A 72,089-nucleotide genomic window follows, 5' to 3' on the forward strand; every position below is an offset into this window, starting at 1 on the left:
TTTTAATGATAGCTTCTTTCATTTTTTTTTATTTTATATATATATGTATATACACATATATTTTTTTTTATTATTATTTCTTTTTCTTTTTTTTTTCTTTTTTCTTTTTTTTTATTTTAATTTATTTTTTTTTATTTATTTATATTTTTTTTTTATTTTTTTATTTATTTATTATGTGTTTTTTTTTCTTTTTTTTCCTAACCTAAGGATTATTAACTGGGATACATAAGTGCTCAGGGGTCTTTCAGAGCAAAATCAAACAAGACCAGACCACGGAAAGGAGGGTTAACAAATGGGGTAAACAAAGGTAACTTATATATATAATTTCACAATTTTAGTTTTATATTATTAATGTGTTTAATTAGGATCTCGTAGATACTTTTATCTTTTGTAGCAATCAGTGTTTGTAAACTAAAAGGTTTTCTTATGTGTTGTTTAGTATGAATTTGATTTATAAAATGTTCTACTTCTTTCTCTTTTAGTTTGCAATCTAATATCATATGTTCTGCGGATCCTAATTCTCCACATTCACAACAGTTTGTGTCAGACAATCCTATTTTATATTTATGTTCTGGAACTAAGGAGTGACCAAACCTAAGTCTACATATATATGATATGAGGACCTTGTTGCCTTGATAATCACTAAACCAGCCTTTAGATGGAATATCTGTTTGAATACTTTTATAATACAGTCCCTTTTTGGAGTTGGTATACCATTCTTTCCAGTTATTCATTTTGTTGTTATTAATATAAGCATATGCGTCATTTAGTGTTAGCTTATATTCACAGTTAGTTTCTAGTTCTGTAGCACTCTTTGCTAGTTTGTCTACAATTTCATTGTGTTTTAAATTGCAATGAGCTTTTATCCAGCAGAAAGATATTTCTTTGCCTTTGGCTTTGAGTTCAATAAAGTTTCTTATTATTTCTATAATGATATGATTGTTATGTCCTGTCCACTTTTCCAATTTACTTAGAGCACTTTTGCTATCTGACAGTATTACGAATCTATTGTTGTTATTGTTGATCGTGGCTATGTATTGCATTGCTTTCAATATTGCTATTAGTTCGCCTATAAATACCGTGGTATCTTCATCCAGTCCTATTCCTTCTTTGTACTGTGTTTTAGGGTCCCATATGGCAGCAGCAACTTTAGAGTTAATCTTTGAGGCATCTGTATAAATTTGGTAATACTGTGGGCATAGTGTTTCTATATCTGCATTAAACATAGAGTTCCTTAAATTCGCTGGAAAGTTCGAATAATCTTTCATGTAAATTGGCTGTATATTAGGAGTGCTATTTAGATATATTTGAAATGTGGGTGATATTTTTGATGTGTATAATTTATTTTTAAATTGGCGCAAGTTGTTATATGTTTCAGCAAGTAGTAAAGAAGGTTTTTTCTTCCAGTATTCACTCGTTAGGTCATGTATAAAAAGTTTTTGACACTTATCCCCTATTAAACTCTCTTTAGCAATACTTTTAAGTATAAACTTTTCGCATAGAGTTTTTCTTCTTAGGTATAGTGGTGGTTCATTACACTCTATACTTAAATTTGACAATGGGGTGCTTATGAGAGCTCCGATAGATAATCGAAGGCATTTATTTAATAACACGTCTACTTTTTTAAGATGAGTTTTGGCTGCCTGATTATAAAATATGCATCCATAATCTAAAATAGATCTTATGTATGATCTGTACATTATTAATGAAATATTGGCATCTGCTCCCCAAGTTATGTGACTTACTGCTCGTAATGCATTATAACCTTTTTCAGCTCTTGTCACAATGTATTCAATATGGTCTTTCCAGCTCAGTTTTCTATCTAATATCATCCCCAAATACTTAATTTTAGGTTGAACTTTGAACTGGACGTTTTGTATTTTTACTAGTTCGGGAAGTTTTTGCTTTCTGGAGAATATGCAAATTTGTGTTTTATTTAAAGATATTGTTAAATTTAAGTGATACAAGTCTTCAAGTAAACAACTGTATACTTCATTTATTATTTTGCAGCCCTTTTCTATCTCGTTTTGGTCTACGTAAATACATATGTCATCTGCAAACTGTAATATTTTACCTTGGGTACTATTTGATATGCTTTTACCTATATCCGAAGTATAAATAGCATATAATATTGGGCTTAGAATACTTCCTTGAGGTATCCCAATGTTTGATATTCTGGGACCTAATAGTTTATTCCCAATTTGGATATACAAGATTCTATTACTGTAAAGTTTATAAATTCTCCAGCATAGTATATCTGGGATTCCCATTTTCTTCATTTGGTGATACAGGCTTACCAGATTAACATTGTCATATGCATTTTCGACGTCTATAAATGTAGCTACAACTGACTTATTAGTAGAAAATGAGTTGTAAACATCTAGTACCAAGTGTGATAAGTTTTCCATTGTTGAACATGATTTTCGGAATCCAAATTGTGTTGGAGAGAGTCGAGAATTTTTCTCCAGCCAAAATTCTAATCTTTGTTTAATTATTCTCTCCAATGTTTTCAAGATACATGACGATAGCGAAATGCCTCTGTATGAATCAGGACAATTTGCGGGTTTGTATTGCTTGAGAATTGGGACTATAATATATTCTTTCCATGAGTTTGGAACTTCCATGCTTGTCCATATGCGGTTTATTATATTTAGTAGTTGTATTTTTCTTTGGATAGGCAAATTATATAGCATACTATAGTGAATACTGTCCTTTCCTGGAGCTGAGTTGTTATTGTTTTTTAAACAATTTTTAAGCTCTTCCAAATTAAATAATTCTGTTAGAAATTTACTGTCTTCAGTGATTGTACTGTTCGTTGTACATGTAATTTCTTCCTCTAGGACCCAAGGTCTGGCAATTTTGTTAAAGAATAGTTCGATCCATTCATTTTCAACTATTGGATTTTTAGGTGGATTATAGGCGTTTTTTAATTTTCTAATCTCACTCCATATTTTACCTATTGGTGTATTTTTGTTCAAACTATTACATACATTTTTCCATGAGGCTCTTTTACTATTTAAAATAATTCTTTTTTTATGTGCTTCTGCTTGCTGATATTTTAAGTAATTTTCGTGATTAGATATTCTTTTAAATTGTAAAAAGGCCTCTTTTTGTAGTCTAATAGCCTCCCTACATTCATTATTCCACCATGGTTTATTAAATTTTGCATTGGTCACTTTTCTCTTCTCTGGAATGCTAATTTTACTAGCATCATTTATAGAATCATAAAACATTTGATATTCTTGTTCTGTATTTTGTCCTATATTGTCTTTTTGTTTATTGCTTAACAAGTAAGAGAAAACTGTCCAATCCGCTTTTTTAATATCCCATTTAATTCTATTTCTAATTATATCATTATTATCAAAACAGGTATTTACATTACTATCATGTGCAAATTCGATAACTACTGGATAGTGGTCTGAACCCAGACTCATATTTTCTGTGCGCCAAGAGCATTTATAATAGATATCTCTTGAGCAAATTGTTAGATCTATAGCTGACTTATTTTTATTCATGGACCTCCGAATTAATGTTTCCGAACCGTCATTTAAGAAATTAAGTCCACATTCTTCCATAGCTTCAAAAAGATTTATCCCTTCGCGATCAGTTTCATCACATCCCCATATTTTATTATGGCAATTGAAGTCTCCCCCCACTAAAAATGGTTTGTTTAAACTATTAAAGAACCTGACCCACTCATTTTTCGATATACCTAGTTTAGGTTTTGCATATAGAGAATATAGATTTAAAATATTTTGATTTAAAATGACTTGTACTGCAACACACATTACATTATTTATTTTATAAAAATCTAATTTATTCTAAAAATGTATGTTTTTATTTAATAATATTGCGACCCCTCCAAAACCTTGCGGTCTATCTTCGCGAAATATATTATATCGAGAAAAATTTATGTTTGTGTTTGGTTTCAACCAAGTTTCACTCAATAATATAGCCAAAAATTTATTTTCAAATATATATTTTTCGAAATGTCCCTTATTGTGTATTATCGATCGTGAATTCCACTGTAAGATTTTTTTACTTGTTAGATCCATTTAAAATTTTTTCTAGACTATCTTTAAATTCTTCCATAATTTGTTTATTTTCTGTCGGCAAAAGTTTTTTACCTAATATATTTTTAAATATTGTTAATATATTTTCACTAAGATTTTTGTTTGTTGTTTGGTTATTTTGTGTTACCTGTTTGTGATACATTGGAATATTCTTAGGAATTGGTAGAGGCGGGTACGCAGAGGTGCTAGGATTGTTTAAAATATTTTCATGTTCTTCCGAATATGGGTAAACCGATTTATTTTGAGTGGCTTCGCTCCATTTTCTTTTTGTTGTTATTGTATATTTATTTCCTGCATTTGATGTTTTTAAGGCTGAGGTATAACTATTACTGTATTTTAATTTTGCTTCTTCAAATGCCATATTTTCGTTTACCATAAGATATTTGATAGCCTTTTGTTTCTCAAACTCAGGACATTTTGCTCGGTCCAGTGCTGAGTGTTTTCCAAAACAGAATAAACAAGTAGGCTCTGTTAACTCACATGCTTCAGATTCATGCTCCTGTCCACATTGTCCGCATCTTTTTTTCCCTCTACATTGACCCGTGACGTGGCCATACCTTAAACAATTTAGGCATTGTATTACTCTCGGTATATAGGTTTCGACTTGATATATCATTCTCTCAATGATAACTTCTTTTGGTATCATTTGTCCTCTAAAAGTCACCACTATCGTACCCGTCTCTATCAGCTCGTTGTTTGATTTTCTTTTCATTCTTTTTACACTTAATACCTTAAAATTACCATATTTACAAACAATAATGTCCTTTAATTCGTTTTCTGAGATACCTTTATCGACCCCTTTAATTACTCCACTTTTTTGTACCATAAAATACAATGATATACCATATCATACCATAAAATGATATTTTACTTATTACCTATTCTAAGACCAAATTAAAATGGCAACGATGATAAGGGGTCTCCTTGTCTAAGTCTAATGTTACAGTCTTTTATATGTTTTGTTGTCAATAATTTAAGACAGTTTAAAACACAACAATTAAAAATGATTCAGGTACATTTATTGAGAGCCACAAATAATCCTTCAAAGAGCTACAATTTGGCAAACCCTGCTATATATTGCAATGAAGCTTATAGTCAGAACATGAAAGAAGAGGGCTGGATAAAGTGTCAGCAATGCAATAAATGGGCACATGATGCATGTACTGGTGTGGAAGAATACGAAGATATGTTTCTATGCGAATTTTGCAAATACTAACTGATGTCTTGGCATAATGGGATATACAGGACTGGATGCCATTTTCACTTTAAGTTGTAGTTTTTTTTAAACGTGTTACTTTCTTTGCATTTTTTGTTAAGCATTATAATAAAGAATGTTATTCAAACCTATGGTTAGGGTGGTGTTCTCATTACTATGTAATTAAAGGCTATAGCGGGATAAGATGGTCAAAAATGCCCCGCACCGATCAGCCCCGGTACTTATGTTTTCGATAAAGGATATAAAATTTTGCTCTCATGCAAATTTTTAGCTTCCTAGAGGTCCTAAAACGTCTTAAATCGAGAAAAGAAGAATTTTTAGGTTTTATTTTTTTGTGAGCGCAACTTTACTTTAAAAAATCTGAAAAAATTCAAGAGGTTGTATCTTTCGAATACAAAACAACCTAATTTTTTTCAGATTTTTGTAATGAAAAATGAATCCAGGAAAAAATTTTTAAATTTTCAAAATATTTTTAGGTTTTGATAATATGATTTGGCCAACTTTTAAATAGTATTTTTTTGAGTACTTTTTGCCGTTCTTTTAAATGGCAGAGGCAGAATTTTTAATATCTCAGCGGAAAGACCGAAAAAATCGAAAAAACCGTTTTTGGCTGTCTCGAGATGCATCTCGGGACAGACAATTTTAGGATTTGTCCTGACTATAACAACTGAAAATGAACTAAAATTGTGAATTTTGTCATAAAATTTGGTATGTGGGGTTATAATAATATTTGGAACAACTTTTCCAAATAACTTTTATCGATATCTGTAACGCGAAGCAAATCGAATCGCATATCGAAAATTCACCCCGTTTGTGGATTCGCAGTAGGCCGCGTCTAAAATTTAAAGTTCAGTTGACTATTTAAAAATTGTGAACCATCACCCTATATGACTGTGCAAAATTTCAAATCTGTATATATTTTTATAGCCGAAACATTGGGGTGTCTGATTGTGCTGATTATTTTCCATGTTTTATTCCCTATATCTAAAGGCCATAATTTCGGAGTTATTGCTACATTTATTTAAAAAATCTTTTTAAACAAATTATAAAAATCATTTTTTTCGACCTGCGTAGACATTATTTTACGTTCTTTGGACCATTGGGAACAAAAAAGTTCTCTTGTAATTTTTCTCTAAAGTTAATCGTTTTCGAGTTATAAATAATTTAAAACTGAAAATAAATCGAATAATTACGATTTTCAAGGTTAAAAACACAAATCAAAAATATTATTTTTGAAACTGCCAAGTATAGAATCAAGCTAAAGCCTTATTTTATCAGTTACCAATAAGTAATTTGAGCTTGTTTCATTCTAAAATATTGTTTTTTAGTTGTTAATGCAGCTCGATCGCCCGTCGTCTCATAAGCGCTTCATTAACATTTATTAAAAAGCAATGTTTTAAAATAAAACGTGCCAAAAAATTTTATAGCGATCCCCAGGAAGAAGGGTTTGGGTACCCCGCAGTTTCAAAGTAATGTTTTTTATTTTTGTTTTTAAACCTTGAAAATCGTCATTATTCGAGTTTTTTAAGTTTTAAATTGTTTATAACTCGAAAACGATTAACTTTAGAGTAAAATTACAAAAGACCTTTTTTTGTTCCCAATGATCCAAAGAACGTAAAATAATTTCTACACGGGCCGAAAAAATTGATTTTTATAATTTCTTTTTTTTTTTTTAAATAAATGTAGCAATAACTCCGAAACTATGGCATTTAGGTATAGAGAATATAACATAAAAAATAATCAGTATATCTTAAGGACTTCGAAACGCAAAAAATATACAGGGTGTTCTATTTGAAATAAGAAAGTTCATTAGATTTCCAGAACAACGGAAAATCTGACAACAATGTAATTATCACTGTAATATCGGCTGCATTAGAAAACCCCTACCAACCAAAACCTATGAAAAACGTGCAAGTCGTTTCCGAGATACTTGAGGGTTTTTATACATAAAACTCACTCTATTTATTATAATAATTATAATAATATTATATTAATACGCATTAATTGGTTAAATATTTCAATGCAATCAATTTGAACTTTTTATGATAAAATTAGTGAATTAGTCAGTATTCTCATTGTATCTTTTGAATCTATAAAAAATACGACTATATTAGTTGCAATAAATTATCGAATTGATAAGATACAGTGTGTCGCATTTAAGATGAAGACATCCCTATCCCTATGTTTCGGCTATCAAAATATATACAGATTTGAAATTTTGCACAGTCATACAGGTTGATGGTTCGCAATTTTTAAAATAGTCAACTGAACTTTAAATTTTAAACGCGGCCTACTGCGAATCCACAAACAGGGTGAATTTTCGATATGCGATTCGATTTGCTTCGCGTTACAGATATCGATAAAGCTATTTGGAAAAGTTGTTCCAAATATTATTATAACCCTACATACCAAATTTTATGACAAAATTCACAATTTTAGTTTTTTTTCAAGATCCCAAATCCTAAAATTGGCTGTCCCGAGATGCATCTCGAGACAGCCAAAAACGGTTTTTTCGATTTTTTCGTTTTTTCCGCTCAGATATTAAAAATTCGGCCTCTGAGATTTAAAAGAAGGGCAAAAAGTACACAAAAAATACTATTTAAAAGTTAGCCAAATCATATTATCATAACCTAAAAATTTTTTGAAAATTTCAAAAATTTTTCCTGAGCTCATTTTTCAATACAAAAATCTGAAAAAAAATTAAGTTGTTTTGTATTCAAAAGATATAACTTTTTAAATTTTTTCAGATTTTTTAAAGTAAAATTGCGCTCACAAAAAATAAAACCTAAAAATTCTTCTTTTCTCGATTTAAGACGTTTTAGGACCTCTGGGAAGCTAAAAATTTGCATGAGGGCATAATTTTATATCCTTTATCGAAAACATATGTAGCGGGGCTGATCGGTGCGGGGGCATTTTTGACCATCTTATCCCGCTATAATAGCCTTTGTCATAAATATACAAGTAAAAACGTGTTAGGGGGTCCCTTCCGCCCCGGTCTCCCCTACTAGCTGTCTAGCTTATAGATGCTTTTATACAGGGTGTGCCAAAGAAAACACTCCACCTCGATATTTGGCAGTAGTTATTAGATTTTAAGGAAATGTCGAAATAGGTCGATTTTTATTTTTAAATTTAAATTTTTTGATATAAATATTGTATTTCATACTAATACTAATGACGTCATCTATCTGGGAGTGATGACGCAATCGATGAGTTTTTAAATAAAAAAATGGGTCGTGTGGTGGCTCAGAGAGAAAAAATGGTGGCTCAAAGAAATCAAAGTTCGAATAGAGAAAGCAAGAACAAAATTCAATAAAATGAGAAAGGTACTTTATGCAAGAGAACTGAAATTAGACTTGAGAGATAGGCTCGCAAGGTGTTATATTTTCTTGGCTCTGCTTTACAGGATAGAAGCATGGACACTTAACGCGTCGACTACTAAAAATTTGAAAGCATTTGAACTGTGGGTGTATAGAAGAATCCTGAAGATATCATGGACCGAACATGTAACAAACAACGAAGTCATGAGAAGAGTCAACAAATGACTGGAAATATTGGAAACCATCAAGACACGAAAGCTGCAATACATGGGGCATGTGATGCGTAATGAGAGATACAACATACTTTAATTAATTATACAGGGGAAAATCCAGGGCAAGAGAAGTGTAGGAAGAAGAAGAATCTCATGGTTGCGTAACTTAAGGGAATGGTACGGATGCGCATCAACCGAACTATTCAGAGCAGCAGCATCTAAAATCAGAAGAGCCATGATGATTGCCAACCTCCGTCGCGGAGATGGCACGTAAAGAAGAAGAAGGTGGCTCTTTTGAAAGGGTTTTCAATTTTATATTCAATAATATAAGCATTAATATCATTATTTATACAGGATGGCCAAAAAATAATTTTTGAATTAAATTAATTGACGGAAAAAAGAAGAATGTATGTAATTTATTTATCTCAAAATACATTCTATTGCTGTCAGACAATAGAAAAAAAAATGTTTATTTGGCAAATAAACATTGCTTTTCGCTAAAATTAAATTTTCAAACTGCCGAGAGGTAGGTGGGAGGCTGTTTGAGATTTAATTTAAGCGAAAGGAATGTATATTCCTGAAATAAACATTTTTTTTATTTTCTGACAGCAGGACAATGTATTTTGAATTAAATAAATTACATACATTCTTTTTGCGTCAATTAACTTAACACAAAAATTATTTTTTTGGTCACCCTGTATAAATAATGATATTAATGTTTATATTACTAAATAGAAAATTGAATATCCTTTCAAATGAGCTACCACATGACCCCTATTTCAATTAAAAAATCATCGATTACGTCATCACGCTCAGATGGATGACATCACTAGCATGAAATATATGCCAAAAACTTATATGCGACTTAAAAAATAAAAATCGACCTGTTTCGGCAGTTCCTTAAACTCTAATCACTACTGCCAAATATCGAGGTGGACTGTTTTCCTTGGTCCACCCTGTATAATATCAGCTTATAGACGTTTTTCTGTAAATATATGAGCGTGCAATAATATATAGGTACACAATATACAGGGACCAAAAATAGCTCAATTGAACCTAATTTACCTTAGTACAAATATGAACATAAAAAAAGTTCATCCCTTTGACGTTACACAAAATGAATATAGATTTTTTCCAATATATCGAAAACTACGAGTATTCGAGATTTTGTACTGAAAATGGGGATGTGGTATTCATATGGTAGGGATATCTTAAAAAAATAATAACAGTGAAATTTGTACACCCCATATACATTTTATGGGGGTTTTGTTACTTTAAGCCCCCCCAAACTTTTGTGTACGTTCCAATTAAATTATTACTGCGGTACTATTAGTTAAACACAATATTTTGTAAACTTTTTTGCCTCTTAATATTTTTTCGATAAAGCAGTTTTTATCGAGATGTGGCTTCTTTTTTAATATGTCTACATAAAAATTTTATGGAGGTTTTGTTCACTTAAACGCCGCAAATGTTTGTGTACGTTTCAATTTAATTATTATTGTGGTGCAATTAGTTAAACACAATGTTTTTAAAACTTTCTGGCCTCTTTGTATTTTTTCGATAAACGATTTTTTATCGAGATATTAACATCTTTCAAAATATACCTAAAAAATGTGAATTCACAATAAATTTTTATATTATTACCAGGTCTTATTATACCATGTCTTCTTACCATGTAAAAATTTGTGATGGATTTTAAAAATGTTCAAAATATCTCGATAAAAACTAAGTTATCGAAAAATTACAAGGAGAGAGAAAAGTTTTAAAAATATTTTGTTCAATATTTTGTTGTTTCACTAATAACCACAGTAATACTTTAGTTGAAACGTTCACAAATATTGGGGGGTTTAAGGGAACAAAACCCCCATAAAATTTTAATGGGGTGCAAAAATTTCAGTTTTATTCTTTTTAAGATGTACCTGCCATAAGATTGCCGCATGTCAATTTTCAATAAAAAATCTCTAATCTCTAATCAAATCACTTACGTGCATAGAAATCGGCCCACTTAAAAATTTGGTCATTTTTGATGTCTCATATTTCCTAAACCTGTTGGCCGATTTAAGTGATTTTTTAAACATGTTATAGCCTGATTCTTTAACAATATAACCATAATAAGATTGTTGCTAAACATGTAAATTTTCATTGTATACCGGGTGTATCAATCAAACTGTGTTTTTATCTCAAAATTCGCATCACAGTTCGCATGACAGTTGGCTTTATAAACGTATGTCCGCAAATGTTTCGTTTCCGAGATACGGGATGTTGAATTTTTTCTTACAAACTGACGATTTATTTTATTGCTTTATAACCGGTTGAGATATGCCAATGAAATTTGGTGGGTTTTAAGAAGTAGTTATTGCACATTTTTTGACATACAATTAAGAATTTAATATTCACCTTCAGCACGCATAAGTGAAATGTGAACGATATTACCCGTATGCACGCTAATGGTAAATATAAAATTCTTAATTTTATGTCGAAATATCCGCAATAACTATCTCTTAAAACCTACCAAATTTCATTTTCATATCTCAACTGGTTTTAAATCTAAATAATCTAATTTTATATCAAAATAAATAAATCGTCAGTTTGTAAGAAACAATTCAACATCCCATATCTCGGGAACGAAATATTTGCGGACTTACGTCTATAAAGCCAACTGTCATTATTTTTTCATGCAGAATTACCCCTTAAAGTTTGTCGCACTTATTTAAAAACACCGTGTATTGATGAAGAACGTGTCTAGTTGTTAAAGTACCTACCTTTTTTATTATCCAACATAGACGAATTAATCAACAAGCAGAATGTTAAGAAAATCTGAGGCTATAGTTGGGTTTTAATTTCAGTATTTTATAAATGCTAGAATATTCCACAGGGTGATGCGAACTTTGAGAAAAAAACACAGTTTGATTGGTACACCCGGTATACAATGAAAATTTACATGTTAAGCAACAATCTTATTACGGTGCTATTGCTAAAGAATCAGGCTATAACACGTTTAAAAAATCACTTAAATCGGCCAACAGATTTAGAAAATATGAGACATCAAAAATGACCAAATTTTTAAATGGGCCGATTTCTATGCACATAAATTTAGTTTTCGATATACCGGAATAACTCGATATTTATTTTGTAATTTCAAGGGACTATAACTTTTTTTTTGTGCACATTTTTGTACTAAGGTAAGTTAGGTTCAGTCGAACTATTTTTGCTCCTAGAATATGTGATTTAATTTATGACCTGAATTTTTGTTACACTCTGTATATAGGGTGAGGCAGATAACTGGCCTATTAGAAATATTTAGAGAACTAAAGGCAACAGAATCATGAAAATTGGATTGAAGGGGTTTTGAAGGGTGATCCATTTAATGAAAATGTTTTCATCAATTTGCCACTTCCGGTTATACCGGAAGTTGCTTAAAACTTCGTTTTTTTTTTAAATGGGATACCCTGTATATTTTTATATTTTTAGATTCTACTCGATGTCTTCTTTCTTAAAATATGCGATTTTGTAATGTTATACAGGGTAGTTTAAAAGCTAATTACGTTTGTTTTATTAATTTCGTAGCAAATTTCACACCCTGTAGAATTGTAGTAGTTGGATATCAAAAACTCTATTTATGTTAAAATGATTTTTAATATAGTCTACTATTATTAAAAATTATTAGTATAGATAAATGTTAAATTTTAGTATACAGGGTTGGTCGAAACTCGGAATGAGGATTTTCTGAATTTTCTTAAATGGAACACCCTGTATTTTAGTATTGCAATGAAAATACATTTTATGGTACCTTTTTATTTCTTAAGCATTCCCTATACCTAAATGTTTTAATTTGTGCTTAATTGTTAATCGCGCCAAGAATGTTAACTACGTAGGTATTTTGATAGCTCAACCATTATTGGCAATTTTAAAGATCAGTCTAGATTAATATGTATTTTTTCCAAAAAATTATTTGTGATTGAATATTTTCACGACCAACCTAATAAAATTTCACGTATTGTTTGTTGAAATTAATGTTTGGCTTAAATCACCAATAACTCACAAATTAAAGCCGTTAGGTATAGGGAATGCTTAAGAAATAAAAAAGTAGCATAAAATATCATTTTATTACAATAATAAAATATAGGGTGTTCCATTTAAGAAAACTCAGAAAATACTCTTTCCGAGTTTCGACCAACCCTGTATAGTACAAGTCAACGTTTAGCTATACTAACATTTTTTAACAATAGTAGACTATATTAAAATCATTTGAACATAAATAGAGTTTTTGATGTCAAACTACTACAATTTTACAGGGTGTGAATATTGCTAGGAAATTAAAAAAAAACGTAATTATCTTTTAAACTACCCTGTATAACATTACAAAATCTCATATTTTAAGAAAGAAGACATCCAGGAGAATCCAAAAATGTAAAAATATACAGGATGTTCCATTAAAAAAAAACGAAGTTATAAGAACTTCCGGTATAACCGGAAGTAGCAAATCGAATGAAAATATTTTTATTAAAGAGATCACTCTTCAAAACCCCTTCATTCCAATTTTCATGATTCTGTTTACTTTAGTTTTTGAGATATTTCTAATAGGACTTTTATCTGCCTCACCCTGTATATGGACCCCATAATATGTGTACATATAAAAACTTCTTATTTTTTTCTGAATTAATACTTTTTTCAGAGGTAACTTATCCGGTTATTCACCCGTGATTACTTTTAAAAGAAAAAACCGGGACAAAAACAACCGGAAAAACCAATTATTACGGACTAAAAAGACGGGTTTTAGGTTATAACTGACAGGTTTTTCCCATCCCTAGGCCAGGCAAACGACAGTTGTTTTGATTAGTATGGACGTCTATAACAAGGACCTATATGTGTCCTGCAGTCGATATTTTGGAGTTAATTAGTTATTGACAAATTGAGGTCAAAAACGGCCAATTTTCGTTATTTTAGTCTATCAGTAAAAAGTGAAGCATTTGAAAAAAATTTGAAAATAAGAAACACATTCATATAAAAACTATGTCTAGTGACTATTGGGACCGCTCAAGTTCGGAAAAGCGACACCTGGTTTCATAGCCCAGCAACTTTTTTCGCACTTTTAATTATATTGGCCAATTATATTAGTCCTGATTGCTGGACAATTGTCAAGGCCGTAGCAGAAAAAAAATTATAAGAAGAAAAATAAGATGAGGTTATGTTATTAAAAGGCAAACAATTATTGTATGTACATAGTAAATAAAATTAGTTATTAAAATGCAGTACTGCGAGCAAAATATAATTAATTAAATTTATTTTATATAATAATGGCATATCATATCAATATTGTGGAGCAACATATAATTTTTCTTCTTCAATGACAGTAGGTATGCAATATACGTCAATTTGACAATGTCAATTGACAATATGAATTATTTAAGAAAGTTGCAAGATTTCTCCGCTATTTGCGCACGATGGTTTCTCGCATCCCCTCCAAGTACTTGCACGCCGCGAATAATTCCAGTGTACTCGGCTTAACGATTCTAGAAAGGAACACACCTGCGACTTAAATATTTTGTGTTGGTAACATGTGACGTCACGTGCTAGGATGCGGATGACGTGCAACGGTATTTATATTGTACGGACTATATGTGGGTATATGAGTGTGTGGAAAAGTTACACCGATCTGAATTTTCTGTTCTGTGTTTCAAGAGCGGGTCGGGGCCGATTCAGAACCGGTATAGTTTGTGACTTTTGACCACCCATAAGCCAGCTATAGGACTGGGTAGGTACAAAACGGCATATTTTTTGGGGGTAAATATCTTCTAGATAGGGGTTCTAGGAGAGACAAGAAAACCACAATAAACCAAATTAATAACGTTGAGTTAAGATTTCAAATGGTGCCTACTTGGTTAGGATTAGAGATACACACGGCTCAGTACAGCCAAAAAACTGAAAAACTAAACTTTGAAAAATTTTTGTTTTTTGACAATTACTCAAAATTACAACCTACGAATTGCGCTAATAACTGATCATTTGTAGGACGACTCTAGACGCGTCTTAAAATGTATACATCATATCTGGTAAAATTCGAATTTTTAAGTTATATGATTCATACGTATGATCAAATATACTTCCTATTAGAAAAAAACGGGTTTTCAAGCTCAATAATTCCCGTAATACCTTCATTTATTATGCTTGACCTAAGATACATCAAAACATCAAATAGGATTGGTCAATACGTTTCAAACTAATGTTGAGTGATCAAAATCGGTTAAGCCGTTTAGAAGTTATCGAGTTCCAAAAGTTTAATCCATTTAACGATTATCGCCGAAATGGTTTATGTAGTTTTAATGGTTACGAAGCTAAATTTGATCTGCAATTAGAGTTCATTTGCCGGCCATCCCAATATTTTTTTAATCTATTTCGAATAAAAAAAAATCTTGTGTACATGCGATGGACACAAAAAATCTTATTGAAAAAAAAGTTAGGGTACTCGTGGGAGTGCCGACAGAAGTGAAAACTTCTTATAGTATATAAATTACGAGCTCAATGCTTTTACCCCATCCAAAAAAAGTGATATACCTATACATATTATATACGCGTTGCGTACGTCCTATGCTATTTATGTAGGGTCATATGTTCAACAATGAACCACACGTACACAATGAACCAATCAATATTTCGTTAGTAATACGCATTTTACAAAAACGCCGGCACCACTGCACGAATGTACTAGATAACCTAGAACTAAATCTCAGTTGTTGTTTTGCTACCACGAAACGTGCACGTGTTATAACGGATTATATGAATTTGAACGCATCGTGTGAAATGCGTGACATGCGTGAGTTATTTTAATTTATTTTCTGTGGTAGGGTATATTGATACATTAGTTAGTGTTTAGGTACGAAACTCTAAAATAAACTGTTGTAGATAATGAATTATTGGTTTTTGATTGTTACAAGGTGCGGTACGTACACAATGAACCAAACTATGCTGGGACACAATGAACCATGGTTCACTGTGTACCCTTCCAATTTTTTAGATTTATTTTTATTTTCAGGATGGGTAGAGTTAAGAAAGTAGAAAGAAAGAAAGGCGCACATACCGTTGATCAAATGAAAGCAGCATTGGACTTAGTAACCAGGGGTACGAAGTATTCGAAAAGCAGCATATCTCACTTAACAACAAGAAGCACAGAACCGTGAAGAGTGGCGTAGAATAGGAGAGACCTATGTCCAGCAGTGGACAGAAGAGATTGTATGATGATGATGATCTGTTGAATGTAGAAAGGTTGCTTATCAAATGGCTCAAAGGAATAATATCAAAATTCCTGATTCATGGAAGAATGCAGAAATGGCTGGCAGTGAATGGCTCCGAAGTTTTAGGAATAGGCATACAGATCTGTCTCTGAGAAAATCAGAGCAGTGCAGCCTGGCACGAGCGACATCATTTAACAGAGATAATGTTAAACTTTTGACAACCCTTTTTTGTCAACTTATATGCTGTAATAAATCTGAATGCCGCCTTTTCTGACGGTACCAGAATTTACAACTTGGATGAAACTGCAACAACAACGGTGCAAAAAACTCAGAAAATATTGGCACCAAAAGGGAATAAGTGTTCGGGTAAAGTCACCAGCGGTGAGAAAGGGACACTAGTAACAACGTGCTGTTTTATATGTGCCGGTGGTTATGCTTTACCTCCAGCAATAATTTTTCCGCGGAAAAATTATAAGGATTTCATGTTAAAAGTCGCCCCCACTGGCTCTTTAGGCCTTGCTACGCCGACAGGATGTTCATTAAACATAGCAGAAGCTCTCCTGATAATCCATCAATTCTAATATTCGATAATCATGAATCTCACTTATCCATCGAAGCCTTAGATTTGGCAAAAACTGCAGGGGTTAATATTGTAACTTTGCATCCCCACACATCGGCTAAATTACAGCCACTTGACGTTGGTTTATATGCGCCATTCAAGACGTAGTATAACAGTGCCATAGAGTCGTGGCTTCTAAGAAATCCTGGTAGGCCGATATCTATTTATGACTTAGCTGAATGTATTGGAATAGCACACAGTCATTTCATGACTCCTAAAAATATAGCCAATGCCTTTAAAAAATGCGGTATATATCCCTTTGATCGGGATATCTTTACAGATGACGATTTTTTGCCAAGTGAGGTAACAAACAGACCATGCCCAAATGATGAAAGTTCTAATACTACAAGAGACCTCCAAGGAGGTGAACATACCGATGAAATCACTGTGCCAAATGGAAATGACAGTTCTGCAACTAATAACATTCAATCAGAAAACCCCGATCATAAAGAAAGTCGAGCGGGACCATCATTTATTCCACCACAACAATTTATGCCTGCATTGAAAACCCAACCTCGTCAAAATAATAGAAAGAGCAGAAAAAGTAAAAAAGTATTATTGCCACAGATACACCGGAAACAAACATTATTGAAGAAGAAAGGTTGGAAGCTAAAAGAAAGAAGCAAATAAATGAAATGAGGCAAGCTAAGAAGAGAGTGCAATTTGTTAATGACGATAATACAGATTCAGAGGGGGATGAAATAGATATTTCCCTTGAGAGTGACAGTGATAGTGGAGAGGATGAACAAGATCTTCCAGTTTTAAATCCAAATTTGTTTAGTACCCAAGGTTTTAACCCTAACGTAGAAGATTATGTTCTGGTAGAATTTCATCCACCAAGGTCAATAGTATATTATGTGGGGAAAATATTACAGATATAACAAGATGGGGAATATCGCATATCATTTTTAAGACTTAAGGATAAATATAGTGAGCAGTTTGTTATGCCCAATGTTCCTGATGCAGCTTCCGTCAACAAGAAAGATGTGAAATATATTTTGCCGAGACCAAAACTGTGTGGCAGCACAAAACGACAACAATCTTATTTTGCGTTTACAGTGTCTTTTTCTTTATTAAATATCAGATAGGAATTATACCTATCTTTAATTTTATTGTTCTTTTCACCTATTATTTTGCTTTTAAATAATAAAACTTGGAAATCTTACTGTAGTTTCTGTAAACCTAATTTTTATTAAGTATGCTTAAAATAAAGTAGTTTGGTTCACTGTGTACGCAGCACTAGTTCATTGTGTAACACTTGTGGGACACAATAAACCAACGACACTTAAAGGAAAAAAACAATATTCAGCCCTATTCTGTAACTTTTAACAAATCGAATAGAAATGATAAGTCGAATCGTAATTACCCAAAATCGGAATGTTTGATATCTATCGCGTCATTTTTGTGTTTGGATTGGTATTCTGTAACTCATATCGTAATCGAAACCTCTGACTTCTATTTCACGCGGTTCTGAGGTGGTGGCAACCCCGCATTAACCAGAGAAATTATTGTTCTGTGACTGGATCTAAATTTAAAATTTGACACCGTTGCCATATCCTCAATGTTTTCATACTTTCTTCATACTATCCTCAAGTTTTGAAAAGTAAATAAAGTATTAGTGTAAATACTGGATGCAAAAAGCTCAAAAGAGGATAAATGGTTTTAAATTAAAGTTAATTAAAATTGAATTAAAAAAAGATAAACTGATAAATAAAAAAGATAAGTGAAGATAAGAAGTATAAATGGTTTTAAATCAAAGATATTGTAGCGTGATTAGTGTAATTACTTCTAATTACAATAAAACTAGCGGTTCGTAATTTATATACGACTTTATTTATATAAGTTACAGACGAATTTATCTTATACACTAAACTCTATTCACAAAAATTATGCCTTATATATCCTAGTCGTTATTCTCGATCATTCCGGGCTAAGCCAGCTCTCCGACTATCGTGTGACCTTCCAACAACCGCTCATCGGTTCCACGTATAGCGTGCTTCGATCTAGACTTTTCTCGGCTTACGCCTTGCGGCTGGTGACTCATTGTTTTGCTACATTGCTCCCCTCTTAAGATCTGAGCGTCCCGATCAGCAACTCTAGATGAAGGCCCAGGATGGCGGAATCTACACGACTCTCCAGCTTTGCATACACCCTTCAAGAAGAAATAACAGTCTACTGTCTTTGAAGGATCCGACATCTTCGGGTTCATGCAACACACAGTAATTCGTACGCCAGTTTCTCTGAAGACCACTTCAAGCATGCTTCTCACAATCTTCCAATCCAGATTTTCTACTGCATGGCCTATTTTTGGTAAAGCCAAATCTTTGATGTCATAATTACACACGATTTTCTTCAAATTACTTAGAGCACGCCATATGTTCTCATAGCTTGGCGTGTCCGTATAAGACTTCCTGGTCACCATATACAGCAAAGATCGAGGACCATCTTCCAATCGCAGTACTCTTCCAATTTTAGGCTGCTGATTTCTTAACTCGTCCAGGCGGCCGAACTTTCTATTGAATACGGACGAGATTCCTTTAGTCATCTCGAGGTCTTGGGCAACACAGTGGGCTAGAGAGACGTTTTCTGGAACACCAAACAGATCTTGCTGAACTTCTGTGGTCACGCCGAATCTAGCACTCTTTCTTTCTGCGTAATTTGACATAAATTCCTTAAAACTTGGCTGTGGTGCATCTTTCATCTCCTGTTGGAGGACTCGGGCTTCCTCTGTTTCATTTGAGCCAGCATATGGTGCGAGACGATTTATGTGAATAACTTTTGGTTTACCGTTTGGCAACTTCTTAATTCTGTATATTACGTCATTTATTTTCTTCTTAACTTCATACGGACCTTCCCATTGTCTTTGCAGTTTAGGACACAGGCCTCGACGACGTTGTGGATTATAAAGCCAGACAAGATCACCTACTTCGAAGCTTTCATTCTTACAGCGAGAATCATATTGATCTTTCATTCTGTCACTGGCTATCTGGATGTGTTGTCGGGCAAGTTCATGAATGTTGTTCATTCGTAACTTCAGGCGGTCTACGTATTCTTCGCCTGCAACATATTCCTCGGAAGGTCTGCAGCCAAACTCTAGGTCGCAGGGCAAACGAACTTCACGACCCAACATCAGGCAGGTTGGTGTTTGACCTGTAGTTTCATTCCCGGCCGAGCGGTAGGCCATCAGGAATAAATGAATGTGTTGGTCCCAATCTCGCTGATGTTCAGATACAACTTTGGACAAGTGTTTACCCATCGTTCGGTTCATCCTCTCGACCATTCCATCTGATTGAGGATGCAGGGGTGTTGTTCTGGTCTTATTGACACCAATCAATTTACAAACGTTTTGGAAAAGAGCTGACTCAAAGTTTCGCCCTTGGTCGGAGTGGATCTCCAAGGGAACACCAAATCGGCTGAAGAATTCTTTAACAAGTACCTCTGCAACGGTAGCAGCTTCTTGATTCGGTAATGCATAGGCCTCGGTCCATTTCGTAAAATAGTCCATGGCTACCAGAATGTATTTATTTCCAGCATCGGTTTCTGGAAATGGACCTGCAATGTCGATTGCTACTCTTTCCATAGGACTTCCAACATTGTACTGTCTCATGGGTGCTCTCTTTTTACCAACTGGACCATTACCGGATGCACACAGTTCACATTTCCGGCACCATCTTCTTACATCATCTTTACAGTTCACCCAATAGAACCGTTCTCGAACCTTTTGCAGAGTCTTCGTAATACCAAAGTGTCCACCTGATGTACCGTCATGCAACTGACGCAATACTTCTGACACTTTACTTTTGGGTACAATCAACTGCAGCTTAGATTCTGTACCATCATCGTTCTCAAAGGTTCTGTACAGAAGATCATCTTTTAGAACCAGGCAATTCCATTGGCTCCAGTAGGCCTTGACTTCTGGACTACATGCACTAATGTTCTGCCAACTAGGTCTTTCACCTTGCCGCATCCAATCCAATACTCTTTTTATACATGGATCATCTTCTTGGGCGTTTTGTAACTGTTGGGGCTGCCATTGCTCATTAACTACGGTGGTTCGTCTCACGGGGCAAAATCGTTCCTCTAATTTGGCACAGTGATTACAATTTGCACTGCATGGTCGTCTCGAAAGGGCATCAGCATTTGAATGAACTCTTCCGGCCCTGTGTTCTATCTCATAATCATATTCTTGCAGTCGTTCTAACCATCTTGCCATCTGGCCCTCTGGATTACGGAATTGTATGAGCCATTTTAGAGCAGCGTGATCTGTTCGAAGAAGGAACTTTCTGCCGTACAAGTATTTATGGAAATGTTCGCAAGCCTTCACTACACCCAGCAGTTCTCTTCTGGTAACGCAATAGTTTCTTTCTGGTTTCGACAGGACTTTGCTGAAATAAGCGATGACTTTTTCCTGTCCATTCTGGATTTGTGAGAGAACAGCTCCTATGGCACTGTTGCTAGCATCGGTATCCAAAACAAATTTTCCTGCCTGTCCCGGGTAGCTTAATATCGGTGCACTGATCAGAGCCCTTTGTAGTTGTTCGAAAGCTTTTTGACACTCCTCACTCCATGTATATGCTTTGCCCTCCTCCGTCAACTTTGTTAGGGGCTTGGAGATATTGGCAAAACCTTTGACAAATCGTCGGTAATATGTACATAGGCCAAGGAAACTTCTAATTTCATGTTTATCTTTTGGTACTGGCCAATCTTTAATTGCTTCAATCTTTTCAGGATCAGCTGTTACACCATTACTCGATACAATATGTCCCAAATACTTAACTTCTCGTCGAAACATGTGACATTTCTTCGGACTTAACTTCAAGTTCGCTGCCCTCAATCGTTGAAAGACTTCTATTAGATTCTTGGCATGTTCATCAAAGGACCTTCCAACCACAATTACATCATCCAAGTAAACCAGGCATGTTTTCCATGTTAGACCTCTTAAAACTGCCTCCATTAATCTTTCAAATGTGGCAGGGGCATTACATAAACCAAACGGCATAGCCGTAAACTGCCAAAGCCCTGATCCTATCGAAAATGCGGTTTTCTCCCGATCGGCTGGCTCCATGTCTACTTGCCAATATCCACTTTTTAAATCGAGTGTGGAAAACCAACGAGAACCGGAGAGATTATCCAGTGTATCGTCTATTCTGGGCAAAGGATAACTATCTTTTTTTGTTACCGCATTGAGCTGGCGGTAGTCGATACAAAAACGCGTTGAACCATCTTTCTTCTTTACCAGAACTACTGGTGATGTCCATGGACTGTTCGATGGTTCAATTACCCCTTGTTTGTCCATATCCTTGATAATCTCTTCGGCTTCATCTCTTTTCGCAAATGGAAGTCGTCTAGGCCGTTGTCTGATTGGCTGAGCGTCTCCGGTATTTATTTTATGCGTCACTATGCTTGTTTTTCCCTTATCCTTCGTGTCACTAGCAAAAACATCTTGATACTCTATCAGCATAGACGTCACTTTTTCCGTTCGTTCATGATCAAGATCTTGGCATCTTTCAATGATCATCTCAACAAGCTCCTTTGGATACTTCGCCTTCGATGATTTCTCATTGGTATTCACAGAGCAAATTGAAGCCACGGGAACACACTGCCCGATCAAAGCTCCTCTACTTAACTTGATAGCAGTTTCCCTTAAATTCATAACTCTTACAGGGATCACATCTCGAACTTTTACCAAAGTTTTCGCCGTTAGGAACTCGACATTATCCACATCTTCGACCATCCTTAAACTTCCCTCTCGGCAGTGTCCATCAAGCATGGTCATCAGAATTTTCTCACTATTACCGGGTATGGTTACGTCGCATGTAGTAAGTAAGCGGATGACATCTTCTTTGTCGTCGTGAAAGGGCAACTCTTCACCATTGATCTTGAGAACTCCATTTTGAACATCCAATATTGCCCCCACTTTCCTTAGTACGTCCATCCCCAATATGAATTCGTCGGAGATCTCGGCAATTAATACTTGATGTTCAACTGTGGTCTGGCCAATGGATACTGACATATTAGCCTCGCCATATGTATTAATTAGCTCACCAGTCGCTGTTCTAAGCTTTACTGTTGCAGGTGATAATTTATTATGGTCTCGTACTACATCTGGACGTGCGATAGTTCTCGTTGCACCTGTATCCACCAAAAATGATCTACATCTATTACTGATACGACCTTCGATGTATAAGTTGTGGATTCCACCGGAGGACTTGAGGTTGACAGTTACTATGGGGGCTCTAGTTCTCGAGGTCGGCAGTTGCCCCTTGGTGTCGACCCGCTCTAGTTTTCCGACGGCTGTACGATCTTCTTACAATTACGACGAATGTGGCCTACGTCTCCACAATTCCAACATCTAGGCTCGCGTCTCTTTGGCATCTGATTACTTAATACTCTCCGTATCATTTCCTCCAGACGTTCATCGTTGTGTTCGTCACTTTCTTCAATGGTTCTTACTCTATGGCCTCGTGAAGTTTGACTAGCCGTTTCGTGTTCCAATGCAATAGCAAGTGCTTCATCTAAAACTTTCGGCCTTGCTAGTCGTAAAGCTTTCTGTAGTTCATTATCTTTCAGCCCATTGACGAAGGTATCTACTGCAATTTCTTCTAAAACGCTGTCTGGCACCTCTGGATAAGCCAACCGCACCACACGAGCCACATCTGCTTCAAATTCTTGCAGATTCTCACTTGCTCGTTGACTTCTACTTCGCAGTTGTGCTTTGTATACTTGTTGTAGATGGGCATCTCCATAGCGTTTTTCTAGACGAGTGAACAAGGTCTGGTAACAATTTTCTTGACCCTTAGGAATTGATCTTAATATATCTGCAGCATCACCTCGCAAAGCAGCAGTCAAGGAAACAGCCTTTTCCTGTTCGGTCCAATGATTGGCGGTCGCAATAGCTTCAAATTGTCTAAGATATATGGACCAAGAGGACTTTCCATCGAATGGTGGTAATTTGAATCTCATATTATGCGACGTTTCGTCTCTCGGTAGTTCATCTTTCACTACAGGATCTAACGCTGCTGCATTAACTGATGGTTGTACTTTTGTATCGGTTATCATGCTCTCTAGTTGTTTGATCTTTTCTTCTACGGTCTCTACACTTTTCTGCATCTTATCGAATGTTCTAGAAACTTCTTCAAATTTCTCGTCATTCTGTCTACAAACGTCTTTAATTACTTGAGAAACACTTTCAAATTTCTCGTCGCTTTTTCTAGAAGTTTCATCGATCTTTTGAGAAACACTTTCAAATTTCTCGTTGTTCTGTCTACTAACTTCCTCAAGTTTCTCGTTGTTCTGTCTACTAACTTCCTCAAGTTTCTCGTTGTTCTGTCTACTAACTTCTTCAAGTTTTTCGTTGTTCTTTCTAGAAGTTTCATCGATCTTTTGAGAAATGGTTTCGAATTTCTCATTATTTATCTTAGAAGTATCATCGATCGTTTCAGAAACAGTTTTTAATTTCGATAAGATTGCTTGTTCTGCTGACTGGAAGTGGAACGTTTTTGGGTCTTCTCCGTTCTTCGTGAGGACATCCTCGAGTCGTGCTTGTAGGACTATCTTGAGCCCACTGCTGTCCAGATCCCGTTCCTCTAGCTGTTCACGGAGCTGTTTTACTGTAAGTTCTTGTAGCAACATCTTTGGTCGGCACACACGTACTTTCCAAAATGTCTTTTAAAAGTCTTTCCGAATACCGAACAATCAACGCACTTTAACTATTCCCGACGAATAAAGTCCAAAAGTCTTTTAAAGTCTTTCCGAATACCGAACAATTAACGCACTCCGGTTATTCCTGACGAATAAAGTTCAAAAGTCTTTTAAAGTCTCTCTGTAATTCACTTATTTATATCGCACTAAGTTTACCGAACACCGACACCAACTGTAGCGTGATTAGTGTAATTACTTCTAATTACAATAAAACTAGCGGTTCGTAATTTATATACGACTTTATTTATATAAGTTACAGACGAATTTATCTTATACACTAAACTCTATTCACTACTACATTGTTTGATTTGCTTGTCTTGATAATGTTAAGAAGAAATGCGTACAATGAGCTTCCCCGTTTAGGATTTTGTCCTCTTCAGGGTTTGAGGTGAATGTATTGTGTTGGCAGTAAAAGCAAACAGTCCGAAAATCACACTGGGGTGAGCGCCGTGTCCTGGTGTTCTTGGATCCTGGGTTATGCCGGACGGTGGTGTCCAGAAGGCTAAGAAGTCAACAGAGAAGAAAGTTTGATGGATTGTTGTTGGTTCCATAGACATTTACGTGTACTGTCCGTGCTTTGCTCTCGACCAATCTCCCTAGAAACCATTGTACAACGACAGGCGAACCTGCGTCCCTCGTCGGCGGTCAGGAGGTGGCTTTGAGTGCAGCGTGGACAGTGAGCGTTCGAGTGGAGAAAATAGTTGCGGCTATTTTCTTGGGACGAACAGGTATAATTGTACAATGAAGTTGGGAAACCGCAAAAAACCAACTTCTCCCTGTTCGGGGTAGGGAAGAGGAAGTGTTAGAGGTGGGTACGGTAGGCTAACGGGGTAGCCTCAAGGATGTTTTCGTACTCCACCGGGAGTTCGTCAATGCATGTTTGCATTAGAGCGGACGGTACATGAATCTTTTTGCGTTTGGGCTTTCGGTGGAGTACGTGGCCGGAAGATGAACAGGAACATTTGAGAGATTCTTGTGTGTCGGAAGGGGGGCCGTTGATTACTTTGATTGTGAAGTTCCTGTTCAGAGAGTTTATTCTCTCGGTGATTTTGGGGGTGTTCGAGATGTTATGGATTTCGTTTGAGGGATATCGCCAGTGCTCATAGTTACATCTACGCAAGACTCTACGCTCTGTCCTCAACAACCTCTCTTGTTTTTGTCTTGAGCAAAGAGAGTAGATACAAGATTTGTACTCCATGACGGGTCGGATAAAGGTCTTGTAAGTGTGAATGAGAGTCGTCTTGTGTGTCTTGCCAATTTTTCCCGAGAGAGCGTTGAGAAGTCTGGCCCTGTTCCTTACCCTATCTAAAGTTGCCTTTAGATCTGCGTCCCAGTTGAGAGTCCTGGTAAACAGTACTCCCAAATAGTTCACAGTTGAGCTAACAACAAGCCTTTCTCCCAACAGACTCAGAGGATATTGGTCGTCTTCATTGCGAATGATTCTATTTGACACAGAAGGGGCGCGAAACACAATTGTTGTTGTTTTGTTCGCGTTCAGCGTGACTCTCAACTTACAACACCATTCGCCGACGCCGTCCAACAGAGCCTGGGCTCTTCTGAAGAGGAGTCTTGGGTTGTATCGAGAGGTAGTTGAGAGCAGGGTCGTGTCGTCTGCATAGAGAAACAGCCGAGTGCCTGGGATATTTTGGTTAGTGATGTCGCTGTTGTAGATGATGTACAACAGCGGCGCTAGGACTGAACCCTGGGGAACTCCAGCTTGAGGAGTGAAGGGGGTGGACTTTTGATCGCCTATTTTAACTCTGACAGTACGGTTGTGGAGGTAAGAGTGTACAAAAAAAATTCTATTCACAAAAATTATTGTGAAACTCTATTCTCATTGTGAAACTCTATATTGTGAAACTCTATATTATCAATTGTGAAACTCTATTCACAAAAATTATGCCTTATATATCCTAGTCGTTATTCTCGATCATTCCGGGCTAAGCCAGCTCTCCGACTATCGTGTGACCTTCCAACAACCGCGCATCGGTTCCACGTATAGCGTGCTTCGATCTAGACTTTTCTCGGCTTACGCCTTGCGGCTGGTGACTCATTGTTTTGCTACAATATTTAAATTGATGTTATTAATTCATTATTATTAATCTATAATTTAAAATCGATATTACTAATAATATGCAATCTTTAAGATTCGATTAAAGCTGAAATAACTGCTAAACAACTTTTCCCAAAAATGGCATCTTTTCTATAATTTTTTCAGACTATGAGCGTTGACTGATAAATATACAAGTATACTAGTCCAGGGTAATAAGGTTTTTCCCATGACACTCGAGCATCCAGGGTACTGACTGAAGCGTTTTTTCGACAGGTAATACCTATAAGAGCAAATTGTAACTATTTCCTGCGTAGGATCTGGTGGCCATTTTTATTTATAAACAATTAAGTGTCAAAAAATGGCATTTTCCCTTTTTTTTTCAAATCAATGGAAAACAGTGAAACGTATGGTTTTTTTAGCACAAATATCTTTGAGATTATGAAAAAAGCTTTAAAATGACGTATTACAAAGTTTGATATAGGGTAAGGTGGGGTAATGGCGTACACTTAAAGATAATTAGAATTTATTTTATTATTAGACGACATTAACATTTGAAACCTAAGCAAAAATGAAGAACACATGTTAGTCTACAAATTTTGATTAAAAAAACTTTTTAAAATTACAATACAAAATTAAAAATATACATATAAAAAAAGTTGTCACTGTCCGGCATTACCCTCTATGTTGGGGTAATGACGGACACCTTTTACAAACAAAAGTCGCAAATAAATTTTTTGTCTTTTGGAGAGTTAGAACATGCCTTGTGTGCCCAATGACCACAATACACACATCTTAGCCAAAGTTCACTGTTCTTGCCAAATTCTCCACACAAAATGCAAATGTCTTCGGTAATGTTCTTGTCCCTAACATCGTCATCATCCTCTATCTCACTTTCTCCTTCTTCACATATTTTATAGTTTAAGGCAATTTTTGTTCGCTTTGATTTTTGTCTTAATGTAGACCCCTCCTGTGTCATAAATACATTTCTTTTAGCCTTATCTGATTTGATTGTTGTCTTTTTATTTTTCTTCTCTTCTTTTTTTTCTAGCTCTTCTTTTAGCGGTGTTGACGTAAATACAATAGAGTGTTGCTTGTTTGCCTTATTTTGTCTCTTTACAACATTTTCGTGAGAACAAGATGGTAGAGGAATTATCTCGGCAAAGGAAACATTTTTAATTCTGTCTCATTCACACTACTATTTTTTTCAGGGGTAGTCTCATTTGTTTTGAGTAGTTTTTCTGCTTGGGTAGGTTCTTGAAGTGCATCAGAAACAGTGGATTGAAAGGCTTCTGCAGGAGCAAAATCTTCATCTGTGAATACGTCAGGGTTGTAGGGGAAAATACCTGTCTCTTTAAATCCCTTGATAGCCTTTTCCGGGGTTGCCACTCTACTAAATGCTAAATTAAATAATTCAGCAATCTCACTAGGCGTGATTTTCTCCCCTGGATGGCTGGTCAAATATTTGGAACATTCAGAGTTGAATGCGGTCTTTAGAGGAAAGTAAAAGCTCACATCGAGTGGCTGAAGGCGATGTGATGAATGTGGAGGGATTGTCAGAACAGCAATACCGTTATCTCTACAAAAATTATATGCTTGTAACGTGCAGTGAGTGCTATGATTGTCCATGATTAAAAGAACTGGATCTTCTTTGGATGCTTTTACAAATGCTTGAAAATGTTGTAACCAAGTAAGAAATATGTCCTCTGTAATCCACCCATTTTTTGAGCATGTGTAAAGGGCACCTGGGGGACCGTTTCGTTGAAGATGGGACGCCATTCTTTGGCGTGCAAATATAAACATGGGAGGTATATAGGTTCCTGTAGCGTTGACGGCACACATCGCTGTGGTTGTTTTCCCCCTTTCCCAGCTTGTAACAAATCCAACACGCTTCTGACCTTTTTCTGCATATATTTTTGGTGGGCGTTGTACAGTAGTGACCCCAGTTTCATCGCAATTATAAATTTTATTGGGTGAAAATGCATATTTTTCCATAAGTCTGGATAAATTGTTAAAAAAAATAGTAACTTCATTGCGACTAAAAGCTGTAATTCTGTTAATGCTGGTTGCTTCTGGTTTCCTTAACGTAATATTGTGACGAGATATGAAGCCCCTTTCCCAGTCTTTACCAGCCATTTTTCTTTCTTGATTAAAGGGGACTCGGATGTTGTTTGATTGTGCAAATCCAAAAGCACATCTTCGTACTTCCTGGGGAGTTATTCCATAAAAAACTTTTGCCAGCTTCTTAATTTGAACAGCAAGTGCATTTTCGGCTTCAACTGAAAAAACTGGCTTTCGGCCCAAGGAAGGTCCAGAAGGGGCAGTGCCATTTTTAAGTCGTTCGTGTAACGTAGATTTTGGAATTGAAAATTTTATTGCAGCTTTTCTTAACGACATACCATTCTGTATAGCACGGAGTGCTCCTTGCAACTCCTTCTCTCTCCACGAAGCTTTTTCGGTGACTCTTTTATAATTCCGCGGCATCTGTAAATTAAAATAACAGTGTTTACTGGTTTGTATCCAATAATAAATATTATGATGGAATCGCAGAAACTGGATATAAATACTGTAGGTATGTTTGTTGAGTTATTTTTATTGCCAATGTTTTGATCACGAATGGGATCTTCTTCAGGTCTACAAAAAATTAATATGTAAATGTCACATACATGTCATAAACTATATTAGATTTTGTTTTAATTGTAATGGGAAACAAAAACTACAAAAATTTATAAAAAATGTTGACAAATAATTATAAATGTAGGTAATTATGAATTATTACCTATTAACTATATTTATATCCACTTTCCAATATTCCATCATAATAAAACAACAGCAGGTATTTGCATGTACCTATCTCCCAATACAATAAATAGTTCAAACCGGAGCTGGGGTAATGCCGGACACAGTGTCCGGCATTACCCCTAAACGACATATTTATGCATATGTTCGGTAGTAATTATTAGAGGAAGTAATGAATAAAACTACTTAAAGATACGTAAAATACACTGCGTAAGCTATGACTTTGCACGTAATCTCATCAATTTCTTATAATAGAAATGGTCAATACTCACCTTTAAAATCAGTTAATTCATATAATCACACACTAAATTTTGTAATTTTTGTGATAACTCTCTTTGCAAGCACGTGGCAGCGACTAAACTGAGAACTGAGATTCAGATGTCTAACGGTCAGCCTGTGATGAGCGCAAAATTCAATAATATGCCGATACGTGCACAAACAACGCAGTCCGGTATTACCCCGCTGTCCGGTATTACCCCACCTTACCCTACTCATTTGTTGTTAATATAATTGCGAAAAACGGTCGGAATTGCAAAAAAAATTAATTTCGCAATATATATTGTAAAAATTAGTGTACAGCTTTGAAATTTTTGTCATATAAGGGTTCTTTGGTGCTTAATATGTGATAAAATTTCAAAGCGATTCATTCCATTGTTTAAATTTTATTCAATATTTGTTTATCCTAGAGAGCATTTCTTTTGCAATAACATAAGTCAGAAAAACATGACGTTAGAACCATTCCACATGTGTCAAATGAAAGAGCATGAGCTATATTTTCAACTTGATTTAAAAAAAAGCGAATAAAAAATGCATTTATTAGTAATAAGTAATTATGCAAAAGTTTCGTAAATCTTTCCTTATAAACTTTTTATTTTGTTATACAAGAAATTATATATATTTATTACAATTTTTTATAAATTATGATATAAATAACATTACTTGGTAGTTGTGCACCTAAAACAGGGTAAAAAAGTTAATTTTTTTTGGAAAAAGTTATCCAAAAAGTTTATAAGGAAAGTTTTACGATACTTTTGCATAATTATTTATTACTAATAAATGCATTTTTATTCGCTTTTTGCAAACCAAGTTGAAAATATAGCTCATTCTCTTCCATTTGACACCTGTGGAATGGTTCTAACGTCATTTTTTTCTGACTTATGTTATTGCAAAAAAATGCTCTCTGAGATAAACAATTCGAATAAAATTTAAACAATTAAATGAATGGCTTTGAAATTTTTATCACATATTAAGCACTAAAGAACCCTCATTTGACAAAAATTTTAAACCTGTACACTAATTCTTACAACAGTTAATGCGAAAATATTTTTTTTTGCAATTTCGACTTTTTTCGCAATTATATTAACAATAAATGAGTATATCAAACTTTGTAATATGTCATTTTAAAGCTTTTTCCATAATCTCAAAGACATTTGTACTAAAAAAATCACAAGTTTCACTGTTTTCCATTGATTTGAAAAAAAAGGGAAAAATGCCTTTTTTTGACAGTTAATTGTTTATAAATAAAAATGGCCGCCAGATCCTACGCAGGAAATAGTTACAATTTGTTCCTATAGGTATTACTTGTCGAGAAAACGCATCAGTACCCTGGCTGCTGAAGTGTCACGAACAGGGTATATTTTTGTCTTACTACCCTGGCCTATACTGGCATTGTTTAACCCTGCTGTCGTGTTCGGGTCTATTTGACCCAAAAAATAATTCATTTCTTATTTTAAAAATTATTACGCGGCGTAACGATTTGGTGTTTCGTGACTTTATTACCTAATATGAGGTCTTTCAATTGCATATGAGATAAACAATCAACTTCCTGATTTTTTTGATAAAAATAAAATTGTTGCCTATGGTACGTTCGGGTCAATATGACCCGCGTATTTAAACCGTTAAAAATTACCTGTGTATGTGTGTTTAGTTGGCAGTATTCTATATTGGCAGTATCAGTGTATCTGTCAGCCGGATACGTCTATAAATAAAAACAGGTTTCTGTAAGCTACAACTTGTAAAATAAACTGTAGTATAGCTGGACGAGGTTGCAAACCAAATTACAAATATGACCAACATGGACGGACACCATTTCTTTGGAACCAACTGGAAAGGCATGAATAAAGTTGGTTTCCAAGCACACATGGTTTTTTATTTAGCTCGAGTTTATAAGTCCTATAGTGAATCAACTAAAAGTTAGTGGAATGAAGAAAAGGGTCATAGTACATTTCAATCAATAATGTTGCTTGATATGTTTACAAAAAGTCTGCAAGTAATACGTTTTGATAAAAAAAACTACTAGACAGGATAGGAGACATTTTGATAAACTTGCTACAATACGTAAAATTTAGGACACAGGTTGAAACTGTACCAACATTTTTTAACCCTGATGAAAATGTTACCGTCGATAAGCAACTAGTTGCCTTTAGGCAAGCCGCACACCAAAGAAACATGAAACGAAAAACATGAAACATGAAACGAAAAACATGATTCATGAAAAGAAAACACTGCTAAACAAATCTCAAAGTCCGCCTATCAATGAAACGAGTGTGATTCATGCTCATGACACATTTTTATTTTCGGAGAGTCTCATAAATAACCGGACGTATATTTATTTAGCAGTGGTTGTAAGAAACCCCAAATTATTTTAGATTACAATTCCAATAAGGGAGCAGTGGATACTCTAGATTAGCTTGCTGGCACGTATACATGTGAGAAGAGATAAATCGCTGGCCAATGATTGTTTTTTATAATCTGCTGGACATTTCTATCTACAACGTGTTCGAGTTATAAGCACCAATAAATATCCAATGGAATACCTGGCAAAACGACGAATTTTGAGGAATTGGGATAAAACTAGTGAAACCAGTCATCGTTTCCAGAAAAAATATACCAATAACTAAAGGCTCTCACGAACTGGTAAAAAGGACACGAGCAGAAACAAGTAGACATGTTGGAAATGCTAGTGAACTATGGACAATCTAGCTCCGCCTGCTAAACGAGCACACCCTAAAAACGATAAGAAGACTAATTATTATGTTGTATATATCATAAAAATATTTGTAAAATCCATTCTTTTTATTACTGTCCCAGTTGTAAACTGAATTAAATTTTTGTAGATATTTGTTACTAGGCTTTTTTTGAAAGAAAAAATTACCTTTTATTTTTGTTAATAAGGTTTAATTTACATTAACAATATAATTTTTGTTTAACTAACCATAATTTCTTGTTAATAAAGTTTTATTTATCACCATTAGCTTATTTTATTTCGATTAAGGAGCGTAAACCATAGTTGGGTCATATTGACCCGAACAGTACATTTTTGTAGTTGACTCGAACGGGACAGCAGGGTTAAGAAAGGAGTCTAGTTATAAAATGATACTGGTATAATATATTTATCCATCAACGCATCAGAAGTTTATCGTATGCTATTCTTGTACATTATACCGTTGATTGAAATTGTACAAGAAATAACTAACACAATTATGGCAACACTGCGAGGGGCAAACGTTCATTCATGTGCCAAGCCAAATATTAAATAAATAAGGTTAGGTCCGAGGTCCAATTCATACTCGTACAACATGTCTAAATTAAATATATAATTACAAATAACACCACAGACTAAAAATTACGCAGCTAAAAAAGGTACAAACACTATAAATAATTATAAAATAAGTAGTAATCAATTATTTTTATATATAAAATATAAACGTCAAAACAAAACAAAATGCGCTTGCGTCAACCACAATTCCGATAATCGAAATCTCATTTCGACAGGGTAAATGCTGTCGAAGTGATTTCTATTCACTATTACGATTGTAGAGTTCCGAAGTAGTTATGGAATACGGATTTGGACTATTTCTATTCGACTTGGCCACTTCTATTCGATTTTACTGACTTCTATCATCGAAATGAGTTACAGAATAGGCGTGAATAACTCAAAAACATTAATCTTTATTGATAACCAAATTATGTGTAATATATTACTAATATGTGTTTCTTATACTCGTACAATTTCGTGCTTCTAGGTTAAAAGGGGGCTGATCTAGACCATTTTAAATTTTGAGTGGTTCATTTTTGAACACATGACCCTATACATACACATAATATAAATATTACTTACAAAATTTATTTCGACGAGGTGATTACGGTCGCAAATGCAATACTTTTTCCTCATCCAAAAAGTGCACACGGTCCCTAGAGAAGTTTTTACTTCAAAAATTTCCTCATCCAAAAAGTGCACAACGTCCCTAAAGAAGTTTTCACTTCAAAAATTTATTTCGCCGAAGCGCTGACGGTCGCTAATTTAATACTTTTTCCCCATCCAAAAAGTGCACAACGTCCATAACGAAGTTTCCACTTCAAAAATTTATTTCGCCGAAGTGATGACATTCGCTAATTTAATGTTTTTTCTCCATCCAAAAAGTCCACAACGTCCCTAAAGAAGTTTTCACTTCAAAAATTTATTTCTCTGAAGCGATGACGGTCGCTAATTCAATACTATTCCCCATCCAAAAAGTGCACAACGTCCCTAAAGAAGTAATCACTTCAAAAATTAATTTCGGCGAAGCGATGACGGTCGCAAATTTAATACTTTTTCCCCATACAAAAAATGCACAACGTCCCTAAAGAAGTTTCCACTTTAAAAATGTATTTCGTCGAAGCCATGACGGTCGCTAATTAAATACTTTTTTCCCATTCAAAAAGTGCACAACGTCCCTAAAGAAGTTGTCACTTCAAAAATTTATTTAGCCGAAGCGATGGTAGTCGCTATTTTAATACTTTTTTCCCATCCAAAAAGTACACAACGTCCCTAAAGAAGTTTTTACTTCAAAACTTCCTGATACAAGAATAAAAAACCGATAAATTCCGTAAAAACGAGTGGCGCACACAATATTCCAGCTACAAAAGAGCTGATATTAATATTAGCAAAAATATATTTTCATTTTGATGGAAAATCAAATTCTAGATTTATTTTGAAAGACTTTTCATACTATTTGCTTACTTTGAAGTAAAACGCGCCACAAAAGAGCTTCAAAATGCAAACTGTATCAAAGTTACTCTTTTGTGGTGCGTTTTACTTCAAATTTGGCAAATATTATGAAAAAATCTTTCAAAATAAAACTAGAATTTTATTTTCCATCAAAATGAAAAAACATTTTCACGCCACGTAATAATCATAAATCAGCTCTTTTGTAGCTGGAATATTGTATGCGCTACTCATTTTTACGGCGTTTAGCGGTTTTTTAGTCTTGTATACAATTTACACCTAAACATGTCACATAATTTTTAATTTTATGACCTTTCAACTTTCAAACACCATGAAATGTTTAACTCATCAGAATTATATCTTCTAAAATGAATGGAGTTGTATACTTAATGTTTAATGGGAACTAAAATTAAACATAATGGTTTACGCAAATTCAAACAACTTGAAATTCACTAATGAAATTAGATGTGTTAGTGTTTTGGAATACACAAAAGCTTGCCAAAGGATTAAAGGGAGTTTGGTGTGCACAGTAGCGCACTAGATGCTCTTAACTTAATAGATAATATAATATTATTTTGGTATTAATTTGGTATTTCTTAGTGCGACACAAACGAAGTCTTCATTATTTCAAAGCCAAAATAAATTAGTAGTTTTTGTATGTAACATAATTAAACTACTTGACAATTATAAACTTCAAGTTTTGCTTTTTTTTTCTTATGTTACAGAATAGGTATAATACAAGACAACAGCTTTCCATTTCATTATAAGTACGCAAAAGAATATTAATTATAAAAAGTTTTAAAGTTACCCATTATAGGCCAGCGTCCTATTTATAGGACACTAAAATTTTTACATTTTTTTACCATTAAAATTTGTTGAAGTTTTAATAAGGAAAGTTTACCGTGCATATTTTATGATGTAGTAAACTGAATAATAAATTTTGTTTCATTAAATTATAAACACCCATTCAATAAAAAAGTTATAAACATTGGACGAATTTTTTGACCTCGTCTAGTTTTACATATTTAATAATAACAAGCTGAAAATGCGAGCAGTATTATTGCGAAAACTTTGTTTATTTACGTATTTAAATTTATAATATGGAAAATTCCACACCTGTAATTTTGAACCAATCAAAATACGTTATTTTGACAGATCACCATGGCAACGGAGGTATTTTATCGGAAATTTTTTGCTCGTGGGGTACCCAACAGCGAATTATAGTGGAAATTTTTTGACGTTTACAATAACAGAACATTTTTGACAGACTGGTTTTTATTTGTTTATATAATTTAGTTTTGATTCATTTTCTATCACTTGTAGTTACTCAAAACTTATGTAAAATTGAAGAATATACTATTTTCTATCTTGAAATGGTATTCCCATGCAACTACAATGAGTAGAAATTACGAATTTGAAAGCCTAAATAATTGCTGACAAAGCTATGGCGCGCTATTAATCTGTTCATGCAGCTTTGGATTTTCAAATGCAAATATGGTGTGGAATTTTCACTAGTATTACCACTAGAGGTCAAATTATTTCCGGAAATTTTTTTGAGATCATGAATATTTTGAAAATTTCCCGAGTCGCAGACGAGGGAAATTTTCTAAAAATATTCATGATCAAAAAAAAATTTCCGGATATTAATTTGACTTCGCGTGGTATTCGGTAAGAAAATTCCACACCAAATTTGCATTTGAAAATCCAAAGCTGCATGAACAGATTAATAGCGCGCCATAGCTTTGTCAGCAATTATTTAGGCTTTCAAATTCGTAATTTCTACTCATTGTAGTTGCATGGGAATACCATTTCAAGATAGAAAATAGTATAATCTTCAATTTTACATAAGTTTTGAGTAACTACAAGTGATAGAAAATGAATCAAAACTAAATTATGTAAACAAATAAAAACCAGTCTGTCAAAAATGTTCTGTTATTGTAAACGTCAAAAAATTTCCACTATAATTCGCTGTTGGGTACCCCACGAGCAAAAAATTTCCGATAAAATACCTCCGTTGCCATGGTGATCTGTCAAAATAACGTATTTTGATTGGTTCAAAATTACAGGTGTGGAATTTTCTTACCGAATACCACGCGAAGTCAAATTAATATCCGGAAATTTTTTTTTGATCATGAATATTTTTAGAAAATTTCCCTCGTCTGCGACTCGGGAAATTTTCAAAATATTCATGATCTCAAAAAAATTTCCGGAAATAATTTGACCTCTAGTGGTATTACTAGTGAAAATTTATATTACGAAAAGTTGTTCAGTATTAAAAGCTGTGTTTTAATATGCAATTATATCCTTCTAATTTAAATATTGTGAACTATAAAGGTACTTTACTCTCAAGCGCAATTTATATTTTTTGACATACCTCGAATAAAATTGATAAAATTTGATATATTATGATTGAATGATTGCATCTTGATTTTAGACCATTCAGATCTTTTTATGAAGAATAACTTTTCTTCGTAAAATTAATAATAAAAGAGTTATAAATGAAAATGATGTTGGTATCCGTAATTTGAGAAAAAATTTCAATTTTTTTCATTAGAAGGATATACAAGTAATTGCATACAGAGTGAGTTTTATGTATGGAAACACTCAATGTTCTCGAAAACGGCTTAAACGATTTTTATAGGTTTTGGTAGGTAGGGGTTTCATAATGCGTTAGATATTATAGTGCTAATTACATTGTTGTCAGATCTTCTATTTTTGTGCAAATCTAATGAACTTTCTTATTTCAAATGGAACACCCTATATATTTTTTGCGTTTTGAAGTCCTTAAGAAATACTAATTATTTTTAATGTTAAATTCCCTATACCTAAATGCCATAATTTTGGAGTTATTGCTACATTTATTTTAAATATATATTTTTTTTTTAATTTAAACAAATTATAAAGATCAATTTTCTCGGCCCAGGTGGATATTATTTTAGGTTCTTTGGATCATTGGGAACAAAAAGGTCTTAAGGTTGTAATTTTTCTCTAAAGTTAATCGTTTTCGAGTAATCAACAATTTAAAACTGAAAAAATCGAATAATGACGATTTTTAAGGTTCTAAAACACAAGTAAAAAATATAATTTTTTAAATTATAATACCTAAATTCAAGTCCGACTCTTCTTCTGATAGCTTGCCATAAGATTTTTTGTCTCTTTTTATTCTAAAACACTGATTTTTAATTTTTAATGAAGTGCATATGAGAGGACGGGCTACATTAACATTTAAAATAACAATGTTTTAAAATGAAACAATCTTAAATTACTTATCGGTATCTGATAAAATAAGGCTTGAGGTTGAATTTGGGTACTTCGCAGTTTCAAAAATAAATTTGTTTATTTGTGTTCTTGAACCTTGAAAATCGTCATTATTCGATTTTTTCAGTTTTAAATTGTTTATAACTCGGAAACGATTAATTTTAGAGAAAAATTATAAAAAAGCTTTTTTGTTCCCCATGATCCAAACATGACTGAAGAGCCTCAACATTTCGAAGCAAATGCAGAGCAAAAGTCAAAAATTACAGAAGGTAAGTGTCACTTTGTAGTTATTAGTAACTTGAGCCCAATATACACCCCTATACAAGTGGTTCACTATATTAAAGAGAAGCTAGGTATCAAGGAATATATAAGATGTTATGCCCTCCTTAAAGATGCCGACACAACAACTGGTTCTTCATTCAAAATAGGTATAAAATCTAGAACATCTATTGACCTATTATTTAATAAGGGCATTTGGCCACCTGGTGTAAACATTAAATGGTCTATCGAATCTTCATATTCCGAAGAAAATTCAAATAGCAGTTTATGCAACAACAAAGATGAAGTTCAGAGCACAAACATAAAAACAGACAAACAGGCCATCGAAATTTGCAAAACTAAGAATCCGTTCCATACCCATATTAATTTCATTAAGAAAGATACTTTAGAACCATCGACTAATCTGGATCCATTGACCCCACCAAGAGTTAGATTAACCAATAACTCTAATAGTCGATAGCTTTTAGCCAGATTAAGGGAACCGGATATCTTAAAGGCCATTAAACTTCATCTTGCTTATTTGCACGACCAACCTGCATCAGTATTTTATGATGGGTATACCAACACAAGTGTTAAATTGTTTCTGGCTTCCGAAGGACTTCCTACAAAGAGTGAAGATCTACGAAAAATTCTTCTAGATTTTAATGATGCTTATGGAATTGGTGCAGATGAGGTTGACGCTGATCTTGCTGCTTTTAGGTCTTTTCTAACTTCGGAAAGAATTATTCACCTGCAAAAATCAAGGGAATGCCACCGAAACTACTATTCCGCTGCCTCTCCAAGACGAATTTTTTAAACATCACGACGTGTTCTGAGGGACTAGAATCCTCAAATTATTTTAGTGATAACAACTTTAGCATGGTTCTGATTAATATTCGTTCTATAAGATATAAAACTGATGAATTATTTCTGTTTCTAGAGGAATTAGGGTTTCCACCGATAGTTGCGGTTACTGAGCACTGGCTTGAAGTCAACGAGCCTTTTTTTGTAGAAAAATATTCCACTATTGCTAGGTATGACCGTCCAAGTTCAGCTCATGGAGGCACCCTAATTCTTTCTACAAATAATGATTTTCCTCTGGTAACAAAATATGACTTTCTATTAAGTGAAGCATTCTTTGAGTTTTCCTTAGTTTACAGTAAGAACCTTAATCTTTATATTATTTGCATTTATAGATCACCTGACTCTTCCGTGGAACTATTTTTTCAGAACCTGCTTAATTTGTTAGATGACCTGCCACATAAAAGCAGAAAAATTTTATGCGGGGACTTCAACATTAATTATGCTGCTGCTTGTGCTACACAAATATCCCTGCTCAACATATTTGAATCATATGGTCTATCAATGCACATTGATTCTCCTACAAGGATTACAAAAACTTCATCTACCATAATTGATTATATTGTCTCAGATTTCTCACCCCTTGATGTCTGCGCTACAACTGTTAATGCGGGACTATCTGATCATGAAGCGGTTTATACGTAGTTTAACATCTTTAGCAAGTCCTCCTAGAAAACTCGACGTTTAGGCAGGATTTTTTCCGGTCGGAACTTTCGTAAATTCCAAAATTTATGCTTAACCTCTGAGTGGCACTTTCCTTCCTTGGACGTCGATCATAATTTCAGTGATTTTTTGAATAAGCTGGTCTGTATCTTCAATACAGCATTTCCTTTAATCACAATTAAGCAAAAACATCGCAAACCCTGGACTACCAAAGGTGTCCGCATATCAGCCAAAAACATGCGTTCACTATTGTATATCAAGAAATTTACTACCAACGTCTCTGTTATTGAATATATCACCAAGTACAGGGCAATCTATTTAAAACTTATAAAATCGGCTAAAAAATTATATTATCAAAATCGTCTCAGAAGCTCCAAAAGTGTTGCAAAAGAAACTTGGTCCATAATAAACGATCTTCGAAATAAAACTCACACAGCTCAAACATTTTCCCTTCCAGACCCAGAAAATCTAAATGAATACTTTGTTAATGTGAGTAAAAATATAACATCAACTATTGTGTCACAACAAGATCCCATTTCCTATCTCCCTAATTCAAGAAAGGTTTCGAATTCATTCTTTATAAGACCGATTGGTAAATCTGAACTGATCCAAACAATCAAGAGTATCAAAAGCAAATCTTCCTGTAGTACCTATGGACTATCCATAAAAATTTTCTCAAATCTCCCAGACAATGTGTTGAGAGTCCTCATCTCTCTAATAAATGATTCTTTTGAGAAAGGTAGATTTCCAGAGTGCCTAAAGACGGCCATCATTATTCCTCTTCATAAGGGTGGTGAAAAATCTATTGCCTGCAATTATAGACCTATTGCATTACTACCGGTACTCTCCAAAGTTATTGAAAGACTCACAAAAGCCCGACTTATGTCCTTTCTCGTTGATAACAAGATTTTATCACAAAATCAGTTCGGCTTTTTAAATAATAAATGTACCACCGATGCCATGTTTTCTGTACTACATGAGGTTTATCAAGCATTAAACAATAATCTCCACACTGCCACTGTTTTTTGTGATTATGCCAAAGCTTTTGATTGTGTAAATCACGACATTTGAACAAAAAAACTAGATTTCTATGGAATTCGAGGTATTTCTTTGAACTGGTTTCAATCTTACTTGGAAAATAGGAAACAACTGGTTAGAGCAAATGATACAGACTCTAGTCTCAGAAATGTTGTATGTGGTGTACCACAAGGTTCAGTATTGGGTCCTCTACTTTTCCTCATCTTTATTAATGACATCACTAGTTTAAAAATCGATGGAAAAGTTTTTCTTTTTGCTGACGATACCAGTATCACTTGGAGCAACTCAAATATCGCAACTCTTCATGCTACTTTAACTTCTGATCTACTCACAATAAAATCCTGGTCAGATTCTAATTTACTCTCTTTTAACGTAGATAAAACAGTCGCATTACCCTATAAAGGAACTCTTCAACCCTTACCTCTTCATAACAGCCAGATCAGTATCGTTGATTCTGTAAAGTTTCTTGGTATTTTTTTAGATAGCAACCTTAAATGGTCCCTTCATATCGATGTGTTAAGCAAGAAACTATCCTCAGCTTGCTTTGCAATAAGATCTGTCTCGAAGGAAATGGATTTAGCCTCTTCCAAAATAACATACTTTTCATTGTTCGAGTCCCATCTTCGATATGGTCTGCCTTTTGGGGTTTTGGTACAGCTGCCCAATCCGATGTTATTTTTAAATTGCAAAAAAGAGCAATCAGATATCTGTTTGGCCTCAGAAGAACAACACATTGCAGAAGCTACTTTAAAGATCACAGAATTCTAACATTACCTTCTTTATATATTTTAGAAACTGTTTGTTTAATTCGTAAACATCTACATGTCTTTCCAGAAAGACCTAGACATGACTATTCCACCAGAAATTCTACTTTTGACATCTATTTACCGATCCCGTCCAGTGAGTTAGTAAAGAAATCTATATTATATTCTGCAAAAAAACTATACAACCATCTCCCTCTACAACTTAAATCTGCAACATCTTTCCCCAAGTTCCGTAAAGTGACAAAAGCCTATTTATCTGAAAGACCATATTATTCAATAGCAGAGTTTCTTAACCAATAACTAAGAAATTACAGTATTCTTATGTATAAGTAGAATCTTAATCTATATTTGAGTGTCATATGCAGCAGCATAACTTATTAAATCACTTATTAAATTTATTTAGGTAGATTACGCAATTTGCAATTTTTTTTTTAAATTTTGCAATAGATTGTTACTGATTTTTATTTGACTTTATTATGTTTTATTTATATTTGAAGATTTGTATAATTTTAGTAAATTGTATTTGTTATTGTTTTTATTTATGATTCTTGTAAGCTTTGTCTATAAAGTTGTTAAATTTTTCATGACAATAAAGCATATTTCTATTCTATTCTATTCTAACAACCTAAAATAGTGTTTGCCCGGGTTAAAAAAAATGATTTTTATAATTTGTTTAAAATTTTTTAACTAAATGTAGCAATAACTACGAAATTATGGTATTTAGGTATAGGGAATATAACATGAAAAATTATCAGTATTTCTTAGGTACTTCAAAATACAAAAAATATACAGAGTATTCTATTTGAAATAAGAAAGTTCATTAGATTTCCAGAACAACGGAAAATATGACAATGTAATTAACACTATAATATCGGCCGCATTAGAAAACCCATACCTACCAAAATCTATAAAAATCGTGTAAGCCGTTTTTGAGATAATTGAGAGTTTCCATACATAAAACTCACTCTGTATATTAAAACATAGTTTTTAACTCCAAACAACTTTTTATAATAACAATTTTCAATATTGTGAAAAATAAAGATACTTTAATCTTGATCGAACTTCATATTTTTTGACATAGGTACCTACCTCGTATAAAGATAATACTTGATATCGGATGGTTGAATATTCGGTTTTAGATAATACAGAACTTTTTATGAAGAATAACATTTTTCGTAAAATTTAAAATTAAAAAGTTTCCCATAACTGTGTCCAGATTAAGTAGACACGCTGTATTCAGTGGCGTAGCGTAGTGGCGGGCCAAAATTTAACAATAAATAATAAAAATATTTTGTAAATATTTGAACCATTTATATTTTTATTGGCGAATGAAAGAGGCGATAGATTATACCAGTTCTGTCAAGAACATGACATGATAATCGCAAATACATGGTTCAAATTACACAAAAGAAGATTATATACATGGAAGGGACCAGGAGATAACTCACTTCATATAATTAGAAATCAGATAGATTATATTCTAGTAAACAATAGATTTAAGAATGGTGTCAAGAAATCAACGACATATCCGGGTGCAGATATCGGTTCAGACCATAATCCTCTAATAGCTGACATCCAAGTGAAGCTCAAAAAAGTTGAAGAAAGCCCCAAAACACCAAAATTACATATATCAGCATCCAACAAAACGCTAATAGAAAATGACCTGAATAATCAGCTAAAGAATTCAACAAATGAAAACAATACAGAAATATGGAACACGTTTAAAGATCTCACCTGGAAAGTAATGGAAAAATATACAACAACGATGCAGAGGCACAAAAAACAACAATGGATGACTGATGAAATCCTGGAATTGATGGAGCAGAGAAGAAAACTGAAAGATAACAAAACAGAATACAAAGAAAAACAGAAACTAATTAAACAAAAGATAAAGGTAGCTAAAGAAAAATGGATGGAGGATAAATGCAAGGAATTAGAAAATTTGAATGAAAAACATGATACGTTTAATATGTTTAAAAAAGTTAGAGAAGTAGCTGGTCTTTATCATAAGAAAACTCCACATACTATAACCGATTCGTCGGGAAAAATGATAATAGACGAACACAAAATTCGAACTACCTGGTATAATTATATAAATGAGCTGTATAATGATGATAGACCCGAAGAACTGGAGACTTTAGATGAAGGTGAAGGACCAGAAATACTGAAATCAGAAATACTACATGCTATAAAATTGGCAAAAAACAAGAAAGCCGTTGGTCCCGACAACATACCTACAGAAATGTTAAAGCTCATAAATGAGGAAACATTGGAATACTAGTCAAACTTTTCAATGATGTTTCTTCGACTGGTGATATTCCTGAAGATTGGTTAAAGTCCGAATTCATAACCCTACCAAAAAAACAACGTCCAAAAAACTGTAGCGATTATAGAATGATAAGCCTTATGAGCCACACTTTGAAAATCTTTCTACGTATCATTCACAGTAGAATCAGAGATAAATGTGAAGAAGACCAGGATGAAACACAATTTGGCTTCAGAAATGGACTGGGAACCCGGGACGCACTCTTTGCACTAAATGTGTTATTGCAGAAATGCCGAGATCGAAGGAAAGATGTCTTTGCTGTATTTATTGACTATGAGAAGGCCTTTTATCGAGTACAATATCACAAATTAATTAAAATATTAAAGGATAAAGGAGTTGATAGTCAAGATGTACGAATCATAGAAAAATTATACTGGCGTCAAACAGCGACAGCTTGCATAAATCGAAAATCAACAGAAATATGCAAAATACAAAGAGGTGTCAGACAGGGTTGTATACTGCCCCACTGTTATTCAATTTATATTCAGATAAAATATTTAAGGAAGCGCTGCATAATTCGGAATGGGGTGTGAAAGTTAATGGAATTCTGATAAATACAATCAGATATGCAGACGATACAGTTATTTTAAGTGATGATATAAATGGATTACAACACCTTTTAAATGCCATTGACACAGTGGGAAGAGAGTTTGGCCTAAATATAAACTGTTCAAAAACAAAATACATGGTATTTAGCCGTTTGGCCCATCAAGATTCACGGTTATATGTTGATGGTCATATAATTCAAAGAGTACCCAGTTTTAAATATCTTGTTTGCCATATTACTGAACAACTAGATAAAGAGATAAAATGTAAAATCGAGATATCCCGCACGACATTTTTAAAAACGAGGTCATTCTTCTGTAATGATACCTTGCAACTTCAACTTCGAAAGCGCATGATTAAATGCTACATTTGGTCAGTCCTCTTGTATGGTGTCGAAGCATGGACATTAAAAATATCTACCATTAACCGTTTGGAGGCCTTTGAAATGTGGCTGCACAGACGTATACTGAAAATACCATGGACGGCTATGCTGAAAAATGTGGCAGTCCTTAAGAGAGCAAATGCTACCCGCGAGCTGCTTGATAATATCAAATATAGAAAGATGGCCTATTTTGGACACGTAGTAAGGGGAGACCGGTATAATATTCTTCAACTTATTATGATGGGTAAAATCGAAGGACGCAGAGGAATTGGTAGAAAGCAGGCCTTTTGGTTGAAGAATATCCGGGAGTGGACAGGAATAAAGAAAGCAGAACACCTATTTAGAATAGCTCGAGACAGAGACAGTTTCGCCATGTTAATCGCCAACGTTAAGGGGACTTGATAGGGCACGTTAAGAAGAAGAAGATATTTTTATTGCAACTACAATTTCGGACCGATTGAAAGGAGTACGGAATTTTTCATTATGTACTTATTTTGTGACGAATTCGGGGAATTATTTTTCTTTGAATGATATTTTGTAGCGACTGGCAACAACGTCTATACTGACTTGTGGGAATTCCCCGTTTATGACTAACAATCAGCGAGAATGACTTCTATTACATACATCGGCAATGATTTTACTTCCCGTATACGTTATTCAGTGCGTAGAACAAAGGAAACACTTGATTTTTGTCGAAAAATTGTTTGAATACGAATTGCAAGAAAAAAATGTTCAACTCTGGAGTCAGATACAGCCAGATCAGCTGAATGCAATGAGACTTGCATTTTATGATAGATTAGGTTTTTGTCCACTGCAAGAGGGTGGTTTGTTCGAACATTTAATTGGTTAGAGTTTTTTTAATGCCTTTAATTTTAATTTAATAATTGAGAATACATTTTTCAGTTGGTTGTTTTCTTATAATTTTTCTTAAAATACCTTTAGATCAGGTAGTAAAAGTAATGGAATCTTTTATAGATTTCATTGAAACTAAATACAAAACTGCTTAAGGAATTTTAAAGATGATTTAAATTTAGTACCAAATTCCTTTTAACTGTTCCTTTTAACTCGAAATAAGAAAGGCAGGTAATACACAAGGTTAGTAGATATTCTGTAGGTTGTCCTGTAACTATAGACCAATCAAATGCTCGCTTTTTAAAGGCGAAAATACGTCATCTGTACGACAATTTTAAAATTGTCATAAGTTTCAATGCTAATAAAAGGTTCAAAAACTTAGGTTTTGCAATATATTTTGCGATTTTCTTGGATATAGGTATATTAAGTGGTTCTTAATATACTATAAGCAGCGAGCAAAAGTACGTGTTAACGAACAGAGTTGTCAGAGGAAATTGAAATGAGACGTCGGGTGAGAAATGGATGCGTATTGTCTCCAGTTCTCTTTAATGCCTACTCGGAAGAGATCCTAAAACAAGCTCTTGAGGGTGAAACAGCTGGAATAAAGGTGAACGGAGTTCCCATTAACAATATTAGATATGCGGATGACACTGTCGTCTTAGCCGAAAAATTGAAGATCTTCAGAGACTGGTTCCCTAATAACACAAAACATTCCAGGAATGTTCCTAGAAAGTACTCACAGGACATTGAAAACATTCCTGGAATGTCCCCAAATGCACACGAATGTCCCTGGAAAGTCCCAGGAAAGTGCTGTGTCAGAATTTTAAATATTCTTAGAATGTTCTGTTGGAACTTTCCATGAATGTCTACGAATGTTCTTTGGACATTCACAGTATATGTTTTAGACTGAATGTCTTGTTGGAACATTCCATGAATGTATACGAATGTTCTTTGGACATCACAGTATATTTTTTAGACTGAATGCCTTGTTGGGACATTCCATGAATATTGGAACATTCCATGAATGTTCTTTGGACATTCACAGTATATTTTTTTAGACTAAATGTCTTGTTGGAACATTCCATGAATGTCTACGAACGTTCTTTGAACATTCACAGTATATTTTTTAGACATTCTCTGAAATATATCGTCAGTGATGTGACAATACCTCCTATATCTTCTTTCATGAGGTTTACAGGAGACGAAAAACATTTTTAAGGTCACCTCCTGTTTTCATACGTAAGTTCTGACTTGTTTTGTAGTAAATAGATAGTTAAATTAACTGCAAAACAAGTCAAAAAATATATGAAAACAGGAGGTGACCCAAACAAGTTTTTAATCTATCTTACAAATCTCATGAAAAAACAGATAGGAGGTATTGTCACATCACTGACGATATGTGGCCATACCAAATAATACATCCTTGATAAATATAAACATTTTTATTGTAAAAAATCTTTTCATACATTTTTTTAATGTAATTTACTGATATTCCTATAAAAAAATGTGTCACATTTGCTTTGTAAACCTTTCTTTTGCCTTTCATAGCCACATATTCCATTTCCTTCCTGGTTTTTTGTAGACCACTTCTCTCAGCTGATTCTAAAAGAAAATAAAATAAATGGTAATTTTTCTATCCTTTACAATTAACAATCAGAAGAAATATTTACAGGTAATAATATGCATAAATAATAATAATAAATTAAATAATATTTAATAAAGAAAAAATGAAACCGGTCCTGGTAAAGAGACAGTGAGGTCGATTTAAATCCGCTCCGCAAAAAAACTTCAAATACTGAAGCTTTGCGAGCAGAAAAATCACCAAATTATTTGCAAAGTGTAAATAAGTGAGTTAAGAAACTTACAGTGTAAATTTAAAAAGAATATTGAAAGTAAGATCCATACATTATTAATCTAACCTAGTTTTAATAAAATTATATTTTAACTACTAACAGTAAAATAATTACAGTCATAGTCAAGTTTTTTTGCACTGATAAGAAGTCAAGGTCCTATGGGTGGACTAGCCGAAGCTGCTTTCAGCAGTGGTAATTACTAATAAATTGATTTAATTATAATTAAGGTACTTCGGTATCTATCAATCGAAAAATACAGAGTCGGCTTTCTGAACGAAAACAAGAAGATATTGAAGAATAAGAAGATATTGAAGAATAAGAAGATATCGAAGAATAAGAAGATATTGAAGATAAGAAGAAGACATTGTTGATAAATCTAATTTATTCAAGTGAACATTAATTGTTGATATAAATAAATAAATAAGATATTAAATGGTATTTAAATAGTTTTATAATTAAAGTAAAAAATTGAATAATATATAAATATTTTGTAATTAAAGTAAAAAATTTAAATAATTTGATTTAATCAAGTAGGTTTTAATTTGATTTAATATTTGTATTTATAAATACATACCTACTTTAATAATTTGAATAGGAAGAAAGATGGCGGATGGTAATGATAGCATTAATGAGGACGGTAAAAGAAAAAGCAAAGAGGAGCCAGATATATTTAGCAGGAGTAGAAAAGTGAACCGAACACCAGACAGGTCGAAACCATCAACGAATGAAACCAGCAGCCAGAACGAAATGATGGAACTAATGAGACAATTAGCAAGCGATAACAAAAAGAAAAACAAGGACCTGGAAGATATAAAAAATACAATGGGTAATATGATTGAGGAACTAAAAGAAATTAGGAAGGAAAATAATGAATACAAATTGCAAATGAAAGAAATAATAAGAGAAAATGAACATCTAAAGAAAGAAATGGCTACGATGAAACAAAAAATAGATAAAATAGAAATAACCTTGGAAGCATGTCAGAAAGAAAAGAAGAAAAATAACCTAATAATGAGAGGCTTACCACTAGACACAATAGGAACAGAGCAAATAGAGAACTTCATAGAAGCAAAAATGGGAGTAAAATCAGAAATAAATAGGGTACAAAAGATAAATGAAACAATGTGTGTTATAGAATGTAAAAAATTCGAAGATAAAATGAAAATACTGAAAGCCAAGGGTAAACTAATGAGCTATAAACAACATAGAGTATATATAGAATGTGACCTAACATTAAAAGAGATAGAAATACAAAGAAACCTTAGGAAGATAGCAGCAGAGGAAAAGACTAATGGGAAAAGGACAAAAATTGGATATGGATTCATAATTATTGAAGGCATTAAGTGGAAATGGAACCAAAAAACAAGCCGGATAGAAAAAGTAACATACAATACAGAACCAACTTGTTCAAAAAACTAGCTGTAGAAAACACAATGATGGACCGAGAAACAAAACAGGCAAAGAACAGGGACATGACCAGATTTAAAGATAATAACACAAACGTAAGGAAAAACAAACTGAAGTACAACTTAAACATAGAAAAGAACAGAACAATTTTGAAAATGGCATCATGGAATGTAAGAGGTATAAATGGGAAAGAAATAGAACTGGGGGAAGAAATTAGAGATAAGAACATTGAAATAGTAGCTATAACAGAGACAAAGAAAAAAGGAAGAGGATCAATAATATTAGAAAACGGAATGTTACTAATATACAGTGGAGTGGAAGAAACGAAGAGAGCTCAGGCAGGAGTAGCGTGCCTGATTAAGAAGGAGAGTATCAACAAAGTAAAAAATTGGATATATTACAACGAACGTATACTAAGAGTAGACATATATATGGATACAGAGGAAACCAATACAAACCTAATCATATGCTATGGACCAGATGAAGACGCAACAAAAAACGAAAAGAATGAGTTCTGGGACAAATTACAAGAAGTGATAAATGATTGTACAGAGAAAATGGTGATCACAGGAGACATGAACAGTAGAGTGGGGAAAGAAGCAGAAAAATGGAACAATGTCATCGGACCGTATGGGGAGGAAAAAATAAACAAAAATGGAAAATTACTACTTGAATTCTGTCTAGACAATAACCTGGTGATTATGAACACACACTTCCAACATAAAAGGATACACAAGATCACAAGAGAAGTCAAATCAAGAGACGAACAATCAATTATAGACTATACTATAGTGCAAAAAACAGAGAAGAACTGGATAAGAGACGTAAGGGTGAAAAGGAGTTATGAAATTGGTAGTGACCACTATCTACTAGAAACCACATTCAAAAGCAAAAGAAAAGAAATAAAAAGAAATGAGAACATAAACAGAGAACACAAAGAAATAATAAAAATTTATAAACTAAGGGAAGAAACAACGAAAATAAGATACACAGAAGGGCTAGAGGAAGAAATAGACAATGAACATATAATAACAGAAACAATAGAAGAAGAATGGGGAAAATTTAAAAATGCGATGATAAAAACAGCTAAATCAACATGTGGAACCACAAGAAATAACAACAGAGGGAAACGAACGTCTTGGTGGAACGATGAAGTGAAAAGAGAAATAAAAGAAAAGAAGAAATTATGGAAAGAATACATACAAGACAAAACACAACAAAAATATGAAAATTATAAGAGAAAAAGAACAAAAGTTAAAGAGATAGTTAGGAAAGAGAAAAAGAAAAGTTGGGAAAAATTCGGAGAAAAAATGGAAGAAAACAGCACAGAAAACGTAAAATTATTTTATAGAACACTGAAAAACCTAAGAAGCAACAAAGAAACGAAACTGAAACAAATAATGAACAAGGAAGGAATAATAATAAATGACGATAAAACAATAATGGAAAGATGGAGGGAACATTTCCAGCTGTTACTGAATGGAAATCAAGTGAACACAATGGAGAAGGAAAGCCACATAAAGAGAGTATCCATAAGAAACACGGAAAATCCAGAAACTATAGAAAAAGAAGAACTAGAAGAAGCAATAAGAAAGATAAAGATTGGAAAAGCACCAGGAAGCGATGAAGTAGCACCAGAAATGATGAAATATATAGGAATAAAAGCAAAAGAAAAATTGTTATACATATATAACCTAATATGGAAGAGAAAAGTAATACCCAGAGAATGGACAAATGCAGTAATTATACCTATATACAAAAAAGGAAACACAAGAGACTGTAAGAACTATAGAGGTATATCACTACTATGTGTAGCAGCAAAAGTATACGAAACCATAATAGAAAGGAAAATCAGAAAAGAAATAGAACATAAATTAGAGGACGTACAAAGTGGATTCAGGAAAGGACACAACACACAAGACCATATATTTACCATGCAACAAGTAATAGAAAAAGCATTAAAGAAAAATAGAGAAATATACCTGAGCTTTATAGACATGGAAAAAGCCTTCGACTCAGTCAAAAGAAAAGATATATGGGAAAGCCTAAAGAAGAAGGAAGTAAGCGAAGAACTGATAGAAGCAACAAAGAGTATATACATGAAAACAACAATTACAGTAAGAATGTTAAATATACAGTCAGAACCATTTGAAACAACTCAAGGAGTTAGACAAGGGGGAAGTCTCAGCCCAGTGCTATTCATAAATGTAATAGATGAGATAGTGAAAGAATGTAAGAAAACTTTCAAGAAATACTGCATCGGTTGGAACAGAATGCAAATGATAAACGCTGAGATGTGTATATTTGCAGACGACATAGTATTAATTGCGGAAACAGCAGAAAAACTGAAATACAACTTAGAGAAATGGAACCTAGAATGGACCCATACAGGACGGGTCTAAAAGAGTGGTATTGCAAACGCAGTTAAAGAATCTTTTATTTTGACAAATGACATGAAATATTTTTGTAAATATAAAAATAACCTATAAAATTCCATTTGTCGATATAAATTAAAATAAGATAATTGAAGAGTAAAACGTTAAATTTACTTATTTTGTCATTTAAAGATGTTTAGAGAACAACATAATATATCCCATAATACTCATCGTTCAATAATATGGAAGTGCAATAAATTGGAAATACTATTTTAGGAGTTTTTAAATACTTTTGCATTATGGGTATATGTAATGGGGAATTTCTGGAGAATATATTATTAGGGAATAGTGGATATCCATTCCTCAACTACAACTACCGAATGACACCATTCCAGAATTTTCAGACAGAAGTTGTGTTTTTATAATTCATCACAAATCCCTTCAAGAATTGTTATTGAAAGAACATTTGGTATTGTGAAGAGATTTCCCATTTTACCATATGTAATGAGATGCAAGTTACCTTTTATTCAAAGAATAATATCAGCTTGTTCAGTTTTACATATTGCAGTAGTACATAATAGAGAAAACTTTGAAATACTGGCAAATGAGTGTGCTGTTGATATTGATATAGAAGCTGTGGCAGTACATTTTCAACCAGGAGCTAATCTAATGCGACTAAATTTTGTGTGTGTTTGTTTAAAATTATTGTTCGACATTTAAAGCTAGCGCTTAAACTAATTTTATTTTTATTGGACTGCAGTTTGTTAATAAATTTATAAATAAATATAAATATTATATTGGTGACTGATTTTAAATATTTTATGATCATTAGCAGGTTTTAAATAATAAATTTATAAATATATACATACATGCTATTGGCGTTTGATGTTTTATCCATTATGGCCTTCTCTTTCTTTCTTTTCACCTCTGGATAACTAGTTATCAGGAAGTTTATCTGACAGATTAGATACTAATAGATATCTGACAGAGAAAAACTTCCCGTTAACTAGTTATCCGGAGCTGAAAAGACAGATACTAAGGATACTGTTATATAAACTTCCCAATTAGTTATCTGAAAATGAAAAGACCTCTAATCTGTCAGATAAACTTCCCGATATACAAAAAGATAATGGAAGAATTAAGCTTTATACTGGTTTTTATTAATTTTTTTGGCAATGTTTAAATAAACAAATACTGATGGCATGAAATGGATCACGAACAAGGAGGAATGAAGAAGGAATTGGAGATTGTGTTTACCATTAAACGCATAAAACTGCAGTATCTGGGACACATATGATAAATCAGCACCGTTACTCCCTGCTGCAGTACATATTGCAAGGTACAGTCAAAGGTAAGCGAAGACCTGGAAGAGGGAGAATATCAATGGAACTGTTTCGAATCGCAGCTAGCAAGGTTACGATTGCTATATGATTTCCAACATTCGAAACGGATAAGAACCAAAAGAAGAAGATGGCATGAAAATGAAAGTGTATTAATACTTTTGATTAAAAACTTTATAGATTCTAATCTATAAAAGATTAAATTTTCAAAAATAAATACTTGAACCTTTGTTTTATTTTGTTAACCTGTTGTTATATATCTGTTGAATAGAACTCTATTTTGAATCTAGAATTTTAACAAATCCTAACTTTCATTAAAATTTATTGATCTTATATCTTCAATCTCTTATATCTTCAATAAATATTTATTTCTATAGAAAAATGTAAAATATATTGAGTTTAATAAATGAGTTACTGATATTTTAAGTCTGATCATTGTAATTAGTAACAATTTAAAATTATTTACGTAATATTCCTTTTTACAACTTCTTGTAATAACTCAAGCTTCAATAAAATGTTCTTTTCTATATTCGTTTGGGTCAAAACATCAATAAAACCCAACCCAAATAAAACCCAACATACAACTTTAATGATGAAAGTTTAATCAAATATCAATCCCACAATACATAAATTATCAATCCAAAGAAGCGACAAGATAAATTCAAAATACAAGTGAAGTTAGACCTTTCTTCACATTTTTGACACGTTATGTCAAAATAAAAGAACTTTTATTAAAATAAAGGTGTCCTCTAATTTTCCTTAAATACAGGCGGCCTGTATTTTATTAAAAGACAAAAATAAAAGACGCAATACTGCGCATGCTTATATGTCAAAATAAAGGATCTTTTATTACAGGTCGACTTAAAAGACGTTGGCAATAACTCTCTAATGAAGAGCAACGGTATCTACAGTTGGAAAAATGAAAGAATAGGGCTTTTCATCGATTGTCATTTGTTTCGAGCTTCTGTCATATGTTATATATAATCTGTGTATAATATTAATACAACACGGATTACACGACATATGACGGAAGCTCGAAACAAATGACTGTAAATGAAAAGCCCTATTCTTTAATTTTTCCAACTGCATATATTGTAATTGTATTATTAATTGGGTTAAGCATATTACCTGTGTGATATAAGCTATTGGAACAGCACGGTTTCTCAAACGAACAGTTGAAAGTGAAGTTCTGTCAATATCTTTTTCTAAAAATGTTTTGAACATACTGCTCTATTAACAAATCTGATCAATACTTCATGCCTTCTTCGCAGGATCTTCTGGAAAGCTAAAAATACAAAATACTGAGCATTATTAACAAATTTTAGTTTTAAATAAAAATATGATTAATGAACTCACAAAATATTATAAAAAGCATATAGTCGTTTCCCTAGACACAACTGGCTAGTGATTTAAGTAGGTAATTTTTTTGTTTTTGGCCAATTTTGCCAAAATTACTAACTATTTAGTTATTATTTTTTTGCCAATTTTACCAAATTGTCAAAATTATTTACTAAAATCACTAGCCAGTTGTGTCTGAGACTAAGTTTAGCAAACCGACTATGCTATTCATACTGTATATTCATTAGTTGGTACTATTATAGTGTGTGGTCTACCATCCTGTCTATAAACGCATACATTAGCAAAAACGCAAAAAAAATTAATTTTACAAATAATCGTTTGTTATTATCTCTATTTACTATTTTAGTTTGTGGCTTATTCGCAATTATTAAAATAATAAATGGATATTTTCTGAAATAGGGGCATGCCTTTGTTTACATATTTGCATACTAACCTTTGAAACGCTATTCCTGCAGATTTTTTATCTACATTGCTTCTGCTACTCCAACTGATTTTATGCACTATGTTAATAATACTATTAAAGTTATTATAAAAGTATCCGAATTAAAAAAATATTCTTAAAAAGCACAAATAAAAACAAACAACGATCACGCACGGCAAGGTGGCCAAGGCCAAGATGCTATGATGCATGCCAAGATGGCCGAAGCCGAAGCGCCGAGGCCGAAGTCCGAAGTGAGGTCATTGGTCGTTTTTAGTCACGTGATGCCCTCTCTAAGCACCATGCACAAATACATGCGCCGTGAATTTGAAAATGAACATATAGGAACATTGGTAGTATGTTCACAGAATGTCGTATGGTAACATTCCAGGAATAATTTAATCAGATGTTCACCGAATGTTCCCTAAATGTCCAGGACATTCAAATATTGATAGAACTTTGGTAGTACATTCCTGGAATGTTGTGTGTTGTTAGGGTTAACAGAATAGCGACATATAGCCAAGAATACGGTTTAACAATGAACATCAAGAAGACAAAATTTATGAGAATACCTAAAACTCAAAGAAATAACGAGAATCTCCTCATAAACGGAACCAACGTCGAACAAGTAGACCAATATGCATATCTTGGAACAATGATCAACTCCACAAATGATTACTTCCAGGAGATTAAAATTAGAATAGAAAAGGCTAGAGCGAATTTTAACAAAATGTGAAAAGTGCCCTGCACAAGAGATCTAAAGCTAGAGCTAAGAATAAGGTTGGCTAGGTGCTACGTTTTCTCGACTCTGTTTTACAGAATGGAAGCTTGGACCTTGAATGCGGTATCAATGAAAAAACTGGAATCATTCGAGATGTGGGTATATAGAAGAATTCTACAAATATCATGGACAGAACACGTCACAAACAAAGAGGTTCTGAGAAAGATGAATAAAGAAATGGAAGTCCTAAATACAATTAAAACCAGAAAATTGGAATATCTCGGACATGTTACACGTGGAGAGAGATACAACTTGCTCCAACTCATTATGCAGAGAAGGATCCAAGGAAAAAGAAGCATACGGAGACGTAAAATATTATGGCTGCGCAACCTCAGAGAATGGTACGGATGTACATCAAACGAACTTTTCAGGGCAGCCGTCTCCAAGGTCCGAATAGCTATGATGATTGCCGACCTCCGTCGCGGAGATGGCACTTGAAGAAGAAGTGGTATGAAACAACAAAAAAACTAATAATATCAATAATTTTTTCTATTCTCATACTTTAATATATCAATAATTATGATGTCACTACCGGTATCATAATGAACTTCATTATGATACAGATTTTCATTAAGATACATATTTTTAACTAATAGAATCGCGATATGGCATTATTGGTGACCAATGGCGAGTCAAATGGCGAGTCACTACGAGAGTTTGCAGTTTTGCATTTGCCAAAGAGATGAGAGAGATAAGTAAAGGATTATAGAGTTAACTGGTTCAAATTAACCAGACTAATGTGAAATATTCGGTTCAGAGATAGACCAAATATGTAGGATAGAGCTAGTACATATGTGAGATTATAAATATAATCTCAGAGGGTATAAATGTGGACTGTACTTAAGTTCAAGTGGGAATATATAAGGTTTTTTACAGACAATATTCATAGGTATATAAAAAGTCTTACCAAACTGTGAAGCCTTGTCGAGCACTAAAGCTGGTCACACACGAATTGAATTTTGACTGCCGCGAACTGATCTATGCCGTCACTCGCGAATTACTGTTCGTGCACGAATTGCTATTGTTCGTGTAGGTTAACGGTTGTGACTGTCTAATTATATTTTCTTATTTTGTGGAGATGTGTTCGCGCCTTATCGGTCGTAGGAGAAGAATTCATATACCTCCAACGCGTGGTGAATGGTACGAGATTATACACGTTGACCCTTGGATGGGTGCTAGGCAAAGAGATTGATGAGATGTACCATCAAGGGATGAGCGGTACTCGAGTTAATCCTTCGACCGATCGTATAGAAAAGAGGTCCTTATTGTATTCGGGTTATCGAATTGCCTCCCACTTTTTCAGGTAAATATTTTCATACATGAGATGTCTCCCAGGTACAATCGAAACGCCTCCGTTTAGTTAATAATTTAGGCTGATATTTTGTCTATTTAATCTCTGTATAATGACACAATGTTGCCAAATCATAATTTAAATAGATACTATCTATTTTGATTTTTTTAATTTTTAATGCAGTTAATGCATAATTACATATCTGAAAATTCGACATTTCCTCCACATCTTTGGACTGAGTACTCTTCATCCTTACAAAGAATGACAAACCCATGCGAAAGTTTTCATTCCAAGTATAATTATTCTTCTTTCTACTGCCCTCATCCCAACATTAATAATTTTATTGATATAATTTTACAATTTCAAACAAATACCTACATTAAAATGAATTGTGTTTCGACACCAAAAAAAAAATTGTTGCGGAAAGTACAGCAAAAATAAAAAATAGCTTCAGAACAACAGCAAAAATAAAGTTTCTAAATGAAAAAATTTTAGAATTAAGAGAATGTAAAATAAATAGATTAGAATTTGTCAAAATAGTATCATATAAATTTAGGAAACATATTTTGTAATTTTATATTTCTATACACATTTTGTAATATTTTCTAAATAAGTTTTTTGTGATCTTATTTTTAATAAATCTATAAAATACTTATTTTGTTTTTGTATTTTTTGTCAAATTATTAAATAAAAAATAATGGTTATACACATAATGGTTATAAAACTAATTATATATGTATGAGTTAGTTGAAATTTATAAATACAGCCTAGTTTCAATAATGTTTAAGTAAAAGATGGAAATAAAATAAACTAAAAAATAACAAAATACCAATTTTGCCGAAAATTTACAAAGGGACGAAGATGTGGCAACGTCTCACCTTCACATAAAGATTAGAAGCATATAATTTATTTAGAGCTTGGGAGGCAATTCGTATGTGACCATTTTAGCTACAGGTAAGAAACCCTTCTTCGGGAGGCATTTCATATGCGCCCATTGTATTCACAATTTCGCAAGTGTCCAAATATTGTCCATTGGAAGGGATGGAATTAGGATAGGGTGAACTAGGTGGTACTGGACAGGACAGGGCTGACCTGGTACTTATTTAAAGTTAAGGGTTGTAATAAGAGATTTATCACAGTAAAAAATATAATAATATTTTTGACATGTCAAAATTTAACAATAATTTTCCATGTACCATCCATATAACATCTTTTCTGTTTTCATAATAAAATATACTATAATGTTTATTACGTTGGTCGGCTACCATGTAAGTTTGTAATCGCGTTATATTGCCTATAGGCAATAATATTTTTACATATATTTGAAACCATTTATGATATTGAAATTTTATTATTGAGCGCTAATTTACATATTTGAAACCATTTATGATATTAAAATTTTATTATTTAGCGTTAATACAAATTTAAAAGGGAACATTTTAAATTTTATATTTTAAACATATAGGTGATTATCGTCTATCTGTACACTAAGAACGAAATAAAGATGGAAACTAGGAGCAAACAAGAATCAGCAAAGTTTGAACAATTGTTTCAAATGATGAAATCACAATAAGGAGAGAATAGATTATGAACAGAAAGACAAGAAAAGGCTTTATAGAGACAAACAAGTCAAATACAAGCAATGAAAAAAGAAAATAAACGACAAACGGAAGATAATAGACTATTAGCAGAAAGACAAGAAAACACTTTAAATAATTTAAAAGAAAAACAACAACATGGACAAATGGTAAAACAAAATGAGATAATATAATAAACAATAATAATAAAATTTTTTGAAACTTTAAAACTAAAAGGAGAAATTTGAAGATATGAAGGTTTATTTAGAGAAAATGCAGGAAGAGGTAAACCAGATTGCTATGGAGATACCGACAATTGAAAAAGTGGAAGAAAAATTCGAGAATGCGTTAAAATTCGATATGGAAAAAGTGGAAGAGAAATTGAAGGAGATAGGAAAATGTCAAAACGGAGCAGACCGTCGGGAAGTAATTGTATACAGTTTTAATGAGAGCAGAATCCAATTTGGCGGGGATATTAGAAACCGACATCTGGTACCTTTCATTAAAATCTTAAAAAAACAAATTCTAACATATGCATAACTTTAAAGACTGTAAAAATATTATAAGAAGCCATCTAAAAGACTGAGCTGCTTTGTGGTTTGAAAGCAAAGAAAATGAGGTGACTTCATGGAGAGATTTTGAGACAAATTTTTGTATGATGGTGTAGGTAAACTGGTTTATCATATAATATAATAATATTATATTATATGATAAACTAATCACCCAATACGTAGAATTGCTGAAGCGCAGATTCCTGGAAGCAGTAGGAGATGAAGACCAAAGAATACGTGGGGGGAGACGATTAGGCAGGACATGTTAATAAAGGGGATTAATATTGATATGACTCAAGATATAATTGTATGAAGAAATGCAATTAGGGAAGCCGGCCCCGCATAGGGATAAGGCAAAGAGAATGATGATGATTATGGTGTAGGTAAACTGGTTAAAATCGATCATTGAAGTTGTTAGAATTAATATGCCGTGTACTTATTACAACAGGACAACTCGAAGTAGAACTTGACTGAAAGTACTTTGGAGAGTTTATTTGACCTCGTTAAAATCTACGCACGTCCAACCAAAGGGTGCACCTGGCCCCCCATGGCCAGGGGCCCCGGGGCACCGCCCCGGTTAACTCAATGGTAGTTACGGCCCTCCAACCTGTATCGAATTAGATTTTGAATTTATTTTATTTATCAGGCTAATATATCAAGCGGTTTCAGTAATAAGGACGTATCCAAATAAAATGTTTTACTCCTCCGTTTATTCCGAATAGCCCTATGAAAATTCACCACACAGCTTTTATTGTTTGGGACGAGGTGACCTTTACCATTACATTCGAGATTCGTCTATAACTTAACGTCGCCTCCGCTTCTTTCGTATTTTTTGTTTGTACAACTCACTCGATCCCTTGCGTTGTTTGATTTTTAAAGATGATATTACATTACCAAATCTTCTCCGACATCATTCAGAAACACCCACAAAGTAATAATACATTTGTTTACAAATTTATCGACATGCAGCGAATGCCAAAGGGAGAGATATAAAATTGCAGTTATTGGAAATTTATGCATAGTGCAGAGTGCATAGTGTGGGATTAGAGCCAATGTTAAGGGAAAGAAACACTTAACCCATTCAATGCTAACGGTTTCTGAAGGACATTCCAAATAGCCTATCATGTTTTTTTTTAATACTCTGAGTAAATTAGAAAAAAAAAAAACAAAGGAAAAGTTATTTACCAGCAATTTTGTTGCTGGAATCAAATCTTATTATTGTTATTATATTATGTTACCGTTCAGACCCAATTTCAGGATAAACTAGTTTGGACTAGGCCAAACTAGTTTGTCCTGAACGCGTTAGGATAAACTAGTTTGGCCTAGGTCAAACTAGTTTGTCCTGAACGCGATAGGATAAGCTAGTTTAGCCTATGCCAAACTAGTTTATCCTCATATGAATACGGAATCTGCAGGAAAAACTAGTACGGCCTAATAATAAACATTGTGGTATCGGTACCTGCAAAGCCAAAATAAATAGATAAACTGGATAAAATACTCTGTAATTGGAAAATAATAATTTTTTTAACGATAATGATTCATCGTTAAGACTAATGGATAATTGGTAATATAAAAATATAAAAACTACATAATATAAAAAATAATCAGTGTTTTTTTTTATAAAAGCAATAATAATTATACCTCAATTATAAAAATTATGATATTATGATATTTTTTCATGGAGTGCGTTGGCGTCACTTAGAATTGCAGATTATTATTGCCTTCTTGCACTTGCATCTGTTTGTGGAACAGTTTTAGTCACAACTGAATTTGAGAAAACCTTGTTCTGAACCAGCTGAATCTCTCTTAGCTGCAACTCTTAACGATATTTTAGAGCCTTAGTTTATATCTGCTACCTCTCAAAAAGTTTAATGGCAAATGTCGAATTCTGATCTGAAAATAAAATTATCAAATGCAGTTGGAACAAAAAGTGTTCCACAAACAGATGCAAGTGCAAGAAGTCAATGGTTCTTCGCAATTATAAGTGTCACCAAAGCACTCAATGAAAAAATATAGTTATTAAGGTACCAAGGGTATTTTAAGGATAATGACGCTTGAGGTCAATGGTGTATATACCGAGGGCCTTTGGCCCGAGGGATATACGTTGAACGAAAGCGTTATCATCTATAATACACATTGACCGAATGCGTTATTATCTATAATACCCGTGGTGCCTTCAACTATTAATGTCCGACTAAATTCTTTATATGCAAAAAAATTGAATGAATTTTGAAATACAATTTATTTTTCAAATAGGTACATACAGTGAGCACGTAAAGGTTGGAATAAATTCATTTTCTCGAGAATGGACGATTTTGGAAAAAAATCCCGAAACAGGTCAATTTTTATTTTTAAATTACGACTTTTTGGCATATATATCATACTAGTGACGTCACCCATCTGGCTTGATGACGTCATCGATGATTTTTTTTAAATGGGAATAGGGGTCGTGTGATAGCTCATTTGAAAGGTAATTTAATTCTCTATTCAGTAATATAAACATTTATATAATTATTTATACAAGGTGCCCAAAAAAATTTTTTAGATTAATATTATTGACATAAAAAGAAGAATGCATATAATTTATTTAGTCCAAAATACATTTTGCTGCTCTCAGAAAACAGAAAAAAAATGTTTATTTGAAAAATAATCATTCCTTTCCGCTTAAACGAAATGTTCAAACTGTCAAGAGGAAGTTGGGTGGCGGATTTAATATCGAATTTAAGCAAAAAACAATATTTATTTGTCAAATAAACATTATTGCCTGTTTTCTGATAGCAGTAAAATGTATTTTGAGTTAAATAAATTACACACATTCTTCTTTTTATGTCAATAAATTGAATTAAAAAATTTTTTTTGGACACCCTGTACAAATAATTATGTTAATGTTTATATTACTGAATAGAGAATTGAATTTCCTTTCAAATGAGCTATCACACGACCCCTATTCTCATTTTAAAAAATTACAGATGACGTCATCACGCCAAGATGGGTAACGTCACTAGTATGATAAATATGCCAAAAAGTCGCAATTTAAAACTAAAAATCGACCTGTTTCGGAATTTTTTTCCAAAATCGTCCATTTTCGAGAAAATTAATTTATTCCAACCTTTACGTGCTCACTGTATATTTACCAGCAATAGTCGTAACGTAAGTGTGGTAACCATAGCTGTACTTAGGTTGTTATTTGTCAACTTGACAGTATTTAACTAGTTGATTTAAATTTAATGTCCTAGGGCGTTATTTTTCAAAATAACGCCCTAGGGCATTATATCATACTTAACTGACTTCGAAATCATGTCATTATTATTTGTCAAATAATATACCAGTCGGATATTAATTTGACAAATAATGACATTATTTCGAAGTCTATTACGTACGATATAACGCCCAAGGGCGTGTTATTGAAAAATAACGCCCTAGGGCCTATTGAATTTAAATAACGAGTTAAACACTGTCAAGTTGAAAAATAAAACTTTAAGTAAAACTATGGTTACCACAATTACGTTACGACTATTTCTGGTAAATGTACTTATTTGAAAACTAATTAATTCAAAATTCATTCAAATTTTTTCATATAAAGAATAATTTAGTCGGATATTAAACGTTGAATGCACCACGGGTATTATAATAATAACGCTTTCGGTCAACGTTTATACCTCGGGCCAAAGGCCCTCGGTCTATACACCATTGACCTCAAGCGTTATTATCGTATATAATATCACATGAGAGAAAATTTTGCCGGCAATATTTTCGACTGGTATGAAAGTTTCTTGCCTGGCAATTTTCGCGAATTAAATTTTGACTTAAATCACGAGACGTCAGTCGAGTGATTTTGTCAAAATTTCATAAGTGAAAATTACCAAAAGGCAACGAATTTGAATGAAACCAGGAGAAAATTTTGCCGGTAAATAATTTTCTCTCGAATGATATTCGACAAGACTATTTCACGAGACAATTAATGCACCATATCAACGAAATATAATCTTTATTTATTTGTTATTACCATACACTTTCGTGACAGATCTGTCATAGTTTTGTCGCTGAGAAATCACGTCGCTAAAGAGTTTTGTCAGTAGGAAACGAAGCGTTGCTATGGCGTTTTATCAGTTAAAAACAGTCTAGTGAAATAGTCCTTATAATACCCTTGGTACCTTAATAACTATGTACTTAAAGGACGTAAGTATTTGTAATGAAATAATACTCGATGTAAAATACTTTATTTTAAAGAATTATGCACATGGTTTCCATTTTCTATCGCAGTATTAAGTATGTGACAGCTGTCGTTCAGATGACAGTAGTACCAACCTACATTCATGGTTAAGGGAGTTTTACACGAACATAACACCTCCTCCCTTGACCATGAATTACAAAAGTTAACTAGAAGTAAAAGTACTTACAAATTCAGTCTGGTAACAGGTTTCCTTACTCTAGTGGAACGCCTTAAAATGGGTTCCTCAGTTTCAGTTTGAGCCCCAGGTACACTATTCGAACTTTCCATATTGTTTGAAATTTCGGATTCATCAGTAATCACTTCGGTAGGTGGTGGTGAGACACTGTGCTCTGGAATTGATGCCTCCCTCGGAATCAAATTGTGAGTAATGGTATCCGGAATGTAACATGTTGGATTATTTTGAGATGGAGTATATTCCCCAATTTGCCGTATTTGGTCTACATGACGTTTCCATGTTCTACCATCATCTAACTGAATTAAATAATGCAATAACCCTAATCTGAGTACAATAATGCCAAATTGCCATTTAGAATGAAAATAATCCCTCACGGAAACCCTAGTTCCTATATCAAAGTTTCTTAGACTCATATCTGTATAGGTAACTCTATCACTACATGAAGGTTTAAGTAAATCTAATCTATTCCTTATTTGTCTTCCTAACATAAGTTCTGAGGGACTTTTACCTGTAACTGTATGTGGGCTTCTGCGGTATTGCATAAGTAGCTTACATAATTCAAACTCCCTGTCATTTCCCTCACTTCGCATAGCCCTTAAACATTTTTTTAGTATTTGGACATATCTCTCTCCCTGTCCATTAGTTGCAGGATGGTAGGGTGCAGTAAATTTTTGTGTAATTCCATTATCTTTCATAAAAGTTCTAAACTCATGAGAGTCAAATTGTCTACCATTGTCTGTAACAAAAACTTTAGGAATACCAAAAGTTGTAAAAATTTTTCGGCAAATTTCAATAGTAGTTTTTGTAGTAGTATTTTTTGTAAAATGAATTTCAGGCCATTTACTGAAGGAATCTACCAATATAAAATAATAACCTCCATTGAAAGGTCCAGCGTAATCAGCATGCACTCGTTCAAAACAAAATTTTGGTGGCTCCCACATATGAGAATTATGTTGTTCTTGTGCTTATTGCACTCTAAACAATTTTTACAAAGTGACTCAATATCCTGGTCTATGTGAGGCCACCAGCAATAACTACGAGCTAAAGATTTCATTCTAACTATTCCAAAATGTGCAGTATGTAATTCTGTCAAAATTTTATTTCTCAATTTAGTAGGTATAACTACTCTTTGTCCTCTCATAATAACATCAGATTGTAATGAAAATTCAGCTTGATTTATATTGAAGCTAAATCGTTTATCAACAGGTTTTCCTGTTTTTAACCCAACAAGTAATTTTTTTAAGGTATGATCATTTTTTGTATGAAAAGCTAGATCTCTAATATTTGTAGGCAAAGTTTCAATTTGATTTATTTCAAAAATATCTGGCTCATCATGTGTGAAATTTTGTTCTGATTTTATAGGTAGACGTGAAAGTGCGTCAGCATTGAGATGAGAATCTGTATTTTTGTAACGAATGTCATAATTCAAACCTTGTAAGAAAATTGCATAATGTTGCATTCTTGTTGCACTTAAAACTGGTAGGCTTTTATCAGGTGCAAAAATTTGAACTAACGGTTTATGATCAGTGAGCAAAGTAAATTTCCTAGCACATAAATAATTGTAAAATTTTTTTACTCCAAAAATTATGCTGTAAGCTTCTTTGTCTATTTGTGAGTACCTTTGCTGTGTAGTAGTAAGAGTTTGAGAAGCAAACTGTAAGGGTCTCTCTGTACCATCTGAAAAGATATGTGAAAGTACTGCACCTACCCCATAGGGTGATGCATCAGTTGCTAGGACTAATGGTAAATTTGGGTCATAGTGACATAAAACATTTCTAGAACAAATGAGTTTTTTTGCTTTGTCAAACGCAGTTTGACAAGTATTCGACCATTCAAAATTGACATTCTTTTTAAGTAAATTATTTAATGGTTGTAAAATTGTAGAAGTATCTTTTAAAAAACGTCTGTAATAATTAATTAGGCCACAGAAACTCCGAACTTGAGTTCTGTTTGTAGGTATTGGAGCATTTGCAATTGCAGTTACCTTATCTGCACTAGTAGACACACCCGTTTTACTCATCTTATATCCACAGTAGTCAATCTCGTCTTTGAAAAATTCGCTTTTATCCAAATTTATATGTAAATTATGTTCAGATAATTTCTTTAAAACTTGTTCAAGTCTTTGTAAATGTAAGGTATTATTTGGAGCTGTAATTCTTATATCATCCTGAAATATTGAAATACCATCTATTCCTTGTAGCATTTGCTCCATTAAACGTTGCCATTTGGCAGGAGCACTAGCAATTCCAAACATTAATCGATTTGGTTGAAATAAACCTTTATGGGTGTTTAATGTAAGTAAATGTTTCATTTCATCTTTTATTGGCAAGTGTAAGTAAGCTTTCGTAATATCTATTTTTGTATATTTGTCCCCACCTGCTAATTGGGAAAGTAGGTCATCTGGTGTAGGTAAAGGGTATTCATCCACTTCAATGCAAGGGTTTAATGTGATTTTAAAATCACCACAAATGCGTATGTCCCCATTTTGTTTAACTACAGGAACAATAGGAGTTGCCCAGTCCGAAAATGCTACTTTCTTTAAGACTCCCTGATTTACTAAGGACTCTAATTCTGCCTCAACTTTAGGGCGTAATGCAAAAGCTACAGGACGGGCCTTACAAAATTTTGCTTTAGTACCAGGTTTTAGATAAATTTCAGCCTCTAACCCTTTTATTTCACCAACTGACTTTTCAAATAAATGTTTATATTTATCTAACAAAGTTGCAATTTCAAAATTTTCATGTAGAATTGTATTTACCTGATGTAAATTGATTTCCAGAGCATGTATCCACTCTCGACCAACCAGTGAGTAGCCATCACCATCCACCACATACAACTTTAGAGTGTGTTTTAATTCCTGGTGCTCAACCTCCACTGAAACTAAACCTAAAACATTCAAATTATTTTTGCAGTATGTAGTTAATTTAACATCCGATTTTTGTAATTGTAATGCAGGAAAATATTTTTCAAATATATTTTTATTTATGATTGTAACAGCAGCGCCAGAATCAATTTCAAAATTTAAAATATTACCATTCACTTTTAAATTTATAAAAAATTTATCTTTGCAATTTCCAGCATTTACTTCTAAGACCTCTTGAGCAGAGTTTACTGAATTTACTTGCCTGTGTGAATTTTGTTGTGCCTTTAAACAAACTTTTTGAATGTGTCCGACGTTTTTACAAAAGTTACAGATTAAATGCTTTTTATTACATTTATCGGCTAAATGCGAGGTGTCTCCGCATCTATAACAAGCCCTATTACGGTTATTTGACATTGTAAAAGTATTATTAGGAGAGCTACTATGATTATTTACTGTATTATTATCATTAAATTTACTAGTGTTTGTATTTTTATGAAAACTTTTTGCTTTCGCATTTAAAACATTTATACTAGCCTGATTGTAATTATTGTTGTGAGAAAATTGATTACTATCCTTTTCTGAAGTTTCCATGCTTGCTGCAATTTCTACGGCTCGGTCCAAGTCCAATCCCTTTGTTTCTAATAGTCTGGCTTGAATCCTCTTTGACTGTAAACCAAAAACAAACTGATTTCGTATAGCACTTTTTAAATATGTGGAAAAGTTGCAGTTTATGGCAAGTTTCTGTAGAGAATGTAGGTATTCTTGTATACTTTCGCCTTCTGCTTGTCTTTTTGATTGAAACCTAAATATTTCAGCAATTTCAAGTGGTGCAGGGTTGTAAAAATTATCCATTAACTTAACTGTATCCTCATATGACTTGTCTTCAGGGACCTCTGGAGCTAGTTTATCGCACAGTGTATCGTATGCTTCCGACCCCATGTAATGTAGTAAATAGGGCAATTTCATTTCCTCTGGAATTTTAAAAACTTTGTATGCTCCTTCCAGCCGTTTTACCCACCTGGACCATTTTGTAGCTGTCTGGTTAAAAGGTTCAACGGAAAACTGGAATGTAGAAACTTGTGTAGACATTACTGGAGCTGTAGCAGGTCCAACTATCGCAGTTGTAGTCGAGGAACTCGTGTTTGTACCGGCTGTAGTTGGAACGTTGTAGTTGATGTAGTGTCTGTAATATTTGTATCCATTATCCTCGTCGCCAAATGTCAAGTCCTTTGTACTTAAAGGACGTAAGTATTTGTAATGAAATAATACTCGATGTAAAATACTTTATTTTAAAGAATTATGCACATGGTTTCCATTTTCTATCGCAGTATTAAGTATGTGACAGCTGTCGTTCAGATGACAGTAGTACCAACCTACATTCATGGTTAAGGGAGTTTTACACGAACATAACAATAATTGAGGTATAATAATTATTGCTTTTATAAAAAACACTGATTTTTGTTTATAATAAATATGATTGTTTGTATTTTCAACTGTCCATTAGTTTTAACGACGAATTCGTTTTAATAAAAAATATTATTTTCCAGTTACAGAGTATTTTGATTTTTTGTTTTTCTGTATTGATTTTTTGTTGCTTAATTTTGATGCTGGAAACTTTTCTAAAAAACAAAAATAAATATTTTTTTTAAACACTTTAAAAAAGTTAAAATGACTTTTCCCCAAAAAGTGCTTAATTTTTTAGTTATTTTACGTTGAAATATTCGATTTGGAATTTGGCGAGCATGAACCTATTTTTCATTAGTTACAACTCGTCTTTTACTAGGTGAAGGAATTTATAAAATTTCACTCAACAATTTTCTCAATCACCCCTAGTGTATGGAGCATAGCGTATGCGGATGATTTGCTGCTTATCATAGATGCTAATTCAAGAAGAGAACTAGAAATAAAATCAAATGGAGTACTTGAAAATATAAATGAATGGATGAAAAAAGTTAAACTAACTATATCAGAAACAAAAACAACATATAGCCTTATAAAGGGAAAACTTGAAAGAAATCCAAGTATACAAATAAGGGGGAAAGCAATAAAAAGAACAAAAATAACTAGATATCTTGGTATCATAATCGATGAACCAAGACTCTTTACAAACCATATACAGAATAAGCCAAATAAAAACGGAACATACGCAGTTAATACAGTGTATCGGAACTACGTTTGAAATAGTCTACCAATATAAAAGTTTGACAAACATAAATTATAGCAACTCAACTACCTGTCTTCTTTTAGGCTAAGGCTACGAACAGACAAGCGACAATTTACGGCGCCATAAGAGCAGTAAAATGAAGCGCGAAAATGGGTCCTGGTAAGAAGGATCTGGGTCCAAATTTGTAGCTCATCTAACCACAACAACGACCGAAATATTGTATTTACATTTCGCGACACGCCGTAATTTACATCCCCATCTGGTCATGATTTTTACGGCCGCTTCATTTTACTGCTCTTACGACGCTGTAACAGCAGTATAATGAAGTGACAGTAACTGCAGTAAAAACATGGCCAGACGGGGATGTAAAGTAAGGCGTGTCGCGAGATGTAAATACAGTGTTTTGGTCGTGGTTGTGGCTACATGAGCTACAAATTTGGACCTATGTCCATTTGTTTGCGACACGACGCTGAAGATGGACCCGTTCGATATTGCTTCGCGATATTTTACAGCTCAGTCTGGCCATCCACTACACTCACCCCGGGACCAATTTTCGCGCTCCATTTTACTGCTCTTATGGCGCCGTAAATTGTCGCTGGTCTGGCCGTAGCCTTAGCCTAAAAGAAGACAGGTAGTTGAGTTGCTATGATTTATGTGTGTCAAACTTTTATATTGGTCGACTATTTCAAACGTAGTTCCGATACGCTGTATTAACTGCATATGTTCCGTTTTTATTTGGCTTATTCTGTAAATAGCGTCTGTGAGAAGGCAGCGAAAGTCATGCATTGCATTGCAAGCCTAGCACAAAGGGAGTATAGAATTCCGTTCCAGCATATGCGCGTATACCTGAGTACGATACTTGCCTCAATTGTAGGGTACGGTGCAAGTGTATGGGCACACAGACTAACAAATACAAATATTGAAAAACTGAATAAAGCACAAAGAGGTTTCCTTGTTAGAATGACAGGAGCCTTCAGTACTACAGCAACATCAGCTTTAACAGTATTGACTGGTGTAATGCCCATGCACTTGGAAACACAAAAACGTGCATGTAGATATTGGCAAAGAAAAGAAAATTATGAAAAAATAATACAATTAATGGGAATAGAAATCAGAACAAAAAGAGAATTAGAAGAAATATTAAATAGAAAATGGCAAAACGAATGGGATAATTCCCCTAAAGCAAGACATCTCTATAATTTTATTCCAAATTTAAATAATATACCAAATTATTTTAACCCAAAAAAAGGATTAATCCATTTTCTTACAGGGCACGGTCCGTACCCTACATACCTACATAGATTTAACTTAAAAGACAATCAATATTGTGAATGTGGAGAAATAGGCACACCAGAACACATAGTATTTATTTGCGAAAGACAAACAAATACACAAGAACTACAAAGAATGAGAAGAGACCTTGTTGGCATAAATATAGTAAATATAATACAAAATGAAGAATTATTTAATACACTAAATAATTTAGCGGACATAATATCAAAGAAACAATTAGAATTATATAATATTAGACGAAGAAGAAATCAAGTAAATAATATCCAACCTCTATGAATTTTAATAAGAAATTATACAAAAAAAAATTAAAATTACATGTAACAATATAAAATAAAATATTGGAATAATTAAATAAATATTTATATAATAAATAATTAAAAATTAATATCAAATATAAAATAAAATAAAATAAATCAAAAATAAAAAAAAAAATATTAATCAAACAAAAAAAAAATTAAACTAAAAACCTGAAATTTTAAAACTCAATGGTCTGAGGCTCACCGAAATACCATTGAGAATATCATAAAGTCGATTAGACCTGCACTTAAAATTATTCGTGACTATTTTTAGATGAATAGTGCTGGCATTTCTCATCTGAGAATGAGAAATGGGAGCACTTTTATAAAAATTATATGTTAAAAAAAAAGTAATAATTTATCTTTTGTTTATTAGTTTTTGTTTAGTTGCTGTTATTTGTTTATTAGAATTGTTTACAATTTGTAGTTTTCATAATTAGTAGTAGATTAGGGCTATTGTTAATTAGTCAAATAGAAAAAATTCCTAAAATAATAATATTGTAATAAACTACTGTAATCCCATCAGGAAACGACCTGGATTAGTCACAAGAGGCCAGGTCAATTTTATAATACTATAAATAAATAAATAAATAAATAAATAAAAAATAAAAAATCACCCCTAAAGAATTATAGCTTCAAAAAGATTTTACTTTAGATTGCTAAAGATTGATTAAGTGTAATACATTTTCAATGACACACTGTATATTATAGCTGATATATCAAATCCCTGTATTTTATATACAGTGCGCTGGAATAAGTGTTACCCCCCTTATTACCTTATTTACTTTTAGCACATAAGCAAAACGCTCGGACACGTCGATAATAGTATATTATAGCATCAATGTTCAGGTGACAGACATAACTTTGATTTCTTTAAATGGGAAAGTACATCATGTAAAACCTTATTTAAAAGCTTGTGAAATGCTAATTACAAAATGTATAATACTTTAATCCTGTTTGAGCGCGTAGGCGCAAAATTTCGGTCGAATTCTTTCTAAATGCAATAATTTTTTTTTCGAATCCTGAAAAAACTAATAAATATTTTTAAAAAACTTAAACGTAGATTAAAATATTATAGTATTCTCGATGGTCGGAAATACCTGAGAACTCCTATAATGTTTATTTTAATAAGTCACAGGGGTGGAAAAAAAGAGAAAATTTAGTCTGATTTTTAATTTAAAATATATCATTCAAAAGAAACTTTGTTTATTCTAAGGGACCGTCAGCCCTCGGTAATAATGTAGTATTTCATTCTGCGTTTAAATTTTTCAAAAATACTAATTAGTTTTCTCAGGATTCGAAAAAAATGAATGCGTTTAAATATAGTTCGACTGAAATTTTGCACCTACGCTCTCAAAAAGAATTAAAGTATTATACATTTTTGTTATCAGTAATTCAAAAGCTTTTAAATGAGGTGTCACATGATGTACTTTTCCATTTAAAAAAATCAAAGTTATGCCTGTCACCTGAAGACGTATCGTGTAAAGTTCGAAACATTGATGCTATAATATACTATAATTATTTTAAAACTCGATCTATTCGAGCGTTTTGCTTCTGTGCTAAAAATAAATAAGTTAATAAGGGGGTAACACTTATTCCAGCTCACTGTATGAACATTTAAGAGTATAAGTTTTCTAGAAATCTATAATCTTCCACAGATCTACACAGAAACATATTATATAGGTATTCAATTTAAGCGTTTATTGAATAACCGATTAATCGTGTATTCAATCAACGATTTAAGTAAATCAAAAATTATACTGTTAAGCAAATATTATACCCTTCATTAGCCGTAAATATTTAAAGGCAGAATAGGAAAATTTTAATATGTGTTAAAAATGTAGGATGCAGCAACAAAAGAGAAAGTTTTGAGAGAAATTATTAGTTGAGTTCCAGAACTGGAATTAATTCTAGTTTAATTAAGTTGAGCTAAATAAAATGATAACTTCTCTCATCTTCCACTTTGAAGTGCTTTGATCTTTCTAACTTCTCGAAAATCTAAGAATTTCATACTTTCAAATATTAATTAATCAAAAATAACAATTGATTCTGTGGCGCTCTGGGTTCGTATCCATTCACTTATGACAGAACAGTGATATTAGATAGGTAGGTACAATATAACCAAAGAATACCCCAACCAACTTGGGGTATTCTTTGATATAACTAAATTAAGAGAATAGTCTAGGCGCCAGAGGGGTCACCGTGTCTTTTTCAATTCTGATGGACAAACTCAACGGTTTCTTAACGATTTTTGGCTGCTGATTATGAATTTCAAGCGTGGATTTCGATGCGATTGGTCAAAAAATTGTTATAAACAATTAATTGTTTATAAGGTTCTGGTCCATAAACTAAAAGAGATAAAAAAAATTTTTCAAATAAAATTTGCACCTTCATAAAAAACGAAAAAAAAAAACGTTTACTTAACTCAAATCCAACAATTAGAACTCAAGATATTGTAAAATTAGTGCCCAATGCAAATTGCAAATTGCAAATTAAGTATTTTTCGAAGCTTTATCGATCGTAACTCGGCTTGTACGCATGCAAAAGAGCTTTAGAAAGCTCATTTTAACGCTTAATCAATAGGCTTCCAAACAAAAGTTTATTATATTGCTTTATCTTCATTTGTTTTAAAGTTATACCAGTTTGAAGTTATAATTTTCTTAAAAAAATTATACATTAATTTGTTTGTAAGGGTTTCAAGCAAATTTGAGCTATAAACATTTATACTTTAATTAACAATAATGATAGAAGGACTCAAAAGGAACAATTTGAGCTTAAGAAAATGTTCGTAAGTTTATTTTTGACCAAGATATCGATATTTTAATGGCGCGCTATGAGGCGCAAGATCGGCTCACAGTCAAGCAGGTAAGTATTTTTCGACGCATGAATCCTAACTCGGCCTCTACGCATTCAAATGAGCTTTTCAAGGTCTCATTTTAACGCTTAATTAATGGATTT

The 72,089-nt window shown here is 33.2% G+C and overlaps 1 protein-coding gene across 1 annotated transcript; it reads right to left on the minus strand.

Moving 5' to 3' along the window:
* Positions 1-27,240: 27,240 nt before the first annotated feature.
* On the minus strand, positions 27,241-29,626 carry LOC126889819 (uncharacterized). Its single transcript, XM_050658493.1, has 2 exons — positions 29,492-29,626; positions 27,241-28,904 (listed from the first exon to the last, which is right to left on the minus strand). The coding sequence occupies exon 2, from the start codon at positions 28,902-28,904 to the stop codon at positions 27,573-27,575; it is 1,332 nt and encodes a 443-aa protein (XP_050514450.1). The 5' UTR covers positions 29,492-29,626; the 3' UTR covers positions 27,241-27,572.
* Between the last annotated feature and the right edge of the window lie 42,463 nt (positions 29,627-72,089).

The sequence above is a fragment of the Diabrotica virgifera genome, chromosome 8 (genome assembly GCF_917563875.1).
Source record: "Diabrotica virgifera virgifera chromosome 8, PGI_DIABVI_V3a".
In the NCBI taxonomy this organism is placed as follows: Eukaryota; Metazoa; Arthropoda; class Insecta; order Coleoptera; family Chrysomelidae; genus Diabrotica; species Diabrotica virgifera.

Bases quoted from the DNA above. Each gene is read 5' to 3' on its own strand.
- LOC126889819 (XM_050658493.1), bottom strand. From the start codon at position 28,904: ATGCCGCGGAATTATAAAAGAGTCACCGAAAAAGCTTCGTGGAGAGAG.